The following is a 72,089-nucleotide window of genomic DNA, read 5'->3' as shown; positions in this document are numbered from 1 at the left end:
TACGGTCTAAAGAAAATTAGGTGATTACGATTGGTTTCTTTTCTTTGTAGGAATCTAAGGGGGGGGGGGATAAGTCTTGCCAATGGGCTGATTTGTTATCCTTGGTAGTCTCAGTTTCTTTATCTACTTTAAAGGATCAGTGGTGGTGGTCCTTAGACAGTTCTAATTATTTTTATGTTGCTTATGGTAGATTTCTGACTGTCAATGTAGATTTGCCGATTTCAGACCGGTCTTCTCCTTGGAACAAGTTGGTTCCTATCAAAGTCAATGTCATGGTTTGGATGCTATCTGTAAACCGTGTTCTTGTGAGAAGTATCTTGCATAATATAGGTGTGGAGATTGATTCCTTGTTAGATCTGATTTATGATGGTGCTTTGGAAAATGTCAAACATTTATTCTTTGTTGGTCATGTGGTTGTTGCTTTGTTTCATAAAATTTCAAAATGGTAGGCTTTTAATATTCCAACGCATAATTCCTTTGAATATTGGTGGTCTTGGTTTGATTCTTTGAATTTGCAGTCGTCTTGCAAAATGTATTTGGAGAGTGTTTTCTTTACTATTTGGTGGTTCATTTGATTGCTTAGAAATTCTATTGTGTTTGATTCGGGGTGGTTCAAGTCGTGGGATATATGAGACAAAGTTCTAACAATATCGTTTTTATGGGTTTTGAATAGAACTAGAAGTAAGAAAATTAGTTATGTCGGTTGGCTTTCCAATCCTATGTTTGTCCTCCGTTTTTTTTGTTTTTGTTCTTTTTTGACTCTTTGTGTTTCTTTTGTTCTCTCTAGCTCTTTGCTAATGTTTTCTAATAAATTTTTTGTTCGAATATATATATATATATATATATATATATATATATATATATATATATATATATATAGTTTATCATATACAAATCATTCCAAAAAGGTAGTAAAAAACATGTACTCTAGATAAGTACCTGATGTGCACTTTATATACCTATCTAGCTTTAAATTTATAAACCTAACTACTTAGCTAAATTATGCACTTATAGGCAGTGTACCTAATCAGATTATTGAATAGCTTAGGTAAGTTGGGTGTCGATCACATGGAACGATATTTAATTAATAAAATAATTATTAAAAGTAAAACTAAGAAAAACAACTAAAAGTGAGGGTTTTATTTGATTTTACAAGCTAAGACAACTTAATTATAATACTCAACTAATTACTAAGGTAAACAACTAGAAAGATGATATTAAATCAATAATAAAGGATACTTTTGTTTAGCTTCGAATCCCTCCTGTTTCCTATGGTTGATTTCAAGACAATGAATTAAAAGTTACTAGTCATCATGATCAGACTAACTAGCATAAGTCAATTCAATAACTTTAACCCCAAGGATCATTCAAGTTAAGGAAACTAAATTGATTTTAAAGGTAAATTGGACTCTAAATGATAGAATCTACATACTACTATTCCTTAGTCAAGTCTAGTAATCGAGCAAATACTATGATCAAATTCTGCTCTCTAACACAGTTAAGCAACTAACTTATCACCTATACTAGGATATAGTAAATCCTATCTCTAGCAATTTAATGATCATAAACTGTCACACCCCAAACCAGAATGACGGAAACATTCGGGGGCGGGTGACTTCACGTAGTATCATAACAGTTGAATATTTGTAAAGAAAGTAAACACAACCATCATAAATATAATTTAAAAGTTACATTGTTGAATACAATACATGTCTCAAAATAAATTACAATATGATGATTTAATAAGTTTTAAGACTGACGTCTTAACGTCCCTTCCCCAAAAGCTGATGATTTACCTGTATTGCTGAATCCCTGAGAAATACAAGTAGTTTTGAAAGAATATCAGCATAAAGCTGGTGAGTTCATAAGCGTTTTTGTATAATAATAGTATCCTTTTCAGTGTAAAATAACAGAGTTTGTTCCTAGAAAATCCAATATTTTCCATGTATGTGTGGTAGTTTGAAAAAGTTCCAAAAGACTGAATGTATAAGTGTTTCCATACTTGAATTAGTATAAGTAGATTTATATAAGTATATATATAATAACTAAGGCGTTTAACAGCCCCGTAAACTGAGATGTATTAATACCCCATGTGAGTTTTTATAACCGTGTTATTGACCCAGACTGCCTGTAACAACGTTGTTCAGGCGTTGGAATGATATGACGTTTGTCACCCCAGACCTGCCGGTCTAACTGTAGCTAACAGTTTAGGTGCGGGATTGTGAGTCCCATATAGATCTATACACAAATATCACGCTCTCCCTACAAGATATTATGGCTTATAAAACAGGACTTAATCTGCGAACTGAACGGTTCGATGAATTCAGATATCTCACAAAATTTGGTATCATAGGTTTACGTATGAAAAGTCCATTTTCCTTGTGAATATAAGTATTTCCTCTTTTGTTTATAGTATGTAAAAATATCATGAATATCTCGTAACTATACCTATTATAGTTTTAAAAAGGGTGTTCCGTTAGGATGAAAAACCTTGGTGTATTACCAACCTTGCATGAAAAGTAGTCTTTAACTTTAGTAGTTACGTTATTTTATGTATTTAACATTTATACATAAGATGTAGGTAAAACATTTGAACTTATAAGTATTTCAACGTAAGTTTTTCTTGTGTTTCACTTGTATTCCCCCCCCCCTAAAACATAGAAAAGACGTGAAAATAAGGGGTATGAACTCACTTGATAAGTGGTGACTCGGGCAGTGTGTCGTTTCTAGGAATGATCTTTCTTGACGTAACCGCGGGTTTCTGGCGAAGAAACGAGCTTCACGCAGGCAGCACTTCGACTGGAAAGAATGTTTTTCTCGGGAACTTCAGGGCGTCGGGACTCGCGTCGTGTTTTAAGGGTGTTACCGGGGCTTCGGGGTAGTCTCGGGATGCTTAACACAGAGTAGAAGTAGGAGAGAGGATGGAAATGAGCAGCCTAAACCCGAGACCTTCGGTTTCTATTTATAGGGTCATTTTTGGGGTCTCACGTCGTGAACCAAGCTTATTCACGTCGTGAACTTGGTCGTCATCAGGTGCGTAGTCGCGACAGCAGTCTGTCAGGCTCCAGAAGTCGTCAGCACTGAGTTCACGCCGTGAACCTCTTTTTCACGTCGTGAACTCTGACACAGTGTTGGGGTTCGCGCCCCGAACTTCAGAAATTCATAACTTTCGCATACGAACTCCGTTTTTAACGTTCTTTATATCGACGCGAAGGTGAGATTATGCTCTACAACTCTCGTTTAGACTTTGTTGGCTAATTTTGATTTTAATTTTATTATGTTTATTTTTAGTAGGTCGGGACAGGAAAACTCCGTCAAAAATCCATAACTTCTTCATCCGATGTTCGTTTTTGTCTGTCTTTTTACCGTTGTACTACTATTGTCGAGATCTTCGATTCTCGTTTAGATTGTTTTGACCAAAAGTCACTCGATCTCTATTTCGAGTTTTTAGCTGTCTACTGCTATATCCGAAACTTAGAAAAATCATAACTTCCTCATACGAAATCAGATTTTGACGTTCTTTTTATGTACGCTTATGGTTTAGTGATATCTACTACTTTCATTTAGATACCTAAGGCTAAAAGGTATTTTATTGAAATTTCGCGTTTTACGCTTAACAGTGTTTTACCGGTTTTGACGCGGATCTTTGATTGGTCATAACTTTTTCGTTATAACTCGGATTTGAGTGTTCTTTATATTTCTGAAAACCTTGACACGATATCTATCATTTTATGCAACCCAATTGAGATTTTTGAACAATTCGTTTTTGACGCTATTTTTATTGATTCCAAAAATAGATTATAATACTTGACTTTAGGTCATCATATTGACTTTAAATATCGGGTTGTCACATAAACAACTAGGTAAATCAAGCTCATGCAATTAACTGTAGTTTAACTACACAATCTTGAGGCAAGGAAATAAAGATAGAAACTTTAACAAGTTAGGTTTAGATTTATCAAGCAATATTTAAAGCTAAAACTAACTTCATCAATCCATCAAACAAGAAATCAACACAGAGTAATTAAGAGTTCATCTAATCTAAACGAAAGCAAGGGTTTTTAGCCCATAGCTACAACTGAAAAACACACAAACAAAAGGTTAACCAAGCTAAACATCATTAAACTAAGCAAACCAAATGTGTTGATGTGAATGCTTGCTTCAATCTCTTTATCCTCTGATCTCTAGTTGATTTCCACCTTCTAAGGGTTCTTGGAAGGGGTTTTCTTTGTAAATAATCACAACCCTAAGGCCTCTACTTTCTGGAATTGACCTAATGTCCGGAATATATATACTTGCCAAATTCTGGCGACCACGTCTCAGTTGGACACCACCACGTCGTGGTCCTCGTAGATATCCCGTATTCTCCAAGTCAGCGTCAAAAATCACGAAGATTCCATTCACCACATCGTGGTGGTTATCACAACGTCGTGGTAGTTGGGAATCAGAGACTTTCCTCAAAACACGAAAGTTGTGAGAAACTTTATCTAGTTTTCAGATCATTTTGAATCACGTCAATCAATGTTACGAGTCATGAGATATGGTCAAAACACCGACGAGGGATCAAGCTGTCCAACAACCTCCTTTTTGTTTCTTCTTGACTAAGCTCGCATTTTCCTACTTCCAGCTCCTTGTTTGCTTCCTTTTCATCGTGAGCATGTCTTCGCTGCTACAAAACATATTTCAAACATAATAAGTATGTTTTGTCCCAAAATGTACATAATTGTAGCTAAAAGTATTAGAAATATGCATTAAATACATAGTTATATATACACATATCAGTACCCATATTAATAGCTTGGGATGCCAATGCATCATGCTTCCAAGCTCAAACGCCTCCCTAACACCACATAATGGTGTATACAAAATATTATAAAAAATGACTAAAATACCCGTAAAGATTCTCTAATTGTAGTCTCATTTTACTTGTTTCAACATTATATGGAAGGTTTAGGAACAATTAGAGGTCAAAGGCTAAAGGATTTAGCTATCATGACATCATCATGTTTATAAGCTTGTAGAGTTTGGCTATTGTGGAACTACTTTAAATTTTTTGTTTGGATCGATAGGAAGCAAGTTGGTGGGAGAGAGATAGACAGAGAAATAAATATGGGAAGTTTCAGGCGAGTGGAGGGAGATATAAATTGCCAAATGTGAATGGTCGAAGTAGGAGACTAAAGCCACTAAGCGTTGTGGGTTTTTTTAGTTATAAAGTTTATAACTAATAGATAAGAGAATGAAAATTAATAGAAGAGAATAACATAGTATTTTTACATCTAAAAATGACCAAAACTAAAACAAGGATATTCAAAGTTACAATTAAATAAAGACGACTTCATTAAAAAGAACAACATAATGTAATTTACTCTTAATTAAAAAAAACTACATAAAAAATTAGATATTTATTTAATCTAATCAACAAAATATAAACCATTGATCCTCATCTTATTATTAGGGATGTTAAAAATCAACCAATATGTTATCAACTGAATAAAGAAAGTTGGTAATTTGTTTGTTTGATTGGTAGTATCGTACTACATGATTAATCTCGGTACGATAATAATACAAAATTATAAATACCATGGTATTATCATACCAACCATCTTATTTATAATATATATATATATATATATATATATATATATATATATATATATATATATATATATATATATATCGTCAATTGTTTAAAATTTTAAGAGCATGATATAAGTCCTTGAGTTGTATTAGTCAATGATTATTATCATATTAAATATAAAAAATAAAAAATGTACTTTAATGTTACTTAAATAGAATTCTTTAGTATATTAAAGAATTATGTAACTAATTGTTTTTACTAATCTTCACCCGATGTAATTGTCGGTCTTTAAATCTTACAATTGAAATTAGAAAGATGTTGGTATATATCATTACCAGTTTGTACCAACCAAACGTGTTGAAAGCCAAAATATGATACAAAGTACACTTGATATGCTATTGGTAGCAAGAATTTTGTAATAATTATAGGTTATACAGTACACGGTTTGAATAAAAAAATTGATATTGTATTATGTTCACCTCTAGATATTATAATGTCAAATCAACATATAGTCACTTTAAATGTTATATTTACATAAAGATAATCTTAAATGAACCCCAATAACTGGGATATGTGTATGCAAGTATGTACCACACCAACATACATGTCCCATCATTGAGATTTTTTTTAGAAACACCATTTAATTTTTAAATACTTTGTTACCTTAAAAATACAATCCTTATTGCATTTGAAATTTTTATTGTTTATTATTGTTTAATTATAGGGTTAATCTTATAAAAAACCTCATGTTTTGTGTATTTTCAGTATTAAACCTCATACTTATTTTTTTTATGAAAAAGACCTTATATTTTTTATTTTTTTTCCAAAAACCCCTCAACTTTATATATATATATATATATATATATATATATATATATATATATATATATATATATATATATATATATATATATATATATATATATATATTCCAAAAAGCCCTCAACCTTCTAAATATTTCCAAACAAATCATCAATTTTTTTTAGTTTTTCTTGAAAAAACGCTCACATTTTAGAAATTTTTTTAAGAAAAATGAGTAAAAGGGCCAGATTAGATAAAATGAAAAAAAATACAAGGTCTTTTTCATGAAAAAAATAAAACTGATGTTTAATCTGGAAAAAACTATGACGTCCCAAAAATACTGAGTAAAATTTTTATTTTTTAAAATAAATCAAAACCATTCATTCATTTGTTCCAAAAGACAATCAGAGTATAAGAGTTCTCAAAACATTAGACTAAAATCATAAACAGTCAATGTAGAATAAATCTTTAGGGGTGCCAGTACGATCAAGATGGACCATTCCCTTTGGAATTGGAAGTACTTGAAAACATTTAAAACATAAAACGTAAGCACAAAGCTTAGCGAGTTCCCAAAAATACCACATACCATACATAAGATAATGAATGTTATGGGCCGAATCATTGTCTAACAGTCACTTTCTGTCATGAGCCGAATCATAGTCTTTCTTTGCAATGCCAAGGGCCAAATCCCGGTCTTACATACAAGTGTCAGAGGCCACATCCTGGCCTTCCATGCAAGTATGACAAAGAGAACTAGCATCATACATACAAATGTCAGGGGCCAGATCCTGGTCATATATATAATTACCAGGGGGATTGGTCTTTCATACATATTGCGAGGGGAAAAATCTTGGTCTTTCATATAATTATCAGGGGCCAGATCCCGGTTTTTCATACATATTTTAGGGGCCACATACTGGTTTTCCCTGCAAATATCACAAAGACAACTAGCATCCTACATAGTATTGTGAGAAAACTCACCTCACTCTCGCAGTCGAACAATCACAACTCGAAAATTCTAGAAATCGGTGCTACAATCCACCTATCGAAATACCGAAGGTTAATCCTTCATACACACTCAAAGACTAGCAATTTGCACAAAATCAACCAGGTCAAAAAGTCAACGGTCAAAGTCAACGCCGATTGACCTCCACGTTGTGGCCTACCCAAGGTCATGTCATGGCCAATGAACTTAGTCGCGTACAAATCCTTTTCCATGGCGTGGTAAACATTCCACCATGTTGTGGGAGTGTTCGTCAAAAATAGTCGCGAATCCCTTTCTTCCCCATGCCGTTGCAGCTAACTTGCCACGTCCTGGTTTCTGTGCATGGACAACTTAATTGATTTTGTCCTTAATCCATTAAGCCCTCAACTCATACTTTCTATGAGGCTTCTAGGCTGAGGGTGGAAGAAACCCTAGCCATCACTTCCTTTAAATAGGTAAGCCCAAAAATTTAGGGTTTGCCCAAACCCAGATGTCACATCGTGACCACTATAGTGTTAGGTCGTGGCGCCTTAAATGAGGTACGCGAATCGTGCGGCCCATGCCACGTCCTGGTGATGTTTCCACCACGTCGTGGCCATCCAAAACTCATAATTTTACTTAGAATTCATACCTCAAAGATCCAGATGTTACAACTCTCCCCCACTTAAATTAGATTTCGTCCTCGAAATCTATCCTTACATGTTATTATTAAAACCCCTCCAAACCCCTTGTAGGTTTCCCAAGTCTACTCCCTTGTGCATGAGTCGATGACATACAGAATGGTGGTACAACATCGACATTGACCAGGATTTCCAAACCAGGCGCACATGCCAAATCCAAAAGAAAACTCCCAAAGGTCAAAATCACGTTTACTATAACACTAGAACAATGCTCCACACATACACTTTCTTCAAACCCAACTGCAAATTAAATCCTTAGAGGAAAAAGAATGTGTAGCCAGAGAAAGAGACAACACTAAAGCATCACGACTAGCCGACCTCGAGAATAGCTAACTCCTTCGACCATATTTTGAAAAATAAACAATCATGTCTGACTTCTAGGCAGACAAATCCACCCCATACAACACCCAAGCTGACCAAAAGCTCACCGATTTCATCCTACCAGTACCTCCCCATTTTCTCACCGCCCCACTGATAATTAGAAAATAGACCCCATGACCAACCACCGATGCCGACAACCTCCCACTCAAATACAAAGGTGAATCCAAACATGAACCCTAACAACTGAAACTAAACTAACATATACATCAATCCTGCTGACCGAAAATTTAAAAATTTAATCCGAATCTGATCTTCCCGATCCCATGTCACCCTACTAATAAATTGAAATATAGAATCCATACCGACTGTTGAAGTTGACAACCTCACACACAGTTGCACAACGAAGCTCCAACCAAAAGTTGGAAAGACAAAGGCTAACCAAGCCTATACGTCAACACGACTCTAACATCCCTTAAGCCCAAGAAAGGAACGAAGAACCAACTAACAACAAACTACAACAAGTCTGGTTCTACCCAAGTGAATGCTACAGGCCAAATCATAGCCTTACATCACACCCAACCCAATTTTTCCAACTGTCTATTTCAACCATATGAATGTTGTGCCCGCATAGTCTTACAAATACCCCTGTAACGGTCTATTTCAATCAAGTGAATGCTACATGCCAAATCGTAGTCCTACAACGCTCCTGCTATTTCCATGGGCCCTCCCCATGGTCTTGACAACAATCTACAAGAATACCTAGCAAACCAACATGATTCGAAGCCCTAGCCTGGTAAAACCTATTAGGCATTCAGGTTGTGCTTCGAACCCCAAAGCCTTAATCAGACAAGAATAGGCAGAGAGGCCCTCACACAACCCTCAACCTGAACCTAGACACTAACCCAAAATGTGTCGCTGTTGATGCTTCATGTCTTCGGACGAGATAACCTTGAATCCTCAACATCTGCTTCCCTGATTACGACTGACTACTGAACACTACTCCTCGCATAATCTTCAATTCATACAATAACCAGAACCAACTATCCTCCTGTCCTTGAATAGGAAACTCGCGGTTGACCCACACTTGGAAATATTTCCATTAATCCCAAGCGATCCTCCGCAACTTGGATTCGGCTAAACTCTGACGACTTCATAATCATCCAAATTTCCAAGCCAACCCAATAACTTCACCATCTAATTCTTATCATCTACACTTGACATTACCAGACATAAGAGAATCTGAATTCTTCAAACAACACTCAAGAGTTCCACTATATAACTACAACCCATAGCGACAAGACCCTAAAAGTTCCAACTTGTGATCTCAATCCCATACCAATAAGAAATCCAACCAAAAAAATCTTCCCAAATCAAAGCAATAAACAAATCTTTAAATAAACCAAAAAGATCCCACCAACGCACAACTTATCTAATAAAACCTTTTGCTTGGAGGAAGAATTCCAAAATTAACCAGAATGTTGCTAGAACCGCGATCAGATCGACTCCATTACCAACCCTGCTGACACGACCTACCAAAAGTAGATTGTACATAGATCTAAGGTCTTACCTGAAGACTCAACACACCACTCTCATATCGTAACTTCCTGCATCGAATATGACCCATTGAGTTGAAACCATAAAATCGAACCAAGTGATGATCCTCCAAGTAGAATACCCAGTTCTCCCCCACTTGGGTTCGAACCATCATCGACTGAAGTCTACCATATCAAAGTCTTAGGCAGGCTCAACCAAAAGCACACCAACCTGGACTCTCATAATGCAACATGGAATATGACTATCCTTCAGATAATGACCAAACAATCAAAAAGAAACCCTGAACCTCAGATGGAGACTTTAACACTTCGAACATTACGTTTCTCATACTTAATCACATAATCATAAGCATAAATAATGAATGTAGTAAGGGAATGAATACGATACATACCAACGACAACATCCGAGGAAACTAGGGCCTCCTCGGCGTCAACTGAAACGCTTGACTCCTCACCACCTGAGCTTCCTCCCTGCTCTCACGACCATCAGTAATCCTCAATGTAGTTGTAACATCCAAATTTTACCACAAACTTTTTTATTTTTAATATAGAGAAAACATCATGAATTATAAAAACCAAGTTGTAAAATACCAGGTGAATATAATACAATCATCCAAATCAGAGTATCAAAATGCAAAAAATCATAAAATCTGCAAGCCAGAGTGTACAGTCAAGCCTTCACCTTTCCACGATCATCCGAAGTACCTGAAACATATTTAATCCACAACTCTAAGCATGAAGCTTAGTGATTTTTCAAAAATATTACATATAGCTTAGCATAATAAACAATATGGGTTATCAACAACCCTGTGGATTAACAACACATTTTAGGGGTTATCAGCAACCCTGAAGACTATTAGCAGTCCCGTGGACTCACAACTGTCTAGGAATTATCAGTAACTCAGTTTCATAAATAACATCAATCAAAAAGTTAAGACCTAGTTGCTCAACATGCATACACTACTACACAGGTAAATATAGTGAGAAGACTCACCTTACATATAATAGCTAGCAACAATAGCTCACACATAGAGTAGACAGGTACAACAAGTCACCTAACATTAATAAATAAATACCCTTTAAGTCTATACTCTAAAACTTAATTTTGACCAAAAGTCAACCAAGGTCAAAGTCAATGGTCAACCCTTAGTCTACCTACGCCCCAAGTACAAGCTGCTCTACGCTCACCATAGAGCAATTTACGCCCAGCGTACCGATCTGATGGTCAAAAATCCCATTAAGCTCTTAATACAGAAAGTTAGCTCCTCAAACTTCAAGATATGAAACAAAGGAACGTTCTAATGGATAAAGTCTCCGATTTATTTATTTACATGCCAACAAGGAGCAATAAAATCAAACCCTAAGTCCAACAAGTACACTAATGCTCAAGATCTTATGCATGGGATATATGGGAGTGACCAATATCTCAGTTTTATAATTCAACAACCCCAAGAACATCAGGAAATGGTCTTCAAATGGTCTGGAGTAATTTATACTCTCAAGAACCAATGTTATGGGACAAAAAGCATATAAATCCATGACTAACTAGATCTAGCTTGAAAGAATACCAAGATGGGAACTTTATACCTTCTGAGGGTGGACAACAAGATGAAGGATCCGAATCTACAAGGCTTGGAGCTCCTAAATGCTTTTCCAATGATATTCTCGTTCAAGGATACACACAAGAACACTCTAAGACCTCAAATCTCGCACAAATCAGCTTGGTTTTCGAAAGGACTGGATAAAAGGGTGGAGGTTGGGCATGAATAGGCCCTCAAGGTGTTAGAACCTTTAAATAGGCTCATAACTCCAAGAATTAGGGTTTTGGTACTGCGCTCCTTTACCCTACGTAGGTCATTAAGTCCCCGCATAAATTCTTTCTCCTATGCTCAGCGTAGGGGGCTATCCTACGCCCAACGTAGGACATAAAAATGCTATAAAATATCAAATTGACCATGGAAACTTATACCTGCAGATACGGGTGTTACAATTCTCCCCCACTAGAATTAGAACTCACCCTTGATGTATGATGCTGCAAATAACTCCGGGTAATTCTCCTTCATCTCCTCCTCCGGATCCCAAGTCCACTCTGAACCCTTCCGGTGCTGCCATTGTACCTTCACTAAGCCCATCACCTTATTGTGCAAAGTCTTTGTCTTCCTATCGTGGATCACCACCAGTCGCTCGATATAATTTAAACGATCTTCTATCTTAATATCATCCAATGGAACAACAACGGACTCATCGGTGACACATTTCTTTAGCCGGGAAACATGAAAAATACTGTGAATCTGACCCAGCTCCTCCGGAATGGACTGATAAACCTAGGGCCTAAATTACCCTGCTTCCTGAACTGTATAACACCTTTCCAAGGTGACACCTTCAGGAGTACCATATCCCCAACCTGAAATTCCAAATCAGATCGACGTCGGTCGGTGTAGCTCTCCTAGAGACTCTAGACTGTCTTAAGTCTGTGTCTAACCTGTTGTATGAGCTTCATCATCTTGAGCACTATCTTCGTGCTCCCCATGACCCTATGACCAACATCTCCTTAACAAATCAGGGTCTGAAACTTACTCCCATAGAGAAGCTTGAAGGGAGGCATACCAATTCCGGCGTGATAGATGTTGTATGAAAACTCAGCCAAGGGAAGATAAGAGTCCCAACTCCCACCGAAGTCCCAGATGCAAGCCCTCAACATATCCTTGAGCGTTTGAATGGTCCGCTCGCTCTGCCCGTCCGTCTACGGATGATAGGCGGTGCCAAAGTGCAGTCGGGTACCCAACTCCTCATGGAACCTCTTCCAATACCTGGAAGTGAAACGAGCATCCCGATCTGAAATAATCGAAGTAGGCACACCATGGCAAGCAAACACCTCTCAAACATAAATTTCGACTAATTTCTCAGCCGAAGAACTCTTCTGGATAGCCAAAAAATGAGCACTCTTGGTCAACCGGTCGATAATTACACAGATAGCATCAAATCCTTTTGCAGTCTTTGGTAACTTTGTGATGAAATCCATGGTGATCTGCTCCCATTTCCATAATGGGACCTCTAGGGGCTGCAATTTTTCATGAGGGCACCGATGTTCGACGTTGACCTTCCGGCAGGTCAAGCACCACTCGATGAACGAAGCTATATCTCTCTTCATACATGGCCACCATTAACCATCTCTCATATCATGATACATATTTTTCGTACCTAGATGAATAGAAAATCTCAATTTGTGTGCATCGTCCATCAAAATCTACTGGGTCCCACCCAACTCCTGCCATGCAATGTCTATAACCCCCGACTATCATAACCAAAAGCTGATACTTGACCCACCACCGCTTGCTCTTCCGATTCTCCTCCTTGATGGCCTCTGACTGTGCAAGCCTTATCATCTCCAAAACTGGGCTCAAAACTGCCGTCCTCAAACATAAACCCTGTATTGGAGTACTAACCATCCTGCGACTAAGTGTATTGGCCACCACATTGGCTTTACCTTGGTGGTACAAAATCTCACAGTCGTAGTCCTTCACTATGTCAAGCCATATCCGTTGCCTCATATTTAAGTTGGGCTGATCCATCAAATATCTCAGACTCTTGTGGTCCGTATAAGTGGTACATTGGACCTCGTACAGGTAGTAGCGCCAAATGTTGAGGGTAAAAACCACCGCCCCCAACTCTAGATCGTGAGTAGGATAATTCGCCTCATGAGGCTTCCGCTGCCTTGAAGCATAGGAAAGTACATGCAACCTCTGAATCAGTACCGCACCTAAGCCTGTAATCGATCTGTCATAATGTTCAACAAAATTCTCAACTCCCTCGGGGAGAGTAAGTACCAGTGCCTCACAGAGCTTCTGCCGAAGAGTCTCAAACACTGCCTGCTGCTTAGCCCCCCATCTGAATGTGACATCCTTCCTTGACAACCTAATGAGAGGAACTGCAATTATGGAGAAATCCCTCATGAATCTATGATAGTACCTTGCCAACCCAAGAAAACTCCAAAGCTCAGATGGATACTTCGGAACTTCCCACTGGATAAGTATCTCTATTTTGGCCGGGTCAACCAAAATACCATCATATTTAATGAGGTGTCCTATAAACTGAACCTCGCGCAACCATAACTTACACTTGGAGAACTTGTCGTACAACCTCTCCGCCCGCATAATCCCAAGAAGCTCACGAAGGTGTTCCTCACGATGCTCTTTGTTCTTAGAATAGACCAAAATATCATCGATAAAAATCATCACAAATTGATCCAACAAAGGCCTGCACACCCGATTTATGAGATCCATGAACGTTGCCGATTTGTTGGTGAGCCCGAAAGGAATCACCACAAACTCATAGTGCCCATAACGAGTCTGGAAGGCTATCTTTGGAATGTCCTTCTCGTGAAACCTCATCTGATGGTAACCTGACCTCAAATCAATCTTGGAAAACCAAGATGCTCCCTGTAATTGATCAAAAAGATCATTAACCCTTGGAAATGGGTAACGATTATTCACATTCAGCCATTTCAATTCCCGGTAATCAATGCACCTCCATTTTGAACCATCGCTATTCTTGACAAAAAGGCATGGTTCTCCCCACGGTGAGCTACTTGGCAGAATAAAATCCTTCCTCAACAGCTCCTAAAGCTGAGAGGATAACTCCTGCATCTCGGGTGGCGCAAAGCGACATGGCGCCTTTGCAATTGGGGTGGCACCAAGGATCAGATCGATCCTGAGCTCAACCTACCTCCCGGGACGCACGCCAGGAAATTCCTCAAGTAAGACATCATGAAACTCTCTCACAATTAGGACATCGGAAAATGAATTCTTCCCCTCACCCCGTGTATCGACCACATAGGCAAGTTACCCCATACATACATGCTGAAGACATTATCTCACCCAGGTGGCGGATCGAACTCTAGTACCTTCACCATAGATAGTCAGCACTCCCCCACTAGGGTCACGAACCGTCATTAACTGCCTCTCACAATCAGTCAATTCCTTGAACCGGCTCACCTATTCCATACCTGAAATCACGCGGACATTTTCCATCACAATAGGGACGAGATCAATCGGGAATCCAACACTGAAAATCTCCAATACACAATCCCGGTATATCTTAGAATCCGAAATCATGCGATAATGAACTATAACGACCTTCAAAAGTCGATCCAGGGCCTCACAAGCAATACAAAAATCTCTGCATAAAGATGTCGACACGAAAGACCAACTCGCTCCCGAGTCAAACTACACCAAGGTAGGTACAAAATTCACAAGGAAAGTACCTAACATAATCACAACATAAGCATATATGACAAATAATTCAACATAAATGTAAAATAGACACATACCAGCAATGACATCATGTGCTGATATGGACTCCTCTGAAGTCAACTAAAAAGCTCGACCTACGTCCTTTGGGGACTTAACCTTCCCCTAACGCCCATCAGTGATGCGGAGGGTCGTATGTGCAGGAGTCTGAACCTTCTTCGACGCAAGAAGTGGACACTCCACCTTCATATGGCCCACCTGGTTGCAACTGAAATAGACTCGCAAGCCCTTCGGATAGTCCTTTACAAAGTGCCCCTACTTGCCACACAAGTAGAATACTGTCCCCGCCAAACAGGGACCCTCAAGACACTTACCACACCTGCTGTAAATACGGCTCCTCTGACCTCCTCATCTAGAATCGGCGGGCTTTACCCGCTTACCCGTCTGATATGACTGGACTGGTCTCCTATCTCTCCCTTATGAATCCACCTCGGACTCTCTCACTTGCAGCTCCAACTCAATCTCCCTCCTCCTAGAATTGGACTGAAGCTCAACCAATGTACGATACTGGGAGTTCTTCACGACCTCTATGATATCCTTCTTGCGCATACTCAAGTATCGGGTCATCCGTGCCTGCTCGGTGGATGCGTACTCAAGGAAGAATATAGATCTCTCGTGGAACATCCTGGTGATCTCGGTCACCGTCACTATCGTCTGTCGGAGCGATAGGTACTCCTGAGCCAATTGCTCCCTCTCCACTAAGGGGACATACTCCTCACGAAACATCTTAACAAACTGATCCCATGTCACCGCTGTTGGATTTTGAGCATTCTAACACTTCCTAAGTGTACATGCAACCCTATTAAACCTTGGATCTATGTTTGTCTAAGATACATGCAAAATATTATTTTCCAAGGTTTATAACCTATCTAGCATGGCATGGGGTACTTTTAACCATAAAAGAACTAGATGAATTACATACCTTTTGTTGATTGTTGATTCCTTGGAGTTTGAGAGCCAAGCACCAATAATGTGAATGCCTCAAATGGAAATCACAAATCACCACAAACTTGGAAAATGTATGAGAGAGTATACTAACTCTTGATTTTGGCCACCACACTTACACACATATTAGTGTCTTTTTCATGCAACATAAGCTTGTTTATATAGTGTACATGGTTAGGGTGAAACCCTAATAACCCATGTCTTTTCCTCTTCCAAGGATCCATGGGTAAAAGCTCCATGGATCATCCATGGACTTCCATATAAGCTTAGCCCATTCCCAAATGAGTGTTAGCCCACACCATATAAATATAATAGCCCATGATTTAATTAGTCTTCCTTTTAATCACTAAATTAATTCATAATTAATTCAAGATTAAAACTAATTAGGTAACATGACTTTATATTAATATATTATAACTTATAATATATTAATAAATCGTAAGTATACAACTCTCATAAAATTATCCATAACTAGTTCGGGTGAAGTGCAACCCAAATGGACCATGCCGGGTCGGGTCAAGTATATACCAAATAAGTTATGGACTTAGACACCTTATCCAACAGACTCCCACTTGGATAAGTCTAATAACTGTATTTGCCTATATTACTTCAGGAACCAACCGGCAATCATAGCTCTCGAAAACTCTTGTGAACTATGAAGCGCCATTTTAGATAAGTGATCATATAATCCTCTGCTCTCATGATATCAGCCGGACAAATACATGGAAGAATGTCTTACTTATTGTCTAGCAGTTGTTTCTCGATTTCCGATTTGTTTGACAAAGAACTTAACTGAACACATCAATTTAGTTCTGACCGGGCCCGGTACATAAGTCAACACAAAATCATCGAGGGGACCAGATATCGCTTCTATTTCTAGAAGGAACAGATAAACTTCGACTCATATGCTTGTTCTACTACTTGTTGAATTGTACACGAAGGCACGTTTTATAACATCAAGTTACTGATGCGTTTACGTGCAATCAATGCACAACCAACTCATAGGTAACAACTCATATCTCTAGGTTTGAAGACTTATATGATATTACCGTCTCACGATCACTCGAGATAAATTCCATGAAGTGATACAAGTGAGCGTGGGTTTATTCCAATACTCATAACTTATGAGCACTCATGAACGTTGTAGCAACCATTGCTATGTCTAAACACCTTTAGCCATCTACAAACCCAATTCATGACAATCTTGATTCATACCTACTTCCGACGTATGACTGATTGTGGAAGTTTGAATAAATTAATTATTCTGGAAGTCAAAACATGCAAAACTGAAACAATAGTAAATAATTGACAATGATAGTAACACTTTACTCATAAATAAATCACACATTTTATTCATCATCAAACGTCGATTACATTTTACAAGTTTCAGAAAATTTATCTAATCTGTAAAACTAATATCGTCCCTCAGCCCGATGCGCCTCGCATGCTGCAAATGCTTAACCCTCGTCAGTCCCTTCGTAAGGGGATCCGCAGGATTCTCATCTGACGATACCCTCTTTGCCATGAGGAGTCCTTCTTCTATCTTGTGTCTTATGAAGTGATATTTTCTGTGAATGTGTCGGGATCTGCCATGATCTCTTGGTTCCTTGGCTAAGGCAACCGCACTATTGCTGTCACAGAAAATCTCCATAGGCTCCTTAATAGCTGGTACAACTCCAAGATCTCCGATGAAGTTCCTCAGCCATATCGCCTCCTTTGCCGCTTCACTCGCTGCTATGTACTCTGATTCACAGGTCGAATCAGCTACAGTCTCCTGTTTGGAACTCTTCCAAGAGATTGCCCCTCTATTTAGGGTAAAGACCCAGCCCGACTGAGAGCGGAAGTTATCCCTATCAGTCTGAAAACTAGCATCACTATACCCTACTACTCTCAAGTCATCACTCCCACCAAGGGTAAGGATCCAATCCTTAGTCCTCCGCAGGTACTTGAGAACATTCTTTACCGCAGTCCAATGAGCCTTGCCAGGGTTCCCCTGATATCTGCTGACCATGCTCAAAGCGAAGGCCACATCAGGACGGGTATAAGTCATAGCATTCATGATCGAGCCAACAGCGGAAGCATAAGGTAATCGACTCATCTCAGCTATCTCATCTTCTGTACTCGGGCTCTGAGCCTTGCTCAGTTTGGCATTGCTTTGGATCGGTAATTCTCCTTTCTTGGAATTCTGCATGTTGAACCTTTTCAACACCTTATCCAAGTAGATACTCTGAGTAAGTCCAATTAGTCTCTTACTCCTTTCTCTTAATATCCTTATCCCTAGGATATAGGCAGCTTCTCCAAGGTCCTTCATAGCAAAGCACTTCCCAAGCCAGGACTTAACCTCCTGCAAGGTTGGGATGTCATTTCCTATAAGCAGTATGTCATCTACATACAATACCAAGAAGCTAACTATACTCCCACTAGCTCTTACATACACGCAAGACTCATCTTCACTTCTCAAGAAGCCAAACTCTTTGACCTTCTCATCGAAACAAAGATTCCATCTACGAGATGCTTGTTTTAATCCATAAATGGATTTCTCAAGCTTGCACACTCTATTAGGGTATTCTGTACTGACAAAACCCTCTGGCTGATTCATGTACACATCCTCAGCCAACTTTCCATTAAGAAAAGCGGTTTTGACATCCATTTGCCATATTTCATAATCATGAAATGCAGCAATGGCTAGCATGACCCTAATAGACTTGATCTTTGCTACCGGTGAGAAGGTTTCATCATAATCAATACCCTGAGTCTGAGTAAAACCCTTCGCAACCAGTCGAGCCTTATAAGTGTGCACCTTCCCATCCATGTCGGTCTTCTTCTTGAAGATCCATTTGCACCCGACTGTCTTACGGCCTCGTACATTGTCAACCAAGTTCCAAACTTGATTGTCATACATGGACTGTATCTCGCTGTCCATAGCCTCCTTCCATTTAGCAGACTCCGGGCCTGCCATGGCTTCCTTAACACTGTTAGGTTCATCTAGATTTACCAGTGTACTGTCACTGATAAATGTATCACCTTCCGTAGTAATATGAAATCCATAATAAAACTCAGGTGTGTTCCTAACCCTTGTGGAACGCCTCGGAGGTACAGACTCGTCAGCTGGATCAACAGGAGTTTCCTCCTCAGGTTGATTGCTAGTGTTTGAGTTTCCTTCATCAATTGACTCTTGAATTTCTTCAAGGTCAATTTGCCTCCCACTATCTCCTTGGCTTATAAATTCTCTCTCTCGAAAGACCCCTCTTCTAGCCACAAAGACCACATTCTCACTGGGTCTGTAGAAGAGGTAACCAAAGGATTTTTGTGGGTAGCCGATGAAAATACACCTTTCACTTCGAGGTTCGAGCTTGTCATGAGTTTCGCGCCTCACGAAAGCCTTGCAACCCCAAATCTTGATATGGTCTAGATTGGGAACTTTCCCAGTCCACTTTTCATGAGGTGTTTTGGTAACCTTCTTTGTAGGGACTAGATTAAGGATGTGGGCGGCAGTCTCTAAGGCATACCCCCAAAAAGAGATTGGTAGCGAAGCTCGACTCATCATAGAGCGAAGCATGTCCAACAAGGTTCGATTACGCCTCTCAGCCACACCATTCAGCTGTGGTGTCCTGGGAGGTGTCAATTGTGAGACAATCCCACACTCCTTAAGATAGTCGAGGAACTCAGTACTAAGATACTCACCACCTCGATCGGATCGAAGCATCTTAATGTTCCTGCCCAATTGATTTTCTACTTCCTGTTTAAACTCTTTAAACCTTTCAAAAGTTTCTGACTTATGTTTGATTAAGTAGACATAACCATATCTACTAAAATCATCAATAAAAGTCACATAATAGCGATTAGCATCCCTTGTGGCGGTTTTGAATGGTCCACATACATCAGTATGTATAAGGTCCAACAAACCTTCACCCCTTGCACAAGTACCAGTGAAGGGTGATTTTGTCATTTTTCCAAGTAGACAAGACTCACAACTATCATCCGACTTGAGGTCGAACGACTCCAGAACTCCATCCTTTTGGAGCTGGCCTATGCGTTTCTTGCTTACATGTCCAAGACGACAATGCCACAACGATGCTTTATCCATGCTAGTAGAAGAATCAATACATAATACATTATTCCCTAAATTATCTACAACCGATACAGCTTCATACACACCATCACAAGGTAATGCTTTAAAATAAAGAAAGCATTAATACTACCAATTTCATTATCAAAAGAAAAGGTAAAACCTTGTTTGTACAAAGCATGAAAGGAAATAATATTCCTCGCCATTTCAGACGAGTAAACACATTTATTCAAATCTAACTTTAACCCACTATCTAGCAACAAAGTATAAACTCCAATCTTGGTAACAGGTGCAACCTTCTTGTTCCCCATGATTAAGTTTATCTTTCCGTGCTCCACATCCTCACTTCTTCTTAGGCCCTGCAAGTCACAACAGATGTGAATACCACAACCTGTATCAAGAACCCAAGAATTAGAATATGGTGAGTTATTAGACAATATAGTGTAAATACCTGCATGGGATGGTTTCACTTTCCCATCCTTGACATCCTGCAAGTACTTTGGGCAGTTTCGCTTCCAGTGCCCCTTATTTTGACAGTAGAAGCATTCAGCATCCTTAGGGATGGCAGAAGGAGTGATAGAACCACCTTTGGTTCCAGATGAGGAGCCTTCAAGGGACTTTCCCTTGGTACCCTTCGAAGGGTGCTTCCTCTTTTTCCCTTTGCCTTGCCCGATAGCCAAAACAGGGGTAGTAGTAGGAGTAGGAGTAGCAACCGACTTACTCTTAAGACCACTTTCGGCAGTCTTCAGAAGTCCTTGAAGCTTACTGAGTGTGACTTCCTCCTTTTTCATGTGGTATGTCATACGAAATTGATCATAACACGATGGCAAGGAGTGCAAAATGATATCAATTGCCAACTCCTCAGGGAAGTTCACATTCAGTTTCATTAGATGGTCCACATACCTTTGCATTTTCTGCATGTGGCTCGTGACTGGTTCGCTATCCTTCATACGGGTAGTGATCATGGAGGAGATTATTTCATACCGCTCTTGACGAGCACTCTGATGGTACCTTTCCATCAGATCCTGATGCATCTCAAAAGGGTAATAGTCCTCATAGGACTTTTGGAGTTCAGCTGTCATGGTGGCCATCATGATGCATGCCACCTGGGTGGCATCTCTTTCATGTGCCTGATACTCAACGACCTCCTCAGGAGTAGCAGTGGACTCATCAAGCTCCTTTAGCTCCTTATCGAGGACATATTCCTTGTCCTCGTAGCGAGTGACCATCCTGATGTTCCGGATCCAATCCATGAAGTTGGAACCATCAAAGATGACCCTCCCACAAAGGTTCATGAGGGAAAAGGAGCTAGTAGGGTTAGAGCCCGAAGCATTGTTATTGGAAGACATCTGAAAAGAAGAAAACAAGTTTAGATTAGATATATCGAATCCTTAATAATACACCCAAATGTAATATTAAGGCTAGGATCCAACACAATATATTATAACTTAGAAGAGGGATGCCGTAATCTAAGCTATAACATATTTGAAGGTAGGTGAATGATGATTCACCAATTTCCACCATGAAAACGAAATGAATTATTAGGTTTAATTGGTTTTTGAAATTCCTAGATTCTTTTGAGATTCATTGAACTTTTCAATGGCATGTTTCAATCTCGATTGTGCCCTTCAAGTTTTGTGACTGGGATGCCGATGATCACAAAACAAGGTGTGAATAACCATGCAAATTCACTTGGTACCCTTAATATTATCACCTAATCAATGTGCCGGTTAACCACACACGCTCCACCGATCTATGATAAACATTAAGTCACCCTTCGTGATCCTTACTAGTCCAAGTTAGTGTGCCGGTTAACCACACACGCTCCACCAACGACTTGGTAAGGTACAAAGTGTGAATTTCATGGGTTAGCACCACATTCACATTTTCCTAAAGTAACTAAGATTGGGAATTTATAAAAGGTTTAGTTACTTTATAATATTCATCATACTTTTAATGAGAATTTATAAGTCCTTGTCCTACCCGTTCGGCTAACGACCCTCCACCAGTCAAGCAAGCGGTGGGTGAGAGTGGACACCCATTAAGTTGCCATTTTATAGGCAACAACCTTATACCCACCTTATAGACTGGCTTCGTGAATGAGGCCTACTAACGGTAAAACGACTTAGTCTTATACATATATATAATAATTAACCATTAATGTTATAAATAGTATAAGGGTTGAATTTTAACTTTTAAAACTCTAAGGGTTTGGAATTAAAGTATATTAAAGTGTGTGTAACTTTACAAATTCCAAAACTTGAGGACAAGTTTTGAAACTATTCAAAACTTTTCATTTCATAACTTATGAATTAAAGGTTCATAAAAATGAAGACTCTTCATTTCCATGTAACTTATGTGTTTTAAGTGTGTGTTTAAAAGAAGTGACCTTTGGATATCCATAACTTGAGGACAAATTATGGACTCCATTAAAACACATAAATGATCAAGAATTAATCCTAAACAATTTAGCAAATAATTCCTATCATCTTCTAAATTCATAAGAACATGAACATGATTATCAAAGTTTCAAGAATTATATGAACACATACAAAGCATGAAATTTTGATATATGCTATTGTAAATGGATTAGAACAACCATTACACCAACTAAAACAAGTTTTAAAACACCAAAACAGTTTAGGGTAATGTTTCTAGTCCATTTCCAGCAGCAAAAGTCGAAAATCTGCATTCTGAGGCTTCTACTCGCCGAGTGCACGAACCTACTCGCCGAGTAGGATGAGTTTACACATGAACTCGGCGAGTCCCCCCATGGACTCGGCGAGTTCATCAGGCAGACAGCAAAAAATTCGACTTTTTTCACTATTTTGCATCAAGTATCAAACAAACAAGCCTAGGCTCTGATACCACTGTTGGATTTTGAGCATTCTAACACTTCCTAAGTGTACATGCAACCCTATTAAACCTTGGATCTATGTTTGTCTAAGATACATGCAAAATATTATTTTCCAAGGTTTATAACCTATCTAGCATGGCATGAGGTACTTTTAACCATAAAAGAACTAGATGAATTACATACCTTTTGTTGATTGTTGATTCCTTGGAGTTTGAGAGCCAAGCACCAATAATGTGAATGCCTCAAATGGAAATCACAAATCACCACAAACTTGGAAAATATATGAGAGAGTATACTAACTCTTGATTTTGGCCACCACACTTACACACACATTAGTGTCTTTTTCATGCAACATAAGCTTGTTTATATAGTGTACATGGTTAGGGTGAAACCCTAATAACCCATGTCTTTTCCTCTTCCAAGGATCCATGGGTAAAAGCTCCATGGATCATCCATGGACTTCCATATAAGCTTAGCCCATTCCCAAATGAGTGTTAGCCCACACCATATAAATATAATAGCCCATGATTTAATTAGTCTTCCTTTTAATCACTAAATTAATTCATAATTAATTCAAGATTAAAACTAATTAGGTAACACGACTTTATATTAATATATTATAACTTATAATATATTAATAAATCGTAAGTATACAACTCTCATAAAATTATCCATAACTAGTTCGGGTGAAGTGCAACCCAAATGGACCATGCCGGGTCGGGTCAAGTATATACCAAATAAGTTATGGACTTAGACACCTTATCCAACAACCGCAACCTTCTCTGCAGGTGAAAAGTCGGCAGTCACGAACTTCCACCAGTCCTTCGCTCTCAAGCAAAGTAGGTTCAGTGCAAAGAGAACCCTCAAATCATCCGGACATAAGTAGGTATAAAAACACCCCTCAACATCCCTGATCCATCTCATAGCTGCAATTGGGTCATGGAGCCCATCAAACTCTGGGGGCTTCATGTTGTTGAACTCCCAGTATTGCATCAAATCACCCCCGTATACTCTCGTGGCGACGACACTATGGTGGTTGCGGTATCAGCTGACTCGTTGATGGAACTGTAGCGCTCATCAAACATCTCGATCATCGCGGTCATGATAGACACAAATACCTCCAAGATGGCCTCCCTTACTGTCGCGACCACCTCTGCGAAAATGATCCTATGGATCTCATCATCACTGGTACCCTGCCTTTTGGACCGCTAGAGCCTAAACCTCGGGTAAACACCATACTCAAATACACAAGGAAAAAGGTTAACCCAGACTAAAAGCTCACACATATACTAAACATACCCCAAATAACTCCTCAGTATCCCCTTCGAGATTCTTTCTAAATCTCATATGGATCATGTGATTTCAGTAGTACGAGCCCATACTACCTTCCACACCTATCCGTAGTTGACTTAGATTTCCTTTCCATGTCCTAAGTCACAAACACTCTGCTCCTAAAGAAGTAAAACATTTACACCTATGTGCTCAAGAATCCACCTCTAAACACCTAGGTACACATCTTGGTTCCTGATCAGCCGTAACTCCACTCAACAAGAAGTCTCTGCTAATCTCGTTAATTGCTCCATGTATACCAATTGCACATAACCCGGACTCAATAGACATTGGAATAAAATACTCCACCCCAGATCCACAACTAGACAAGGAACTAGAAGTAAGGTTAAATAAAGTATTATAAGGCTATAAAACCCTAGTTATGCACAAACATAGAGTATACACAAACAATTAGCAATCCTAGTTTCAACCTTAGCAAGCCATTTATGAATAATATTCTAGGCTATAAGGCATCACTAAATATGGCAACCATATCCTGCAATTCCCGATGGATCCTTAGCCTATCAACTAGCATGCATTTCTATCAGCTCAAATAACATTAATTCTAATACAACATATGATACAAATATGAATATTTTAGGAGACCACTTCTTCGAGCTCCGACTGACTATACATTTCGCTTCCTCTGTCTCCTTCTAAAAACTCATTCTTTTCGTAAAAAGTTTTTTATAAAACTCTCAGATCCTTAGTTTGAGTATGGAATCCCACGAATGTTCATCCAAATCCTTCAAACTAGGGCTCTGATACCAACTTGTAACATCCAAATTTTACAATAAAATTTTCCATTTTTAATATAGAGAAAATATCATGTATTATAAAAACAAATTCGTAAAATCCCAAGTGAATCAAATACAATCTTCCAAATCGGAGTATCAAAATGCAGAAAATCATAAAATCTACAAGTCGGAGTGTACATTGAAGACTTCTCCTTTCCGCGATCATCTGAAGTACCTAAAACATATTTAATCCACAACTGTAAGCACACGGAGATTAGTGAGTTTCCCAAAATATTACATAAAACTCAACATAATAAACAAATATGGATTATCAGAAACCCTGTGGATTAACAACACATTTCAGAGGTTATCAACAACCCTAGGGACTATCAGCAGTCCCATGGACTCACAACTGTCCAGGAATTATCAGTAAATCAGTTTCACAAATAACATAAATAAAAAAGTAAGACCCAGTTGTTCAACATGATGGGTTTTGAGCATTCTAACACTCCTATGGTGTGCATGCAACCCTAGAAACCTTGGATCTATGTTTTCTCTATTATACATGCAAATATTCATTTTCCAAGATTTTCATCCTAACTAGCATGTGATGGGGTACATGTAATATAAAAACTAGTAGAATGACATACGTTTCTTGTTGCTTGGATTCCTTAATACCTTGTGAGCCTAGCACCCCAAATGTGATGCCTCAAATGCTTCACACAACACCACAACTCTTGGAATAAGTTGAGAGAAGAAGACTTGTGCACAAAATTCGGCTAGCCCTTACCCTTATGTCTTAGTTGCCGATTTTGCTCCATATGAGGCTCTTTATATAGTGTGCCACATGTAGGGTTACACCATGTAAACCCTAATGTGCATGTATTTTCATTTCCTCTATGATCCATGGGTTTTAACCTCCATAAAGCATCCATGGAGCACCCAATGAGACTTAGCCCAATCTAGTGAATCATGGATCATAAGCCCACTATATAAGAATGAATGATTTACACAATCAATCCCCATATATTTAATTAGTCTCTTTGGATCACAAAATTAATTCCAAATTAATTCTTGATCAATACTATTTAAATAATATGATTTCATATTAATATATTAGAACTTATAATATATTAACAAATCATAAGTGTCATTTTCTCATTTTGTCTATCCAATTGTTGCGATGCCATGCAACCCAAATGGACCATGCCAATCCGGGTCAAGTATATACCAAATATAGTTATGGACTTAGACACCTTATTCAACAGTCTCCCACTTGGATAAGTCTAATAACTATAGTTACAGGTATGACTTCAGGATCCGACCAGCAATCGTAGCTCTTTCAAAGTCTCGCGGAACTAGGATGATGCACCATTTAAGATAAGTGATCATATAATCCTCTGTTCAAGATATAAGTCGGACAAATACATGGAACAACGTCGTACTTATTGTCCAACAATTTGTTTCCTGATTTCCGATTTGTTTGACATAGAACTTAATCGAACACATCAATTCAGTTCTGACCGGGCCCGACACATAAGTCAAAACAAAATCATCGAGGGGCCCAAGATATCACTTTTAATCCTCCAAGGACTAAAAGGAACAGATAAACTTCGACTCATATGCTTGTACTAATTAATCATCAAATTACACACAACAACACGTTTTATAACATCAAGTTACTGATGCGTTTTCGTACTATCAATGTACAACCAACTCATAGTCAACAACTCATATCTCTTGGTTTCAAGACTTATATGATATTACCGTCTCACGATCACTCGAGATAGATTCCATGAAGTGATAAAGTGAGCGTAGGTTGAATCCAATACTCAGAACTTATGAGCACTCATGAATGTTGCAGCAATAATTGCTATGTCTAATACAATTCAGACAAATCTACAAACCCAATTCATGACAGTCTTCTTTCAATACCTACTTCCAAAGTATGATCGAATGTGGACAGTTTGAATAATATTATATACGATAACATGATTATTCTGGAAGTCAAAACATGCAAAATGAAACAATAGTAAATGATTGACACAAGACAGTACCATACTAGTAAATAAAAACACCTTTTATTTAAACATCAAATGTCGATTACATTTCAACTATTACAAGTTTCGAAAGCTATCTAATTACTAAAACTAATATCATCCTTCAGCCCAATGCGCCTCACATGATGTAAATGCTTAACCCTACACAGTCCCTTCATGAGGGGATCTGTTGGGTTCTCATTTGATGATACCCTCTTCGCCACGAGGAGTCCTTATTCTATTCGATGTCTAATGAAGTGGTATTTTCTGTCGATGTGCCTGGATCTGCCGTGATCCCTTGGTTCCTTGGCTAAGGCAACTGCACTCTCGTTATCATAGAAAATCTCCATAGGCTCCTTTATATCTGGTACAACTCCAAGGTCTCCAATGAAGTTCTTCAGCCATATCGCCTCCTTCGCCGCCTCGCTTGCTGCTATGTACTCTGATTCGCAAGTTGAATCAGCTACTGTCTCATGCTTGGAACTTTTCCAAGTAATTGCTCCTCCATTTAGGGTAAAGACCCAGCCCGACTGAGAGCGGAAATTATCCCTGTTAGTCTGGAAGCTAGCATCACTATACCCCACTACTCTCAAGTCATCACTCCCACCAAGGGTAAGGACCCAGTCCTTAGTCCTCCGCAGGTAGTTGAGAATGTTCTTCACCGCAATCCAGTGATCCTTACCAGGATTCCCTTGATATCTGCTGACCATGCTCAAAGCAAAGGCCACATCAGGGCGAGTACAAGTCATATCATACATGATCGAGCCTACAGCGGAAGCATACGGTACTCGACTCATCTCAGCTTTCTCAGCCTCTGTACTCGGGCTCTGAGTCTTACTCAGTTTGGCGTTACTCTAGATCGGTAAGTCACCTTTCTTGGAATCCTGCATGCTGAATCTTTTCAGCACCTTATCCAAGTAGGTACTTTGACTAAGTCCAATTAGTCTCTTACTCCTGTCTCTCAATATCCTTATCCCTAGGATATAGGCAGCTTCTCCCAGGTCCTTCATAGCGAAACACTTCCCAAGCCAGGACTTAACCTCCTGCAAGGTTGGGATGTCATTTCCTATGAGTAGTATGTCATCCACATACAATACCAAAAAGCTAACTATACTCCCACCAACCTTAACATATACACATGACTCATCCTCGCTCCTCGAAAAGCCAAACTCTTTGACTTTCTCATTGAAACAAAGATTCCATCTGTGAGATGCTTGTTTCAATCCATAGATGGATTTCTCAAGCTTACACACTCTATTAGGGTACTCTGCATCGACAAAACCCCCTGGCTGACTCATGTAAACATCCTCAGCCAACTTTCCGTTAAGGAAAGCGGTTTTGACATCCATTTGCCATATTTCGTAATCATGAAATGCAGCAATGACTAGCATAACCCTAATGGACTTAAACTTCGCTACTGGTGAGAATGTCTCATCATAATCAACTCCCAGAGTTTGAGTAAAGCCCTTTGCAACCAGTCGCACCTTATAAGTGTGTATATTTCCATCCATGTCAGTCTTCTTCTTGAAGATCCATTTACACCCGACTGTCTTACGACCCGGTACATTGTCAACCAAGTTCCAAACTTGATTGTCATACATGGACTAGATCTCACTATCCATAGCCTCCTTCCATTTAGCAGATTCAGGGCCTGCCATGGCTTCCTTAAAGTTGTTAGGTTCATCCAAATTTATCAGTTTACTATCACTGATAAATGCATCACCTTCTGTAGTAATATGGAAACCATAATAAAACTCAGGTGTGTTCCTAACCCTTGTGGAACGCCTCAGAGGTACAGACTCATCAACAGGAGTTTCCTCCTCAGGTTGATTGCTAGTGTTTGAGGTTCCTTCACCACTTGACTTTTGAAGTTCTTCAAGTTCAATTTGCCTCCCACTGTTTCCTTTGCTTATGAATTCTCTCTCACGAAAGACTCCGCTCCTTGCCACAAAGACCACATTCTCACTAGGTCTGTAGAAGAGGTAACCAAAGGATTTCTGTGGGTAGCCGATGAAAATACACCGCTCACTTCGAGGTTCGAGCTTGTCGTGAGTCTCGCGCCTCACAAAAGCCTTGCAACCCCAAATCTTGATGTGGTCTAAATTGGGAACTTTCCCAGTCCACATCTCGTGAGGTGTTTTTGAAACCTTCTTGGTAGGGACTAGATTAAGGATATGGGCGGCAGTCTCTAAGGCATACCCCCAAAATGAGATTGGTAACGAAGATCAACTCATCATGGAACGAACCATGTACAACAAGGTTCGATTGCGCCTCTCAGCCACACCATTCAGCTGTGGTGTTCTAGGAGGTGTCAACTGTGAAACAATTCCACATTCCTTAAGATAGTCAAGGAACTTGATACTAAGATACTCACCACCTCGATCGAATCGGAGCATCTTTATCTTCCTGCCCAACTGATTCTCCACTTCTCGTTTAAACTCTTTGAATTTCTCAAAGGTTTCTGACTTATGCTTGATTAAGTAGACATAGCCATATCTACTATAATCATCAGTAAAAGTCACATAGAAGCGGTTAGCATCCCTTGTGGCGGTTCTGAAGGGCCCACACATCAGTGTGTATGAGATCCAACAAACCCTCACCCCTAGCACAAGTACCAGTGAAGGGTGACTTAGTAATTTTTCCCAGTAAACAAGATTCGCAACTATCATATGACCTTAACTCAAATGACTCCAAGACTCCAGCCTTTTGGAGTTGGCCTATGCGCTTCTTGTTAACATGTCCAAGACGACAATGCCACAAGGATGCCTTATCCAAACTAGTGGAAGAATCAATATGCAAAACATTATTTCCTAAGTCGTCTACAACCGACACAGTTTCATCTACACCATCACAAGGTAATGCTTTAAAATAAAGAACACCATTATAGAAAGCATTAATACCACCACATTCATTATCAAATGAAAAAGTAAATCCTTGTTTATACAAACCATGAAAAGAAATAATATTTCTTGCCATTTCAGACGAGTAACAACATTTATTCAAATCTAATATTAACCCACTACTAAGCAGTAAAGAATAAACTCCAATCTTGGTAACATGTGAAGCTTTCCTATTCCCCATGATCAAGTTTATCTTCCCGTGATCCACATCCTCACTTCTTTTTAGGCCTTACAAATCAGAACATATGTGAATTCCACACCCTGTATCAAGGACCCAAGAATTAGTATGTGGTGAGTTATTAGACAATATAGTGTAAATACCTGCATGGGTGGGTTTTACTTTCCTATCCTTAACATCCTGCAAGTACTTGGGGCAGCTTCGCTTCCAGTGCCCCTTTTCCTGACAGTAGAAGCATTGTGCATCCTTCGGGTTGCAAGAGGGAGTAGCAGAACCTCCTTTGGTTGCACTCGAAGAGGAGCCATCAAGAGACTTTCCCTTGGTACCCTTCGAAGAGGCCTTCCTCTTTTTCCCTTTACCTTGCCAGATTGCCAGATGAAGGGCTGTGGTAGGAGTAGATACAACTGTTTTACCTTTGAGACCAGTTTCAGCTGTCCTCAAAAGTCCTTGAAGTTTGCTAAGTGTGACCTCCTCCTTGTTCATATGATAGGTCATACGGAACTGATCATAACATGGAGGTAAGGAGTGCAATATGATATCAATAGCCAGCTCCTCATGGAAGTTCACATTCAACTTAAGCAATCGGTCCACAAACCTTTGCATCTTCTGAAAGTGGCCCGTGATGGGTTCACCATCCTTCATCCTGTTGTTATCATGGAAGAGATGATTTCATACCTCTCTTGACGAGCACTCTGATGGTACCTTTCCATCAGGTCCTGGTGCATCTCATAAGGGTAGAAATCTTCATAGGATTTCTGGAGTTTTGCTGTCATGGTAGCCCACATGATACAGGACACCTTAGTGGCATCCTTCTCGTGGCTAGTGTACTCAGCAATCTCCTCTGGAGTAGCAGACGACTCATCGATTTCCTTCAGCTCCTTGTCTAGGACATATTCCTTGTCCTCATATCGAGTGACCATCCTGATGTTCCTAATCCAATCATTGAAGTAGGAACCATCAAAGATGACTCTCCCACAAAGGTTAACGAGAGAGAAGGAGCCAGAAGGGTTTTAGCCAGAAGCATTGTCGGAAGACATCTGAAAAAGAAGAAAGACAAGTTTAGATTAGATAAAGAGTCCTTAATAAGACACCCAAATGAAATATTAAGGCTAGGACCCAACACAATATTTTATAACTTGGAAGAGATATGCCGTAATCCAAGCTACAAAATATTTGAAGGTAGGTAAATGACGATTTACCAATTTCCACCATGAAAAACGAAACAGACCATTAGGTTTTAATTGGATTGAAACTCCTAGATCTTTTGAGATTCATTGAACAATTCAATGGCATGTTTAAATCTCGATTATGCCCTTCAAGTTTGTGACTGGGATACCGAGGATCACAAACAAGGTGTGAACAACCATGAAAATTAACTTGGTACTCTTAATTTTATCACCTAATCGATGTGCCAGTTAACCATACACGGTCCACCGGTCTATGATAAACCTTAAGACACCCTTTTCCACCCTTGTTAAGTCCAAGTTAGTGTGCCGGTTAACCACACACGCTCCACTAACGAATTTAGCAAGGTACAAAGTGTAATTCCATGGGTTAACATCAATTTCACATTTTCCTAAAGTAACTAATATTGGGAATTAATAAAAGGTTTAGTTACTTTATATTCATCATTATACTTTTAATGAGAATTATAGTCTTTGTCCTACCCGTTTGGCTAACGACCCTCCACCAGTCAAGGAAGCGGTGGGTGAGAGTGGACACCCATTAAGCTGCCATTTTATAGGCAACAACCTTATACCCCCCTTATAGACCGGCTTCGTGAATGAGGCCTACTAACGGTAAGACTGACTTGATCTTATATATATATATATATATATATATATATATATATATTATTAACTTATAATATTATAAAGTATAAGGGTTGGATTTTAAACTATTAACATTCTAGGGTTTGGAATTAAAGTTTTCTAAAGTGACTTTACAAATTTCAAAACTTGAGGGCAAGTTTTGAAACTATTCAAAACCTTTCATTTCTATAACTTATGAGGTTTAATGGAAAAGACTTTTGGAATTCCATAACTTGAGGACAAGTTATGGAGTCCATTAATTGGCATTTAGATCAAGAATTACACTAACAAACAATTTGCAAATAATTCCTATGATCTACCAAAACTCATAAGCATGAACATTCATATCAACAATTTTCAAGAATCATATAAACATATATAAAACTTGAAACTTTGATAATAACCTTTGAAAATGGATTAGCATAATCATTACCACATCAAAAACAGATTTTATAAGTCCAAAACAGTTTAGGGTAATTATTCTAGTCCAATTCCAGCAACAAAACTCGAATTTCTGCACTCAGGGCCTCTTACTCGCCGAGTGCAAGAACCTACTCGACGAGTAGGATGAACTTTCACTTGGACTCGTCGAGTCCCCCCATGGACTCGGCGAGTTTACTGAACAGTGAGCAGAATTTCGACTTTTTTCAGCAATTTGCATCAAGTATAAAGAAAACAAGCCTAGGCTCTGATACCACTGATGCGTTTTGAGCATTCTAACACTCCTAAGGTGTGCATGCAACCCTAGAAACCTTGGATCTATGTTTTCTCTATTATACATGCAAATAGTCATTTTCCAAGGTTTTCATCCTAACTAGCATGTGATGGGGTACATGTAATATAAAAACTAGTAGAATGCCATACCTTTCTTGTTGCTTGGATTCCTTAAGACCTTGTGAGCCTAGCACCCCAAATGTGATGCCTCAAATGCTTCACACAACACCACAACTCTTGGAATAACTTGAGAGAAGAACACTTGTGCACAAAACTCGGCTAGCCCTCACCCTTATGTCTTAGTTTCCGATTTTGCTCCATATGAGGCTCTTTATATAGTGTGACACATGTAGGGTTACACCATGTAAACCCTAATGTGTATGGCTTTTCATTTCCTCCATGATCCATGGGTTTTAACCTCCATGGAGCACCCAATGAGACTTAGCCCAATCTAGTGAATCATGGATCATAAGCCCACTATATAAGAATGAATGATTTACACAATCAATCCCCATATATTTAATTAGTCTCTTTTGATCACAAAATTAATTCCAAATTAATTCTTGATCAATACTAATTAAATAATATGATTTCATATTAATATATTAGAACTTATAATATACTAACAAATCATAAGTGTCCTTTTCTCATTTTGTCTATCCAATTGTTGCGATGCCATGCAACCCAAATGGACCATGCCAAGCCGGGTCAAGTACATACCAAAAATAGTTATGGACTTAGACACCTTATCCAACACAACATGCATACACTACTACACTGGTAAATATAGAGAGAAGACCCACCTTACGAATAATAGCTAGAAACAACAGCTCTCACATAGAGTACACAGGTACAACAAGTCACCTAACAGTAATAAATAAATACCCTTTCCGTCTATACTCTCAAACCTAATTTTGACCAAAAGTCAACCAAGGTCAAAGTCAACGATCAACCCTCAGTCGACCTACTCCCTGCATACAAGCTACTCTACGCTTAGCTTAGATCTCTAGATGGAAACGAGCCAAGACTATGCTATGCTCAGCGTGGAGCACTTTACGCCCATCATAGCAGCCTGATGGTCAAAAATCCCATTAAAATCTTAATACATAAAGTTAGTTCCTCAAATTAAGAGATATAAACAAAAGGAATGTTCTAATGGATAAATTCTCTGTCTTTAGCCATTTACATGCCAACAATGAGCAATAAAATCAAATCATAAGTCTAATAAGTATACTAATGCTCAAGATCTCATGCATGGGATATATGGGAGTGAACAAGCTCTCATTTTTATAGTTCAACAATCCCAAGAACATCAGGAAATGGTCTTCAAATGGTCTGTAGTAATTCATACTCTCAAGAACCAAAGTTATGGGAAAAAACATATAAATCCATGACTAAGTAGATCTAGCATGAAAGAATACCAAGATGGGAACTTTATACCTTCTGAGGGTGGACAACAAGATGAAGGATCTGGATCTACAAGTCTTGGAGCTCCTAAATGCTTTTCCAATGATCTTCTCCTTCAAGGATACATACAAGAACACTTTAAGACCTCAAATCTCTCACAAAGCAGCTAGGGTTTTGAAAGGACTGGATAGGAGGGTGGAGGTTGGGCATGAAAAGGCCCTCAAGGTGTTATATCCTTTAAATGAGCTCACAACCCCAAGAATTAGGGTTTTGGTACTGCACTCCTACGCCCAACGTAGGCTATCTTACGCCCAATGTAAACCATTAAGTCCCCATATTAATTCTTCCTCCTATGCTCAGTGTATGGGGCTATCCTATGCCTATTGTAGGACATACAAATTCAATAAAAGACCAAATTGGCCTTGGAAACTCATACTTGCAGATACGGGTGTTACATTTGTTGGAGTAGGTTCCCTTACCGTGCCACCCGTCAGTTTTGGGTAGTTGGCCTTCTTATTGTCCGTCTGATTGCAGTGAAAGAAAACCAGAATCGATACCTGAGTGCAATCCCTATTGATATTGACTAGTCCCGCCGCACTTGAAGCAACCCAAACCACCTTCTCGACACGATCCATTGTGAAATTTCCCGCACTTACCGCAATGGCTTCGACTCTGCTGGCATCTAGCTCATGAATCGAAAGTCTTGGGCTTCTTTTTTAAGCCCTTTTCTGTTTGATATGTAGTTGGCTTCTGCTTCAACCGAAGCTCCAATTCAAAAAATCCCCCTCCCGGGCTCTGGTAATCATATCCTACATGGTCTTGTAGCTCGACATGCTCACACACTCTCGAATGTCATCCCTCAAAATATCATGGTACCTCGTCTTATTCATCTCCTCGTCCGTAACATACTGCGGAACTAGCAAGGCGCTCTCCCTGAACATGGAGGTGATCTCCACCACAGTCTCTGTTGTTTGAAGAAGGTCCTGAAACTCCCTCACCAGTTGTTGCACCTCAATAGCAGGAGCGAACTCTACCCTGAATCTAGTAACAAATTCATCCCAAGTCATCATCTCAACGACCTGTGCTCCCAAGACATGACCTACCTCCTCCCACCAACCATAAGCTCTATCCTTCAGTAGACATGATGCAAACTTGACCTTCGACCCCTCAGGTCAAAAACTCGTCCAAAAGGCGTTCGCCATATCTGCAATCCACCGCCTGCAAACAATGGGATCCTTCTTCTCGAAGAATTCAGGAGCCCCACATGCACGAAAATCTCGGAAAGTAAGAGTGCGTGCCCTCACAACAACCATAATCTCAGTACATAAAGTACCCAAATGCTCATCTAGAATATCTATGATTCCATCCTTGATCGTACCAAAGAACATAGGAGTCTGCTTTAAAATACCGCGAGTAATATCGGACGTGATAAACTCCCACATCCTCTCATCAATTGGTTCAACGCCAGAGCCTGAACCAGAACCATTACCATCACCAAAACTGCCACCATGTCGGGTAATCATCACCATACTGAAAGGAAATCACCAAAGATCAGATCGTACCCGAAATTCCTCATTCTACAAGCTTCTTATAATCCTCGTGACTTTCCTTAATTTGAGTACAGATCATGTGCTTTCAGTAGTATGAGACCAATACTATCTTCCACACCTATCCGTACTTTCCTCAAGAATTATCCTGAATCCCCTAAGTCACCTCCTTATGATGATTCTCACAAAATTTGCTAAACAGCGCACCATTCTCACTAAAATACTTCCTAGGTTCTATTAGGGTTCCCACCTCACCCTATCATTAAATGCTGAAGGAGTACTTCCTAGGTTCTACTAGGGTTTCCACCTCACCCTGTCATTAGATGCTGAAGGACTCCTACTAATGTCAGCTAACTACCTCATGAATACAATTACTATTGGGTTTTATGTACTCTAACATCCTTATGGTGCATATACAACCCTAATTCTTTGGATCTAAGTTTTCTCTAGTTACACATGCAATATTCATTTTCCAATGCATGAAGCCCAACTAGCATGCAATTTTGATATATGAATCATAAAAACTAGTTAGATGGTTACCTCTTGTTGTAGCTTGTAGAAATTGGCCTTATAAGAGCTTAGTACCTCAAGTGTGATGCCCCAATCAAGTCACAAACACCAAGAACAATTAGAGGAATATGAGAGAGGTTTAGGAGACACCAAAATCGGCTAGCTTTTTCTTAGAATACTTGTGTGTCAATTTTGGAGCTAAGGGAACACATTTATAGTGTAGAACTCCAAGGGTTACTTGTAAACCCTAATTCATACACTTAGGCTTTTAATCAAATAACACTTCATGGACTCTTATATGAACTTAGTCCATTACTAATTAATCATGGATCATTAGCCCAAATTATATGTATCACTGATTTGCATAATCAACCCCTGTTAATTTAATCAGTCTCTTTTGATCACTAAATTAATTCTTGATCAATACCAATTAAATAATATGATTTATTAATTAATATATTATTCTTATAATATATTAATAAATCATAAATAACCTCTTTCTCAAATATCCATCCTATCAAATTATTCTGATGAAGGCAACCCAAAATGGATCATGCTACTATCAGGTCAAGTACACACCAATTATAGTTATGGGCTTAGACACCTAATCCAACAGTCTCCCACTTGGATAAGTCTAATAACTATAACTGTAGGTACGACTTCAAAAACCGACTAGCAATCATAGCTCTCAAAAGCCGCTGTCGAACTCTGACGCGTCTATTAGATAAGAGATCATATAATCCTCTGTTCTTCAAGATATCGTGTGGATAAAGACATGGAATAAAGTCATACTCATTGTCCAACAGTTTGTTTCCCGATTTCTGATTTGTTTGGCATAGAACTTAATTGAACACATCAATTGAGTCCTGACCGGGCCCGACACATAAGTCAAAAAAAATCATCGAGGGGCCCAAGATATCGCGTTTAATCCTCTTAGGATAAAAGGTACAGATAAACTTCGACTTATATGCTTGTACTAAGTACTACTCGTTAAATCATACACAACAATACGTTTTATAACATCAAGTTACTGATGCGTTTTCGTATTATCAATGTACAATAAATTTGTAATCAAAAACTCATATATCTTGGTTTGAAGACTATACGATATTATCGTCTCACAATCACTCGTGATAAATTCCATGAAGTGAGTGATTCATGTGAGCGTGGGTTTAGTCCAATACTCAAATCTTATTTCAAGAGCACTCATGAATGTTGTAGCAAACTTTTGCTATGTATAACACCTTAGACAATCTTACAAACCCATTCATGACAGTCTAGTCTCATAACCTACTTCCAAAGTATGATCGACTGTGGATAGTTTGAATAATCTTATTATTCTGGAAGACAAAACATGCAAAAGTGAAAAAATAGTAAACAATTAACACAAGATAGTAACTTTACTTATAAATAAAACTCCTTTTATTCAGTCATCAAATGTCAATTACATTTTAGCTATTACAAGTTTCTAAATATCTATCTAATCACTAAAACTAATATTGTCCTTCAGCCCGATACTCCTGGCGTGCTGCAAGTGTTTAACCCTACTCAGACCCTTCGTGAGGGGATCTGATGGGTTCTCCTCTGACGATACCCCCTTCACTACGAGGAATACTTCTTCTACTCGATGTCTTATGAAGTGATATTTTCTGTCGATGTGCCTGAATCTTCCATGATCCCTTGGTTCCTTGGTTAAGGCGACCGCACCCTTATTGTCACAGAAAATCTCCATAGGCTCCTTTACAGCTGGTACAACTCCAAGGTCTCCGATGAAGTTCTTTAGCCATATCGCCTCCTTCGATGATTCGCTTGCTGCTATGTACTCTGATTCGCACGTTGAATCAGCTACGGTCTCCTGCTTGGAACTTTTCCAAGTTACTGCTCCTCCATTTAGGGTAAATACCCAGCCTGACTGAGAGCGGAAATTATCTCTGTCGGTCTGAAACCTGTCGTCACTGTACCCTGTCACTCTCAAGTCATCACTCCCACCGAGAGTAAGGACCCAGTCCTTAGTCCTCCGCAGGTAATTAAGAATGTTCTTTACTGCAATCCAGTGAGCTTTACCAGGATTCCCTTGATATCGACTAACCATGCTCAAAGCAAAAGCCACATCAGGGCGAGTACATGTCATAGCATACATGATCGAGCCAACTGCAGAAGCATATGATATTTGACTCATTTCTTCTATCTCAGCATCGGTACTCGGACTCTGAGTCTTACTCAGTTTGGTATTGCTCAGGATAAGTAATTCTCCGTTCTTGGAGTTCTCCATGCTGAAACGTTTCAACACCTTGTCTAAGTAGGTACTTTGACTAAGTCCTATTAGTCTTTTACTCCTATTTCTCAATATCCTTATCCCTAGAATGTAAGCAGCTTCCCCAAGGTCCTTCATAGCAAAACACTTCCCAAGCCAGGACTTAACCTCCTGCAAGGTTGGGATGTCGTTTCCTATGAGAAGTATGTCATCTACATACAATACAAGAAAGCTAACTATACTCCCACTAGCTTTGACATATACGCAGGACGCATCCTCGCTTCTCGAAAAATCAAACTCTTTGACTTGCTCATCGAAACAAAGACTCCATCTACGAGATGCGTGTTTCAATCCATAAATGGATTTCTCAAGCTTACACACTCTATTAGGGTACTTTGCATCGACAAAACCCTCTGGCTGACTCATGTAAACATCTTCAGCCAACTTCCCAGTAAGGAAAGCGGTTTTGACATCCATTTGCCATATTTCATAATCATGAAATGCAGCATAACCCTTATAGATTTAATCTTCGCTACTGGTGAAAAGGTCTCGTCATAGTCAACTCCAGGAGTTTGAGTAAAGCCCTTTGCAACCAATCGCGCCTTATAAGTGTACTTTCCCATCCATGTCAGTCTTCTTCTTGAAGATCCATTTGCACCCGACTAACTTACGACCTAGTACATTGTCAACCAAGTTCCAAACTTGATCGTCATACATGGACTGAATCTCGCTGTCCATCGACTCTTTCCATATTGCAGACTCGGGGCCTGCCATGGCTTCCTTGTAGTTGTTAGGTTCATCCAAATTTACCAGTATACTATCACTGATAAATGTATCACCATCTGTAGTAATATGGAAACCATAAAAATCAGGTGCCATTCTAACTCTACTGGAACGTCTCAGAGGTAAGGACTCGTCAACTGGTTCAACTGGAGTTTCCTCCTCAAGTTGAGCGCTAGTGTTTGAGGTTACTTCATCACTTAACTCTTGAAGCTCTTCAAGGTCAATTTTCCTGCCACTGTCCTCTTGGCATATGAGTTCTCTTTCGCGGAAAACCCATCTCCTCGCAACGAAGATAACAGTGTCACTCGGTCTATAGAAGAGATATCCAAAGGATTTCTATGGGTAGCCGATGAAAATACAACGCTCACTACGAGGATCGAGCTTGTCGTGAGTCTCTCGTCCTACGAAAGCCTCGCAACCCCAAACATTGATATGTGTTAACGAGGGAAACTTCCCTGTCCACATTTCGTGAGGTGTTTTGGTAACCTTATTAGTTGGGACCAGATTAGGATATGGGCGGCAGTCTCTAAGGCATACCCCCAGAATGAGATAGGTAACGAAGCTCGACTCATCATGGAACGAACCATGTCGAACAAGGTTCGATTGCGCCTCTCAGCCACACCATTAAGCTGTGGTGTCCTAGGTGGCGTCAGTTGTGAAACAATTCCACATTCCTTAAGATAGTCATGGAACTCGATACTAGGATACTCACCACCTCGATCGGATCAGAGCATCTTTATCTTCCTGCCCAGTTGATTCTCCACTTCTTGCTTAAAGTCTTTGAACTTTTCAAAGGTTTCTGACTTATGATTGATTAATTAGATATACCCATATCTACAATAATCATCGGTAAAAGTCACATAGAAGTGGTTAGCATCCCTTGTGGCGGATCTGAAGGGTCCACACACATTGGTGTGTATGAGATCCAACAAACCCTCACCCCTTGCACAAGAACCAATGAAGGGTGACTTGGTTATCTTTCCAAGCAAACAAGATTCGCATGTGTCATTCGACTTTAAGTCAAATGACTCCAACACTCCATCCTTTTGGAGTTGGGCTATGCGCTTCCTGTTGACATGTCCAAGGCGACAATGCCACAAGCATGCTTTATCCAAACCATTAGACGAATTGATATGCAACACATTATTTCCTAAGTTATCTACAACCATCACAGTTTCATATATACCATTACAATACAATGCTTCAAAATAAAATTTACCATTATAATAAGCATTAATACCACCAATCTCATTATTAAATGAAAAAGTAAAACCTTGTCTATACAAACCATGAAAAGAACTAATGTTTCTCGCCATATCAGACGAGTAGCAACAATTATTCAACTCTAAATTTAACCCACTACTAAGCAATAAAGAATAAACTCCAACCTTGGTGACATGAGACACTTTCCTATTCCCCATGATCAAGTTCATCTTCCCGTGCTCCATATCCTTACTTCCTTTTAGACCCTGCAAATCAGAACAAATGTGAAAACCACATCCTATATCAAGGACCCAAGAATTAGCATGTGATGAGTTATTAGATAGAGTAGTGTTAATACCCATGAAGGTGGGTTTGATCTTCCCATCCTTTATTTCCTGCAAGTATTTGGGGCAGCTTCGTTTCCAGTGCCCTTTTTCATGACAATGGAAGCACTCTTCTTCCTTTGGATTGGAAGAGGGTTTAGCAGAACCAACTTTGGTCCTACTAGAAGAGGATCCATCATGGGACTTTCCCTAGTGGCTCTTAGAAGGAGCCTTCCTCTTCTTTCCCTTCCCATGTCCAATTGCCAAGACAGGGGCAGCAGCAATAGGAGTAGGTACAACAGACTTGCCTTTCAAACTACTTTCAATAGTTCTCAAAAGGCCTTGAAGCTTGCTTAGAGTGACCTCCTCCTTGTTCATATGATAAGTCATACGAAACTGATCATAACAAGAAGGCAAAGAGTGTAGGATAATGTTAATGGCCAACTCTTCATTGAAGTTAACATTCAATTTCAGCAAGCGGTCCACAAACCTTTGCATCTTTTGTAAGTGGGCCGTGATGGACTCTCCATCCTTCATTTTTGTTGTGATCATGGAGGCAATAATTTCATACCTTTCCTGTCGAGCACTTTGATGGTACATTTCCATTAAGTCTTGGTGCATCTCATAGGGCCAAAAGTCCTCATAGGACTTTTGAAGCTCAGCAGTCATGGTAGCAATCATGATACACGACACCTTTGTCGCGTCCCTCTCATGAGCCTTATATTCAACAATATGTTTAGGAGTGGCAGTGTTTTCATCAATCTCCTTTAGCTCTTTATCGAGGACAATTTCCTTTTCCTCGTATCGAATGGCCATGCGAATATTTCAAATCCAATAATTGAAGTTCGATCCGTCAAAGATGACCCTCCCACATAATTTCATTAAGAAGAAAGAGCCGGAAGAGTTTGGGCTTGAAGCAGTGTTTAAATTAGACATCTGAAAAGAAAGACAAAGTTTAGATTAGATAAGGATCCTTAATATAACACCCAAATGAATATTAAGGCTAGGACACAACACAATATTTCACAATTCGGAAGAGGGATGCCGTAATCCAATTGTAAAATATTTGAAAGTAGGTAAATGACGATTTACCAATTTCCACCATGTCAAACGAAAATGAAGATTAGTTTTTAAATGAATTGAAATTCCTAGATTCTTTGAGATTCATTGAACTTTTCAATGGCATGTTTAAATCCCAATTATGCCCTTCAAGTTTGTGACTGGGATAACGAGGATCACAAACAAGGTGTGAATAACCATGCAAATGTGCTTGGTACTCTTGATGTTACTTATCACCTAATCAATGTGTCGGTTAACTACACACACTCCATTGATCTATGATAAACATCGAGCTAACCTTTTCCACCCTTGTTAGTCTAAGTTAGTGTGCCAGTTAACCACACACGCTCCACTAATGACTTGGCAAGGTGCAAAGTGCAATTTTATGGAATAGCATCATTTTCACATTTTTCCTAAAGTAACTAAGATTGGGAATTTATAAAAGTTTAGTTACTTTATAATATCATTATACTTATTAATGAGAATTAATGTCCTATCCTACCCGTTCGGCTAACGACCCTCCACCAATCAAGGAAGCGGTGGGTGAGAGTGGACACCCATTCAACCACCATTTTATAGGCAGTTTCCTTATACCCCCTTATAGATCGGCTTCGTGAATGAGGCATACTAACGGTAAGATTGACTTGTCTTATACATATATATATATATATATATATATATATATATATATATATATATATATATACATATAAGTATTAATATTTTATAATAGTATAAGGGTTGAATTTTAAACTTTTAAAATTCTAGGGTTTAGAATTAAAGTTTCATAAATGAGACTTTTCAAGTTCCAAAACTTGAGGGCAAGTTTTGTAACTCTTCAAGAATTTTTGAATTCCATAACTTATGGATTTAATGTTTCATGAATGAGACTTTTCACATTCCATAACTTGAGGACATGTTATGAAACTCTTCAAAAACATTTAGATCAAATTTTAAACTAATACAGTTATCAAATAATTTATCATTTACCAATTTGACCTAATTTAATTCATATAGCAAGATAATTTCAAATTCTACAAATAATTAGTTTTTACAAAAAATAAAGTAATTATCTTAAAATTTGACAATCATCATGTTATTGGATGGGGATAATCATTACCATATCAGTAAAATCGAATTTTATGAGCCAAAACAGTTTGTGGTAATGATCATAATCCAAAACAGACCAAAACCTCAAAAATTCAGCCAACAGATGATCCAACTCATCGAGCCAGGCCATGGACTCGTCGAGTTCATCATCATATGATCCAACTTGTCGAGTTCCCTTATGGGACTCGTCGAGTTCATCCTGGCAGAATCCAAAATTGCAGATTTTTTCAGCTTTGAAAAGAACACAATTGCATCAATATAACAGAAAACACCCTAGGCTCTGATACCACTGTTGGGTTTTATGTACTCTAACATCCCTATGGTGCACATACAACCCTAATGCTTTGGATCTAAGTTTTCTCTAGTTACACATGCAATATTCATTTTCCAAAGCATGAAGCCTAACTAGCATGCAACTTTATATGAATCATAAAAACTAGTTAGATGATTACCTCTTGTTGTAGCTTGATGAACTTGGCCTTATAAGAGCTTAGCACCTCAAGGGGGATACCTCAATCAAGTCACAAACACCAAGAGCAATTAGATGAATATGAGAGAGGTTTAGGAGACACCAAAATCGGCTAGCTTCTTCTTAGAATACTTGTGTGTCGATTTTGGAGCTAAGGGAACACATTTATAGTGTAAAACTCCAAGGGTCACTTGTAAACCCTAATTCATACACTTAGGCTTTTAATCCAATAACACTTCATGGAATCTTATATGAACTTAGTCCATTACTAATTAATCATGGATCATTAGCCCAAATTATATGTATCACTGATTTACATAATCAACCCCTGTTAATTTAATCAGTCTCTTTTGATCACTAAATTAATTCCAAATTAATTCTTGATCAATATCAATAAAATAATATGATTTCTCAAGTAATATATTATTGTTATAATATATTAATAAATCACAAATAACCTCTTTCTCAAATATCCATACTATAAAATTGTTCTGATGAAGGCAACTCAAAATAGATCATGCTACTATCGGGTCAAGTACACACCAATTATAGTTATGGGCTTAGACACCTAATCCAACAATTACATGCAACAAAACTTGAATAAATTTTTGACTAAAAGATCCCACACTACAACGGTTGGACTCAAACAAGAGCTACACAATAGAGCCAAATCAATCATTATAAAACTATTTAACCTTTGCGGCATGTAACCTACGTATTCATTTAATAATCAAGTAACATCAATATAAGCCTTACAAAGCACAATGCAAGAAACATTCGAGCAACAAAACTATATAGGCAACAAGGCATCATAAATGCATCTTTCCTAATAGGCATGCTATCATGCAAACCTAAGCAGATCCTTATTCTAACTTTTAGCATGCATATCATACTATAATATATATAACATGCCAACATGTATGGGTATTTTGGGAATCACTTACTTTAGCTCGACCGGTTGCATGCATCACATCCCTTTTTCTTGCAAACCTTTTTGGAAAACTTATTTTCTTTTAAAAGATTTTATTAACATCTCAGTTTGAGTTTAGACACACCTGATAATGTTACCAAATCCCTCAAATTGCTGAGTAAAAATTCCATTTTTAAATAAATCAAAACCATTCATTCATTTGTTCCAAAAGACAATCATCGTATAAGAGTTCTCAAAGCATCATAGTAAAATCATAAACAGTTAATGCATAATAAATCTCTAGGGGATGTAGTACGATCAAGTCAGACCTTTCCCTTTGGAACTGGAAGTACCTGAAAATATTTAAAACATAAACTGTAAGCACAAAGCTTCGTGAGTTCCCCAAAATACCATATACCATACATAAGATAATGAATTCTATGTGTTGAATCATTGTCTTACAGTCACTTTCTGCCATAGGCCGAATCATGGTCTTTCCTTGCAATGCCGATAGCCAAATCCTGGTATTACATACAAGTACCAGGGGCCACATCTTGGTTTTCCATGCAAGTATCACAAATATAAATAACATCCTACATACAAATGCCAAGGGCCATATCCAGGTATTACATACAAATGCCAGGGGCCAGATCTTGGTATTTCATACATATGCTAGGGGCCAGATCCTGGTCTTTCATACAATTGTCATGGGATAGATCCTGGTCTTTCATACATATGTCAGGGGCCACATCCTGGTCTTCCATGAAAGTATCACAAATACAACTAGCATCCTACATAGTATTGCGAGAAAACCCACCTCACTCTTGCAGTCAAACAATCACAACCCGAAAAGTCCATTAACCAGTGCTACAATCCACCAATCAAAAAATCCAAGGTTAAACCTTCATCCACACTCAAAGACTAGCAATTTGCCCAAAACTCAACCAGGTAAAAAAGTCAACAGTCAAAGTCAACATTAGTTGACCTCCACGTCGTGGCCTACCCAAGGTCACATCGTGGCCAATGAACTCAGTCGCATACAAATCCATTACCACGCTATGGTAAAATTTTCACCACGTCGTGGGATAGCCCGTCCAAAAAAATCGTGAATCCCTGTGTTCCACATGTCGTGGTAGCCAACTTGCCACGTCGTGGTTTCTGTGCATGGACAACTAAATAGATTTTGTTCTTAATCCATTAAGGCCTGAACTCATACTTTTAAGGAGGCTTCTAGGGACCCTAATGGTCCATAAAAATCCAATCTTTAAGGACATACATGTCCTATGCATGTCTCCCACTTTTCTAGGTCAAAAGGAAAGAATATGACCTAAAACTTATGCAAAACCCTCAAATTGCATACAACTTTCTAGATTCCAAAGATATATGGCTCAAGGGACCTTGATGAGCCATAAAGTTGCAAACTTTATCTCATCCTACCACTCTAAACTTGACAAGGGACCAAAACATGCAATAAACCTATATCTATAGCAAAATACCCAAAAATATAAAGCGCGTGTTCGGCACGGAGCATTTAGGAGCGTTTGAGAGCTTCTAGCTTCTAGACTTTGACAAAACGCTCCGTTTTGAACAGAAAGCCTTGTTTGGCACAACAAGCTTCTAACGTTTAGTTTAAACAAAACGCTCCAAATCCAAAAGCTACTTCATGTAGCGTTTAACAAAACGCTACAAGCTACAAGCTACCCGCTACCAGCTAATTTTGCCGAACACGCCCAAAGTCTTGATGACTTAAAAAAGTCCAGGAGGTGCTCAAATGAAATCTCTAGGCTTGCCAAGATGCTCTCTACACCACAACAACCTTCTTCTTCCTTCAAGAGTCACCAAGAACACCAAAATGAGCTAAAAATGGAGGAGATGGAATTAGGGTTTTCTTTAAGATGTTAGGAGGTGATGGAGGCTGAGGGTGGAAGGAACCCTAACCATCACTTCCTTTAAATAGGGCATAAGCCCAAAAATTTAGGGTTTGCCCAAACCCAAATGTCATGTCGTGACCACTATATTATCACGTTGTGGTGCCTTAAATGAGGTACACGACTCATGTGACCCATGCCACGTCGTGGTAATGCTTCCACCACGTCGTGGCCATCAAAAACTCGTACTTTTACTTAGAAATTCATACCTCAAAGATCCGGATATTACAACTCTCTCCCACTTAAATTAGATCTCATCCTCGAAATCTGTCCTATATGATATTATCAAATGTTATTCTAACATGATCTTGAACATATAAATCCAACAAATACGACGTAATAAACAATAAATTACCTAATGTTTATAATAGTTTTATGCCGATTTTGAGCAAATACTAATATTTATCTGAGTGGCTTTCATGGTTTTATTAAGGCAAGAGAAAGTAGGAGGTAGGATTGAGTTTGCTTTGCCGCAACTTCTCACCTATTTCATCTATCTTGGTTGGTCGCGTGCCCCGACCCAAATTTTCCATTTTACAAATCCGATATTTTGTTTTAACAAATCCGTCCCTTTTCCCTTTTTAAGTTGGGATATATACACTAAAGTCCCAATATTTTCATCGATTTGACAAGAAAGTCTTAAACTTTATTTTTTTAACAGTAAAGTCCTAACTACCGGCAATTTTTGACACGTTTACCCTTTTTTCCGTTTAGCCCGTAATTAGGATTTTACTGTCAAAAAAATAAAGTTTAGGACTTTCTTGTCAAATCGTGAATTAGGACTTTACTGTCAAAAAAATAAAGTTTGAGACTTTTTTGTCAAATCGTTGAAAATATTAGGACTTTAGTGTATTTTCATAGCCCAAGAACTTTTAATTGTGATTTTCGTCGCAACACCACTGTTTTTCTTACCATAATCATCTTTACCCTGATACAATCACAATTAGGGGAAACAAATGAAAAAGAGAGAGCGAGTGAGGGTGAGAAGACTTGTAAAACTTTCTTCTTGGTTCACCGTTAAATCTTGAACTAAAAAGAGGAGACAGATTGTACAACACAAATAGTACACACCTAGTCAAAAGGGTGTGAATGTGGAGAAGGGGTAAGAAGGGCATTTTTGTTTTTTCTGATTTCTTAGTTCTCTATTTTTAGGAATGTAAAAAGCCAACATAACCTTGGTTCTTGCTTTCTTTGTTGTTTATCTCCACTTTTTTTCACTGTTAGTTTGTTGAGATTAGAAAAACTATTTAACAAGAAGCAAACGTTAAAGATTTCAATAGGATCCAGGTGACCAGAATATGTTTCAATAACTCTTATGCTTAAAGACTATCATACCATTAAATTTCTAACAAAAAAAAGAGATATATACCCTAAAGTCCTAATATTTTAAACGATTTGATAAGAAAGTATTAAACTTTATTTTTTTGACAGTTTAGTCCCAATTCACGATTTGATATTAAAAGTACTAAACTTTATTTTTTTGATAATAAAGTCCTAATTACCGGAAAAAATGATAAACATGTCAAAAATTGCCGGTAGTTAGGACTAACTGTCAAAAAAATAAAGTTTAGGAGTTTTCTTTTCAAATCGATAAATTTTTTAGGACTTTAGTATATATATCCCTTTTAAGTTTAGCTAAAAATTTTACAGTTTTATTTTATTTTTTTTAAAACCTTTTTTTATAGTAAAAGCTATTTTCACAAACTTTTTCATCCGATTTTTCTTTATATAAAAAAATTGGTCCAACTTATATCATCTTTTCATATAATTGGTCCAAAATTTTCTTTTTAAAATTTCTCCAGCTTCTTTTTACGATTTTACTTTATTTTAGGTATTTGAAAATTAGTTTTCAACTAATTTTGTTTTACAACTTCTTTATTTATATATATAACTTTATTTTTGACAAATTTATTTTATAAAATTATTTTTTTATCAAATTAATTATTATAACTTTTGTACATCTTCATTATTATGTCCAATTTAAAGGTTTTTTTTCTACTGATTAGTTTTTTCTATAAAATCATTTATATATATATTTGATTTCATGCATGTTGAACTGTGTTTTTGTCACACCCCCAACCAGAACAACAGAAACGTCTTGGGGCGGATGGAGTGACTTCATGTACAGTATCATAACAGTTGAATAGTAATGAAACATAGCAACCCAAACATTCATACATTGATGATACAAGTTTACATTGTTTACAACACGTTTTTTGTTCAAAAGTTAAATACAAATAACTGAAAAGTAGAAAGACATGAGACGACGATGCCGACCCTCAAGAAGGGTTGAGTATTTGTCTACTGGTTTCATGAGAATACAAGTGATTTTGAAAAGTGTCAACAATTAAGTTGGTGAGTTCATAAGCATTTTGCATGCAAATAGTTTGTAACTGTTTCACAAAAAAAGTGGTTTCGTATACTTCCAGAAAATCCGATATTTTCTTTAATATGAACTGTAATTGTTTGTAATTCCTTTGTATCTTTCCCTTGTAAAGTAATAATGTATGTTACCAGAAAATCCAATATTTTCTTCAATATGAACTGTAATTGTATGTAATTTCTTTGTATCTTTTCCTCGTAAAGTAATAATGTATGTTACCAGAAAATCCAATATTTTCTTAAATATGAACTGTAATTGTATGTAATTCCTTTGTATCTTTTCCTTGTAAAGTAATAATGTATGTTACGAGAAAATCCAATATTTTCTTAAAGGTGAACTGTAGTCTTAAACCCTAAGACCAAGATGTAAGTGAATGTTGTACTGAAAATAGTATATAGTTTTATATCATTTTATAAAACTAATGAAGTATAAGCTTCCCGTAAACTAAGTAGTTTCGCTAATCCCTATGTGAGTTATTATAACCATGATAATATGACTGATATGCCTGAAACGACGTTCTTCAGGCGTCGGAGCTGGTAAGACATTTGTCACCCTAGACTTGCCGGTCTAACTGTAGCGAACAATTGAGGTGTAGGGTTGTCAATCCCGTATAAATCTATACACAACGGTCTCGCTCTCCCTCAAAGAGACTCTGGTTATAATGCAGGACTTAAGGTGTACGCTAGGTAGGTACGGTGAAGGAACGTCTCACAAGAGCATTAACAGATTTATGTGAACTATGACTCCCTTTTTCTCGTAATATTAAATATTATACTTTTGAGTAATTATATGTATCCTCTGAAAATGTTCGTATGGTTGTGTAGCTGTCAAAATATACTATTTATAATTTTAACTTGGTTTGTTTGAAAATATTCGTATAATCCTTTATATAAATGTGTATGTGTATTCTTATCTAGTATCAAAATAGGAAATTCAAAACGTAATGTTTTTGGTTGTAACTCACCAAATTTGTAAATGATTGTAATGTAACCATCTCTACTAGAAAAGCTAACTTTTAGAAAAAGTTTTCAAAAACCATGTAGTTTTACAACCACCTTGGTTTGGTTTACGGATTGTTTGGAGTGATGGAGTGAAGATCTCAAGCCTAAACTCTTGGATGAGTTGATGAACTTCCTTGGAAGGAATGTTGTCCTAAGAGTTTTTATCATATATTAATTGTGTAAAATAATATGAGTCTACCATGAAAGTGATATAAAATACTAGATTAATGGGATAACTTACCAAAAACTCTAAGGAAGCTTGAAGAGTTAAGCCTTTAGCAAATCCTTACTCTTGTTCTTGAGAGGAAACTTAGAGAGAAAATGAGGGAAGTTGGAGAATAAGAGAAATGGTGGGGGTTTGTAATGGCTTACTGTCGTTGTTAAGGATGAAAGAAAAGATGAGATATATGCTTGGTAATCTGCAGGTTAAAACATTGTTATTTGGTGGGTCTTACGTGGTTTACTGTGAGTGCATTGGAAATGGATGAAGCTTCACACCTTAAAGTCAACTTTTCTTGTCTTATCCTCACCTATGACCGCAAACACCTTAAAAATTCCTAGTATGAAGTTGTTTTCGGTTTTGGTGTGGCCCATGGAAAGGTTTACGGTTCATGTATCTCCCATTAAATGTGTTTTCGGCCAAAGTGTGGCCCATTAAGGGTGATTTCGGTTCTAGCCTCTCTTTTAGCTTGTGTTTACGGCCTTAGTGCTTTATGGGAAGGTGATTTTGGTTTTGATGCTTTATGGGATGTGATTGGGGTCTTGGGGTGTTCTAGGGTGGGTGGGATACTAGGCTAAATACTATAAAACTATATTCTAAATTCATGGTTTCTATTCCAACCATTTGACTAGTCTTGCTTTGTTAAAACTTATTTACTTTCAAGGGCTTGTTATAAATATGATTTCTAATGTATATATATATATATATATATATATATATATATATATATATATATATATATATATATATATATATATATATATATATATATATATATATATATATATATATATATGTGAACTTATATACCTACCCATACCACTAATGCCCTTATGGCTTTCAAGAGTTTATTTGCCATAAGATGCATTGTGAATTCTCTTGCACATGACTACAATCTAGACCTTGCTCGATCCAAAACTTTCGGGTTGTCACAACTTTTATTTTTAAATGAATACAGTCTTCATTGCAACGTGCGGAGGTGTAAATCCTAGTTTCTAACAATTTACCTCCTTAATTTGTAATTTTATTTCAACTTGATGAAAATTAATTTTTGAAATTCCTAATTTTTTAGACATCACAAGTCGATGAAAATTAGTTATTGAAATTGCTAATTATAAATTTCAGGAATTAAATAGAAAGTTGTTCAGTGCCCAACTAAACAACAATTTTTAAGGGAAATTGAGTAATCTAACTATTTTATTGTGTTAATAACGACTCTAAAATCGTTTTTGTATAATAACCATCGTCTTTGGAATGAGCCGTTTCAAAAACCAATTCGGACCGACCCATTGAAGACATTCCAGAATGACCATTTTGAACTAATCCGACTTGTTCTAGATCTCGATTTACAATACCAGATTATGGATTTTAGCTCGACAAATTCCAGAAAAGTAACTACAAACTCATTTCCATACATTCTGGCCACCATTACACATTTCAGAGTTAAGAACCAAAGAAGATATGGAACACGATCTTGATGACCTGGTTGTTTTACGGTTAAGTACTTCACTGTTACAGTCTTAATAGTTTGATTTTAAGATTTTTTTTAATAACTTAGTTTGGAACACGAAGAACAAGTTCGGAATGCACAATACACGTTTCTAGACTTGTTGTAGATGCTTAAATTAGATTTAGGACAAACCCAAAAGTTGTTTACTTATTTCTATTAGGGTATTATACATCCGGTATACCTTAATAAAAAAAGCATTCCGGAAATCTTTGACATGCGAAGAACAGGTCTGAAATGTTCATCACATTTCGCTATGGACCACAGTTTATACTCATGGATCACCTTAAAATTGACTTATTTGTTTTTATTTGAAGCATGTCAAGCTTTTTGAAGCATCAATTACCCTATCTTATAATAGGGTATGGGTTACACCCACACCTAAAGTAGGCGGGGAAGACTAAGGGCCAAAAAATAAAGCCTAATACAGACTATACAGGTCGGCCACAACTTTACCGAGCTGAACACCGATATAATAATCGTGTATCTACCATAAAAGATCATACCAAACAACATCCCACGAAACACGAAAAATAAAACTTATTTTATTAAAGGGTTTTACCCTTGCAACCTATGGACTAACACACGATACATACAAGAGAGCCATAAACCGGACCAAGCCTAACCTATATAAAGGTAAGTTCTTCTTAAAAAAGGGCAGTAGGCAAGAATGCAATTTTTGTAAAATACAACAGAAAGCAATATCTAATTTAGGCATCGGAGAATAATACTAGGGTCTAATCCTCGGTATAGCTTTCTAACCTAGTATTTGTTGATCTTGTGCAACGTGACTTCCCTGGTGTTTATTAGATGCAATACCATGAGGATAACTTTCAAGACACACAGAAGCCCACGTAGCAACATCTTGCAAACCCGTAATTGTTTTGGATATTGTTGCAGCACTTAAAGATAGACCATTACACGAGACTATGTTCCAAAGGCTAGATATTCAGGCGAGGGTAGAAGGGGGTCCATTACTTCTACATTACATATTTTGCCACGAAGTTATGATGGAACCTCGAAAGCGAAGTAGAGGAATTGGTTTTTGAGATCGGGGGTACGAGTTGACTTTCGGAAAGAAAGAATTTTGTCTTCTCACTGGATTCTAGTTGTACCATTGTTGATAGTAGACCAAATAATGCTTAGTGGAAATTTGTGCCGATAACTTTCATCACAGATGCATATGACTGAAGTAACATGGCTAATGGATCCATTTATCCAACTTAGTCAGAGTGTGATACGATATACTTATGGTTCAATTATATTACCTAAGTAATATTTCTAACACCCGTAAATTCGGGCTAGACAATAAAGTTATTATTAGCCCTAGTGATTTAAACGAAAATCGTAGTATTAGGATAAGTAAATTTGTTCATACAGGGAACGTCCAAATATGACTTCAATAGAGGAAGTTATGATTTTTCTAATATTTCAGCGTACTTGTGTGCGCACAGAAATCAAGTTTTAGATCGGTTGATTTTTGGCCAAAACAAACCAAACGAGAATTAAAGGTCTCGTTAATAGGATTACAAAAATATAAAAACCATCGAAAACGGACGCCGGATGTGAGAGATATGCATTTTATACGGGCTTTAATAGGCTAATCATGTGTATATAAAATGAAGTAAAAACTAGTCGACGGAGTCTAAAGGAAAGTTGTAGATATCGCCGAGAGCTTTCCGTGGATATAAAGAACGTCAAAATGGAGCTCGTATGAAGGAGATACGCAATTTCTAAATTCTGAAAATCAGCACGCATAACACGATGTGCATAGCTTGCGTGTGAAGTCAGCCACGCTGCTCCAGCCGACGAGTGACACATGTCATCAAACTGATAGATCGACGTGTTTGTAGTTTGTGACGCGCACCCCTTGACCGCGACGCGTATATGCGTTTTTGGCCCTATAAATAGCAAATAGCCCCTCATTCATTCCACACTCTTACAACCACTCTCTCTCGATTATCCCTCCTCTAAACCCATGTTTCCTTCATTATAGCCTGCGATGAAGCCCTACGACACTCTTGTGTGTTCAGCTTGCTATAATCTTTAAGTAAGAAGGCCCTGAGTCAGTATTCTGCTCGTTTAGATCCCGATTCTCGTCTATAGTACTATGTAAGTGAGCTACACTTACTCTACTCTCTCGTAATTTATAATTATAGTCGTAATCGTTGTTATGAACCTATAATTAAGATTTATTAGTGATTCCAAGTCATATACTGATTGATCTACTTATGGGAGAGGTGTCAAGAATGGCCACGTTGGCTTGGTTGTTGGATTTCAGAAAAGCTATATGCCGAAATGATCTTACCTCCCAACTGTCCTGCCTGGCTGATCCTTGCTTGTTTGATCTTGATGTAGACATTGGGATTAGTGAGGATCTAGACTATAGTAAAGTCACCAGGATCATTAGACTAAAACTCTATATTAATCATACTTAGGTCACGTCAAGGGAATATTTAGGGTGTTAAATCAAAGCGCTATCTTAACTTTGAGTCACCTACCTCTATTAAGTGAGTACATAGTTACTTTTAGCTTACACATAGATATCAAGTATTTAATTTTCCTAAATGCTATATGTGCTTATTATCTGAGTTCCTAATATTTGTGTTATATGATATAATTATTTTCCTAAAATATCATATATGTATTTTTACAGTACTCATAATGTATTGGGTAGGATGGGTAGAAAGAGATAAGAGAAATGAGATATTAGTTACGACATATAAGAGGAGAGATATTGGTGAGAGACCATTAGAGAAAAGAGATAATGGTGAGAAACCATACCAGAGATAGAATAGTGGTGAGAGATCATCCCAGGGTTAGGGCAAAGAGATCATGCCTGAAAGAGATTAGTCATTAAGAATAGTATTGATGACGACCACAGAGTATTCTAGACAGTCCAATGGAACACCAACAGACATACAATCTGCATGTATTAATGCAATCACACAAACCGAGAGTATGGATTGTGGAATTCATTTGAGTACTCTATTCTTCCATTTTGACATATAATGCTAATACCGTAAGCAGAATTGTCAGAATTCTTTATGTAACATTCGCGATTTAGTGGTATGTTTCTTTTTAACCCTTAAGGCAAAATTCTTTTTAACCCTAAGATCGAAACCCTAATTGCCATTTGTGATACTTGAGCTTGGAACTGAGTTTTGGTGGTGTTTTTGGGTAGTTTGAAGGAAGAAGAACGCTTGTAGTTTGCTTTAGTGTGGCTTGAGCTTGTAGATCCAGGATCATCATCATCTTTGCAAGCTATTTAAGGTATAAAGCTCTCTACTTGATGATTTCTTATGCTAGATCTAGTTTAGGGCCTAGTTTATGCATTTTTGGGTCCTTTAAGCCATATTTGAGAGCATGGTCTACTCCAGAAGCTATGGATGTTAGATCTTAGCACGTTTGAGGCCCCTTGTCCATAAAATGCAATCTTTTTGAGTTATTTTCGGTCCGTGCATGTGTTAGGCTCCTTAACATGCTTTTTTTTTTTAGTTTTGGGTCACATTAAGTCATGCATGGGAGTAAAGTTGCCACCTTTACGTGTTAGGTCACCATTTGGGATCAGATGTGAGAGTTTGGCTTAGTGGCTTAACCGATTAAGTGCTTAATGAGATGGGTTGGTTGTCTGTGGAGTACGCAGGGCGTACCCAGCTTGTACGCTGCGTCAACTGACGCTGAAGGGAGTACGTTGAGCGTAAGTCTAAGTACACCCAGTGTACTCAGCAGTTTGACTTTTGTTGACTTTCACATATTGGGCCATATTTTGGACTTTTAGGGCTTGGGCCTTGTTGGGCCGGTAGTATTCCGATTTTTCGGGGCATTATAAGGCCTTGGGCCTTCTTGGATTAGGCCCATGATAGGTTTTGGGCCCAATTAGGAAGTTGGGCCTTACTGGTCTTTTTTGGGAGATTGGATTGAGCCTTGGTTTTGGGCCAAGTGAGGAAAAGGGTAAAATGGACTTTTACCCTGAGGGTTGGACATCGGGTCGAAGGCACCAATTCCGGCCCATGATCAACAATCCGAGATTTTATCTGAGAGATTCAATAGATTGAGGTGAGTCTCCTCACTGTGTTTGGCGGGTCGAAGGCACCAATTCCGGCCCATGATTTGATATGAGTAGGATGCTAGTTATCTGCATAACTCTTGCATGTTTGTTATCTGATATGTATATCGGGCGGGGCCTGATGATTATCTTGTATGCTATTTGATTTGACATCGACTCCGACCACCTCATCTGAGAGTGTGCTTCTGCGCCGGAGAGGATTTGCTAGGTCACAACAGAGAGATAAGTTAGAGCCGCCCTAGGGACTGTGCCCCGGGAGTGGACTCCGACGATAAAGTTAGATTAGATGGTAGATATGAGATGGTTCTCCTTAGCTGGAGAGAACCATCGCGGTGCTGGTGGTGGTGTATGGTGGCTGACAGCGGTGGGTGGCGGCTGAGCCACCCGACCGGAGTATAGTGTGGCGGCCGAGCCGCCAGGGAGAGATCCCTCTCCATGGAGGAGATAGTTTTCACTTTATAGGGGACAATTAGGTCAAGCGGAATTAGGTCAGGCCTTGGGCCAGCCCAATTCAGGCCCAACTAGCAAGGAGCTGGGCAAGGCCGACAGGAGGCGCCGAGCGAGGCTGGCAGGAACGCACCAGGCAACGCTGGCGGGCGCGCACTAGGAAAGGCTGGCAAGGGAGCGCAATACAAGGGATCGCCAGGACGGGTCGGCAGGAGAGTCCCAGGCGAGACTGGCAAGGGAGCGCCAGACAAGGCTGGCAAAGGAACGCCAGACAGGGTTGGCAGGAGCACGCCAGGCCAGGCTGGTGCGCTAGAGCAGTCTAGGCCATGCTGATGGACCATATATCATCAAGTCCCCCCAGTCCGATGTTATTGGTACGCGGCCAATGACATTGGACTGGACTCAGTCATATAAACCATGTTTCATCAAGTCCTCCTAGTCTGATATGATTGGATTGCTGACAATCGGATCAGACTAGACAAAGCACATATGCATCAAAGAATAAAAAGAATGACCGAACCTTACCCAATGGAGCCGTTGTGTTGCGCGATGAGCCAAGCATGGGTTGGCTTAATGATCTTTCCTTGTTAGGAGTATGATCCAGTAGATGATGCGGCGTAGCTGTTGCTGCCATTATGCAGAGCAAGGATACTGATAACGTTATGCGGAGCGGGGCTGCTATGCGGCAATGATGTCGATAAGGCATCGGGCCAAGGTAGCTAAGAGGCGTAAGCTCGCCATACAGTCTCTGAGAATGTTATTCGGCACGATTGTTGTTATAGTCATGTGCTGATGGAATGTCACCGATAACCATCTACATAGTCTGCTTTGCATGAGCATTAATAACTATCCTGAAGGTGTTTCTTGCTTGGGCTACACCTAGCTAGATTCCCCCCAGTCTGATGTAGGTAGCGAAGGTAGTCGGATCATACTATGGTGAATAAGGTAGGGTTGCTATTGTTGGATTAGGTGTCTAAGCCCATAACTATAATTGGTATGTACTTGACCCGAGAGTAGCATGGTCTATTTGGGTTGCATATCACCAAGACAAATTGATAGGATGGACTTTTGAGAAGAGGTTATTTATGATTTGTTAATATATTATAAGTTCTAATATATTAATATGAAATCATATTATTTAAGTAGTATTGATCAATAATTAGTTTGGAATTAATTTTGTGATCAAAAGAGACTAATTAAATATAAGGGGTTTATTTGGTAAATCATTCATTCTTATGGTGTGGGCCAATGATCCATGATTCTTTAGGTTGGGCTAAACTCATGGATGATCCATGGAGGTTTAAACCCATGGAGCCTAAGGAATATGGAAAGTCATGCCCATTAGGGTTTACATGGTGTAACCCTAATCATGCCACACTATATAAGAAGTCCCTTAGTATCCAAAATGGAACACTAGTGTTCTTGGAGACGATGAGCTGATTTTGGTGCAAGAAATACTCTCTCAAAAGTCTCCTTTGTTCTAGGTGTGTTGTGATTCCATTTGAGGTGCAACACTTGGGGCACTAAGTTCTTAAAGGCAAAACTCAAGAAGTTCTACAAGCTACAACAAATAGGTAGTTCTATAACTCAATTCTATGTTGATTATGTCATTTTCATGCTAGTTGTAGGCTTAATGCTTTGGAAACAATATTGCATGTATAATTAGAGAAAACATAGATCCAAAGTAATTAGGGTTGTATGTGCACCATAGGATGTTGTAGTATACTAAAACCCATCAGTGATATCAGAGCCTAGGATTGTTTTCCACTATATTTGATGTTTTATTGGTTTTCAAAGCTGAAAAAGTCGAATTTTTTGCATCTGACTGATGGACTCGCCGAGTCCACTCAGAAACAGCCCAACTCGGCGAGTCCAGTTCATGTACTCGACGAGTTGGTGCCCCTGTGTGCAGATTTTCGAGTTTTTTTGGCCTGTTTTAGATTAGAATCATTACCACAAAATGTTTTAGTTCATAAAATTTGATTTTGTTGTTATGGTAATGATTATTCTCATACAGTTAATTGATAATTGTCAAAGTTTCAAGACTTGTATTAGTTTATATGATTAGGCTAATTTCTTGAAATTTGTTTGATATGAATTATCTTGACTTATGAGTTTAATCTAGATCACAGACAAATTGTTTGATTTTTTTAGTTAGAATATTTGATCTAAATGTTTTGATGAAATCCATAACTTGTCCTCAAGTTATGGAAAGTGAAAAGTCTCTTTTTTAAATGTCATCTTAAATGGTTTTAAGTCTTCCATAACTTGTCCTCAAGTTATGGAACTTGAAAGGTCTTTCATAATTGTTTTTTTATGAACTCCATAACTTGTCCTCAAGTTATGGAATTCAAGAGTCCTTTTCATAAAACCTTTATTAAACTCATAAGTTATGAAAATCCAAGAGTTTTGACAAGTTTCAAAACTTTCCCTCAAGTTTTGGAATTTGTAAAGTTTCACTTTTGAATACTTTAGTTCCAAACCCGAGAGTTTTAAAAGTTAAAATTCTACCCTTATACTTTATATTATTATAAGTTTAATAATTATATATATGTATAAGACAAGTCAGTCTTACCGTTAGTAAGCCTCATTCACGAAGCCGATCTATAAGGGGGGTATAAAGTTACTGCCTATAAAATGGCAGTTTAATGGGTGTCCACTCTCACCCACCGTTTCCTTGACTGGTGGAGGGTTGTTAGCCGAATGGGTTTGACAGGACATTTAAATTCTCATTAAAAGTATAATGAAAATTACCAAGTAACTAAACACTTATAAATTCCCAATCTTAGTTACTTAGGAAAAATGTGAATTTGGTGCTAACCCATGAAATTGCACTTTGCACCTTGTTAAGTCGTTAGTGGAGCGTGTATGGTTAACCGACACACTAATCTGGGACTGAAAGTATGTGACAAAGGGTAGTTTGATGTTAATCATAGATTAATGGAGCGTGTGTGGTTAACCGGCACATTGATTAGGTGGTTGTAACATTTGGTGTACCAAGCTAATTTGCATGGTTATTCACACCTTGTTTGTGATCCTCAGCATCCCAGTCACAAACTTGAATGGCACAATCGAGATTTAAACATGCCGTTGAAAAAATTCCATGAATCTCAAAGGATCTAGGAGTTTCAATCCATTTAAAACTTAATAATCAATTTCGTTTTTCATGGTGGAAATTGGTAAATCGTTATTTACCTACCTTCAAATATTTTACAATTGGATTACAGCATCCTCTTCCGAATTGTAAAGTATTGTGTTGGGTCCTAGCCTTAATATTTCATGTTGGGTGTTATATTAAGGACTAAAATCAACTAAACTTGAATTTCTCCCTCATAAATGTCTAAGTTCAGACAACTATGGTCTTCCCGAATCTTTTGAAAAAAAAACTTTCTTTATAAACATGATTTTCCACCAGGCAATCAAGGTGAAAGATTAATCCCTTCTTCGTGCTATAATGGAACTTCACTTCCTCCACCTCCTCCAATAATTCTCCCTAACCCACAAGTTCAAGGTCACTCAAAGCCCTATTGACAGGAAGGAAAGTCTGTGTGTACTCATGTCTTGGAGATGAAGTCACATATTGACAGGCTGAGAGTATTGGGTATCGTTGTCACGAGGAAGTTGCCTGTTGACTGGGTTCTTCAATCACTTCCTGAGTCGTATAGTGAGTTCATTGAGGACTACTATATGAAAAATCAGGACATGACCCTTATCGATCTTGCCTATTTGTTTGTTGCTGCTGAATCAACAATGATTTGGCACACTCATAAAGCAAATTTGATTGGAAGATCTACCCCCAAACTTCCATGGATATTGAAAATGGTAACATTGGAAGTCCATAAAAGCTTTCTCTTCCCAATGGAAAGGGGTCGGCCATGGTCAAGTCATTTGACCAAAATGGTAAAGAGAAAGGCTAAGTCTGTGATAGTCCCGTGTACCATTCCAAAGAGTACATATGTTTCTATTGCCAAGAAAAGGGCATTGGTTGCGAAGCTGCCGTATCTACTTGAAGGACCACAAGGATGGTAAAGTCAGATTGTATGGTTCTGCTTCAGGTAAGTCCGCTATATAACTCTATTAAGTTCCTAATTGTTAATTCTTAATACATGATGTGACAAGATTGCATTTTGATGTTTTGTAAGATCATGCAAAAGGAAGGAAGCTTAAAGGAAGAGTATGCTGAATCTGGTCGCGAAGATGGATTTCAATCGTGTGGTTCGATGATCGTATTTTTGAGCTGTTGCTTAAGAGTTATGATAGATTGCTAGAAATATGTAGTAACATAGTTTTCATTTGTAATTGCATTGTAAGGAAGAGTTTTTCCGCATTTTATAAATAAATAAAATTTTGTTTTTATTTTATTATATCTCCTTGCAATGACATTTGTGAAAAATTGATGTTTGTATGTTTCTATGTTAGCAATATGAATTTGATTCCTTCGTTTGTGGTAGTGTCGAGAATTTACCAAATAAGGAAAGATTCTCATCACCCAAGTTTCAATTGGACAGAAACTTGGAATCGTGCAATTGGTATTGTATGATGAATGAGAATTTTCGCCTTTGAGAAATTAAGACTAATTCCTTGTTCACATGAATATGCAAGTCAAGTGAAGGACTAGGGGATCGGGTACACTGGGTGTGCACTGGTCAGGTCCACCACAAAGAATGATAAGACTATTCATCATAATTTACTAAAGTTTAGTAAAATGGTTATGCCTACAAGTTTAAGTATAATTCTGAACATTGGAAAAGTTTCAATGTATGGCAGGACGAATAAGAAGAATCAAATTAGGCAGAAAGATAAAAGTTTCTCCAATCTGAAAGGATGGGAGAGTACTTGAGTATCATGTTTTATGATCATCTTAATGATTATCAAAAGCATGTCACAATTGATCCTCTAAGAATATCTTAGTGCATTTGTATGGATAAGAAGAGGAATCATGAATTGTTGAAATGGTTAAAACAAGAAGATGAGTCATACTTCGATCCAAAACAAGTCTTAGAGTCATACTCCAAGATTGTGCCTTGAGTAACATAATCTTAAGAAAGGTTTATAACACTCATCAAATGTAGAGTAACATGTTTCTTACTCTTGTACATTTGAAATTGGTAAGTTGTGATGTTTTGGATAAAACAAAGACCAACTAAGACCAATTGTGTGAAGTGTTTGTCTTGATAAGAATCCACACTAACTCTTGAATATATGTTTGTCAAGGAATGGTTCTTAACAGAGAATCTTATATGTCAAGAGGTCAGTGGGAGTCTTAAAGATCTTGAAAGTTTCAAGAACTAATCAAGAATAAAACCTATTGTTTATTGCTAGCACACGACTTGAGGTTTGTAACCTATCGTGTTGGCATCTTCTTGTTTCTGTGCCCATTCCAGTTAAAGTTGACTATGCATGTGAGTTATATGAGTTCTCAGTTGTTTGCATAACAACCTAGGAAGCAATGGTAGGCCCTTGTGCTGCCAGGTGGCAAGAAATTAAGATTGAACAAGTTCAGTCCATATGGTTTTGGATTTGTCACTAACCATGTCTTGTGATTATGGTTATGGCAAATTCACACATACACCATAAAAATCTAAGTGTCATAAGGTTTCTCTCCAATTCATGAAAATGATTGTGACGAAACGCTTTCACTAAGTAGATTTTAAGGAGATATCAATTGTGTTATTTGCATTCTCAAATTCGGTTATGATTACGACATCCCTCTTCATAGTTCGAATTGTGAGAAATGGCAAAAGGTCTAAACATTTGAGACTTATTGCTGTAAGTTCTAAAATTTTTAAGACACACATGTGAGCTATCTAAGGAAAGGTGTATGAGTTTGAGAAGCCTAGATAAAGTCTTATCGAAGCATCTCGTATCAGAAATCCGAACTTTGGTAATGAAAGTCAATAAATATTGATTTCTAGAAGTCCAGCTGATTTCTGAATACATGTCAAAGCTAGTGGGAGCATAAGTGTTATGCAAGTAACATAATAATTATGATGCTAGTGGGAGCATAATTATTATGGAAAGTGTTGCAAGTTAGCAATGTTAATTATAGAAAACAAAAGTTCCAATTCGCAAAGTTGTGGGTTTGAAAAGTTGTTTTGCTATAATTAAGGGAGAGGAATTTATACTTCATTTCAAATCTAAAAGCTTAGATTGAGTTTTTAATTAAATTTAGTCAAGGACATATATGAATGTTATGTTGAAAAGATTCGGCATAAGGAAATTCTATATGGAAATGTTAATTGCGTCCTCAAAATTCGATTATGATTACGACATCCCTCTTCATAATTCGAATTGTGAGAACATGGAAAATAGAAATATTATAGCAAAAGGCTGATCAAGTATCATATCTTTATGTTTGACATTATGAATCGCATCCCATATGCTTCGGGTATAGGATCGATTGCATATGCTATAAAATTCTCGTGTTCTAATTTTTCCAAATGCCTAGGGCATTAAGAGGGAAAAAGGAATAGAAGCGGATATGACTAAAATGGTTAAGCAATTGTCGAGGACAATCTGAGGTTTACCAAAGATTGGTTACTCATGGACAGTTGGAAGTATATTTTACATTTTGGAAAGGACCATATTGACATGGAAATGTTTTCATAAGTGGAAGTTATTCTTTAAATCTGTGTAAGATTAGAAAACTTAATGCAAGAAGGATGTTCAAAGGAATGTACTTTGAATTTGAGACTTCGTTTCCATGGAATTGCTCTCCATTGGAATACTTTGTAATGTCTGTTGCCAAGTCTCTGTGACTTTTGTACATAGTCATTACAAGAGTATCATTGCATATAAGTTTAGAATCTAACAGATTACAGTAAATGGAAAGAATCTGATATTCTTACATTTATAATAAAGATTTGGAATTGTGAAATGAGCATCATTGAAATGTTTTTCAATTGATCTATTTCACAAAGTCAAGACCATAGACAAACATAGTGTGCATGCTTGGAGCATGGCATAACTATTGTTTTAATTCAAGTATTAAGTTGATAAATCGAAACATTATACAATGAATAATGAGTAATCAATATGGCACTCAAAAGTTTTGGGGCCATATAGGATTAGTATTATTCTTGTGTTTCACTTTGCATGTTTTGAATTCCCGAATAACTAGGTTATTCAAACCATCCACAGTCGATCATACTTTGGAAGTAGGTATTGAGGCAAGACTGTCGTGAATGGGTCTGTAGTTTGTCTAGATGTTTTAGACATAGATGCAGTGTTCATGAGTACTCCTGGAATAAGATTCGAGTATTGGATTCAACCCACGCTCATCTGAATCACTTCATAGATTTTATCACGAGTGATTGTGAGACGATAATATCTTATATTCTTAAAACGGAGACATGTGAGTTGTAGTTGCAAGTCGGTTGCACATTGACGTATGTAAACGCACTAGTAACTTAATGTTATAAAATATATTGTTGTGTGTGATTTGATGAGTAAGTACAAGCAAGCATTTGAGTCGAAGTTTATCCGTTCCTTTTATCCCATCTGGTTAAAAGCGATATCTGTGGGCCCCTCGATGATTTAGTAATGACACCCGAAGTGCTTGGCCAAGCCTAGACTGATCTGATTTGTTCAATTAGTCGGTCGTCATAAATCGGAAATCGGTAAACAACAGATGGACAGAGAGAATGATTATAATCCATGTCTCAGTCCATACAATATCTAGAATGGAGGAATATATGATCCCTTATCTAATGGACGCGTCATTGACTAGGTCAGAGTTCAACAACGACTTTTAAGAGCTACGATTGCTAGTCGGGTTGTGGAGTCGTACTTGCAATAATAGTTATTAGACTTATCCAAGTGGGAGACTGTTGGATTAGGTGTCGAAGCCCATAACTATAATTGGTATTTACTTGACCCGAGAGTAGCATGGTCCATTTGGGTTGCATATCACCAGGACAATTTGATAGGATGTACTTTTGAGAAGAGGTTATTTATGATTTGTTAGTATATTATAAGTTCTAATATATTAATATGAAATCATATTATTTAATTAATATTGATCAAAAATTAGTTTGGAATTAATTTTGTGATCAAAAGAGACTAATTAAATATAAGGGGTTGATTTGGTAAATCATTCATTCTTATGGTGTGGGCCAATGATCCATGATTCCTTAGGTTGGGCTAAACCCATATGACAACCCATGGATGATCCATAGAGGTTTAAACCCATGGATCCTAAGGAATATGAAAAGTCATGCCCATTAGGGTTTACATGGTGTAACCCTAATCATGCCACACTATATAAGAAGTCCCTTAGTATCCAAAATGGAACACTAGTGTTCTTGGAGACGATGAGCCGATTTTGGTGCAAGAAATACTCTCTCAAAAGTCTCCTTTGTTCTAAGTGTGTTGTGATTCCATTTGAGGTGCAACACTTGGGGCACTAAGTTCTTAAAGGCAAAACTCAAGAAGTTCTACAAGCTACAACAAAGAGGTAATTCTATAACTCAATTCTATGTTGATTATGTCATTTGCATGCTAGTTGTAGGCTTAATGCTTTGGAAACAATATTGCATGTATAATTAGAGAAAACATAGATCCAAAGCATTTAGGGTTGTATGTGCACCATAGGATGTTGTAGTATACTAAAACCCATCAGCTATAACAATACACGACAAAGTTGTTGGTATAATAAAAAGTAACAAAATTCTTGTCTAGGATGGATGTTGTAAAACTGATAAGTCGTAAGGTTGTTGACCGTAATATAGGTGACAGAGGTTCCGGGAGCTGGGCGATTAGGTTGCTAATAGGGGTTACGCAGCGAGGTCGTTGCCAAGAACCAGGCATCAGAGGTGATGAGGGATACACGACGAGGCTGCAGATAGGGGTTGCGCAACAAGACCGCTGCCGAGAGCCATGCATCAAAGGTGTTGAGGGATACACGGCGAGGCTGTGGGTATGGGTTGCGCAACAAGACCGCTGCCGAGAGCCAGGAAACAGAGGTGTTGAGGGATATGCGATGAAGCTGCAGGTAGGGGTTGCGCAGCATGACCGCTGCCGAGAGCCAGGAAATAGATATGTTGAGGGGTTGTTGGTAGTAAGGCTGCTGTCATGATAACCTTCTTCCTGGAGCTAACCTCAATATAGCAGGATGTAATGTGGAAAACTCATTATCGATCATCCGAGCACAAGAGAACCATGATTACTGTGGGAGAAGAAACACCAAAAGCACGATGCTAGGCATGGTATGATGTGCGACTTACGTTGCGCGACGATGCGCGACTTATGTTGCGTGACTTAGGAGAATAGCCTGGGCCTAGCAGTCAGTGATCATGGAGGTGTTACGTGGGAGAGCATCGCGTGCGGATCGGGTTTAGCAGCCAACGATTGTAGATACATCACGCGGGAGAGCTTCGCATGAAGATCGGGCTTAGAAGCCGGCGATTGTAGATACATCACGCGGGAGAGCATTGCGTGGAATCATGTAGGAAAGGTTGCGAGCCTTTGAACCTTGTTGGTGGAGCATGCCACTAGAGTCGGGCTGGGGAGTCAAGCGACTCAAGTCAAAGGTATTGGACTTTGCACGTGGAGCTTGCCTCTATAATGGAGTCGGGTTGAGAAGTCAGACGAATCGAGTCAAGGGTGTTGAACCTGGCATGCGAAACTTGCCGCTATAATGGAGTCTGGCTGAGAAGCCAGACGACTCAAGGCAAGGGTGCTGAACCTTGCATGCGGAGCTTGCCGCTATAATGGAGTCGGGCTGAGAAGCCAGACGACTCAAGGAAAGGGTGCTGAACCTTGCATGCGGAGCTTACCGCTATAATGGAATCAGGTTGAGAAGCCAGACGACTGAAGGCAAGGGTGCTGAACCTTGCATGCGGAGCTTGCCGCTATAATGGAGTCGGGCTGAGAAGCCAGACGACTCAAGGCAAGGGCGCTGAACCTTGCATGCAAAGCTTGCCGCTGTAATGGAGTCGGGCTGAGAAGCCAGACAACTCAAGGCAAGGGTGTTGAACCTTGTATGCTGAGCTTGCTGCTATAATGGAGTCGGGATGAGAAGCCAGATGACTCAAGGCAAGGGTTCTGAACCTTGCATGCGAAGCTTGCCACTATAATGGAGTTAGGCTGAGAAGCCAGGCGACTCAAGGCAAGGGTGCTGAACCTTGTCGGATTGGCTGTAGCAGCCGGCGATCTATGTGCCTGGCCCGGGTGATCAGTCTGGGTTAAAGTGTAATGGCAACTAATGCTTTGCTACATCATTGTTTGTAGCAACAATTGGTGCCCCGAGGCGAGGATGGGCAAGGGAGCGCCAAACCGGGTCGGCAGGAGAGTCCCAGACGAGGCTGGCAAGGGAGTGCCAGAAAAGACTGGAAAAGGAACGCCAGACAGGGCTGGCAGGAGCACGCCAGGCCAGGCTGGCACACTAGAGCAGTCTAGTCCATGCTAATGGACCATATATCATCACTATTTATGTTTGTGATTCTTGCATGTGTTTATGTGGATGTATGTATAACGGGCGGGGCCCATTGTTTATTGATAGATCTGTTCCGAGCGGGGCTCGATACCAGGCGGTGCCCATTATATGTTTGATATATATGGTATGTGGTATTTTGGGGAACTCACTAAGCTTCGTGCTTACGATTTTCATGTAACACCTGTTCCAGGTATTATTTAATTTATCTAATTTTTAGGGTTTTGTGCATGGACTCGGCGAGTTGGGGTGCTCCAACTCGTCGAGTAGAGACTATTATGAGGACGCGGGATTTGGATCCTACTCGACGAGTCGGAAGGCCCCGACTCGATGAGTATGCGTTGTAAAGGAAAACCTTAATTTTTAGGGTTTGCACCCTATTTAAAGAACATAACCCGCCTCTTGTGGCCTCCCTTACCACCCTTTTAGCCAAAGAAAACCCTAGTTGGACCTTGCAACTTCTTGAGTGAGATAAAGAGCTTTTGTGAGCAATTTTGGTGTATTTGTGAAGGATTTTAGAGCTTGAAGAAGAAGGAGCAAGGAGAGAAGGAGTAGATCCAATATCTACTCTGTATTGTCCATCATCTTGAGGTATAAATGTTGGATTTTGAGCATTCTAACACTCCTAAGTGTACATGCAACCCTAAATACCTTGGATCTATGTTTTCTCTATTATACATGTAAATATGAATATTCCAAGGTATTACCCTATCTAGCATACAATCTTTGATACTTGGGTAATAAAAACAAGTTTGAAGACATACCTTTTTATGTAGCTTGATTCCTTGATGCTTAAGAGCCGAGTGTCCCAAGTGTGACACCTCAAATGGTTCACACAACATCAAATACACTTGGAATAACTTAGAGAGAAATGAACCACTTCATGAAATCGGCTAGCCCTAACTATACACACATAGTTCTCTCTTGGTGGCCGATTTTGACAAGAATAAGATGCTTATATAGTTTGTCACAATTAGGGTTACACCTTGTAAACCCTAATTGTCATGGCCTTTCATTTCCATGATCCATGGGTACAAAAACACCATGGAGCATCCATGGAGCATTAGCCCACTATACAAGTATAGATGATTTACACAATCAACCCATATATTTAATTAGTCTCCTTTTGATCACTTAATTAATTCCAAATTAATTATTGATCAATACTAATTAAATAATCTTATTAATGTATTAGAACTTATAATATATTAGTAAAACTTAAGTGTTATTTATCTCATTTTTGTCTATCCAAATGCATTATGCCATGCAACCCAAATGGACCATGCCAATCGGGTCAAGTACATATCAAATATAGTTATGGACTTAGACACTAATCCAACAGTCTCCCACTTGGATAAGTCTAAAACTATTATTGAGTATGACTTCAAGAACCGACTGGCAATCGTAGCTCTTTAAGCCGCTGTCGAACTCTGACGTTGTAACTGAACTCTGATCTCGTCAATGACTTGTCCATTAGATAAGGGATCATATATTCCTCCATTCTAGATATCATATGGACTGATACATGGATTATCAATCATTCTCTCAGTCCATTTGTTGTTTCCCGATTTTCGATTTATGATGACTAACTGATTGAACAAATCAAATCAGTCCTGGCTTGGCCAAGCACTCACATGTGTCATCGCTAAATCATCGAGGGGCCCACAAATATCGCTTTTATCCCGAAGGTAAAAGGATTGGATAAACTTCGACTCACATGGCTTGTTCTACTACTTGTTGAATCATACACAAAGGCACGTTTTATAACATCGATTTACCAATGCATTTTCGTGCAATCAATGTATAACCAACTCATAGTAACAACTCACATCTCTAGGGTTGAAGAATATAAGATATTATCGTCTCATGATCACTCATGATAAAATCCATGAAGTGATTCAAATGAGCGGGGGTTGTATCCAATACTCAGAACTTATGAGCACTCATGAGTGTTGTAGCACCTCTTTGTTATGTCCAACATCTTAGACATCTACAAGCCAACTCATGACAGTCTTGATTCATATCTACTTCCAACATATGACCGACTGTGGATGGTTTGAATAACTTAGTCATTCGGGAAGAATGACCTAGTTTATTCTGGAAGTCAAAACATGCAAAATGAAACACAAGAATAATTGAATCTAGTATGGTATCAAAACCTATGAATATAAATAGAACACTTTTTATTTATCACCATACTGATTACTCATTATTCATTGTTTCGGTTTTATCAACTTTATACTTGAATTAAAAAAACACTAGTTGTCCCATGCTCCAAGCATGTACACTATGTTCTTCTAAACAATTGCTTTGCCATACACCAAGTATGCACTCTATGTTTGTCTATGATCCTTACTTTGTGAACTAGATCGATTGAACATAATTTCAATGATTCTCTTTTCACACTCCCAAATCCTTATCGAAAATGTAAGAATTCCAAATTCCTATCATTTATCGAAATCTGTTAGATTTTAAACTTATATGCACAGACCCTCTTGTAATGACTATGTACAAAGTCACAAAGACTTGTCAACAGACATTACAGAGTATTCCAATGGAGATCAGTTCCATGGAAATAAAGTCTCATATTCAAAGTACATTGCTTTGAATATCTTCCTTGCATTAAGTTTTCTCTAATCTTAGACAAATTGCTTCCACCTATGGAGACAACTCCATATTCCCATTTTGACTATCATTTCTGAACACGAGTTGCCTCTTTTCAGAACATGTCAATATGGTCCTTCCAGAATTAACACTATACTTCCAACTGTCCCTGAGAAACCAATCTTTGGTAAACCTTAGATTGTCCTCGACAATTGCTTAATCATTTTAGTCGTATCCAATTCTAGACTTTTTCCCCTTCTTAGTGCCTCAGGCATTTGAAAAATTTAGAAAGGATAAATATTCTAGCACATGCAATCGATCCTGTACCCAAAGAAAATGGGACACGATTCATGATGTCTCACATAAAGACATGATTCTAGGTTAGTGTTTTTGCTATAATATCTCTATTTCTATTTGCCAAGTTCTCATAATTCAGATTATGAAAAGGGATGCCGTAATCATAATCGAATTTTAGAATGCAAATAATGGGCCTATATATAGAATTTCCTTATGTTGAGCCATTCCAACACAAAATTCATATATACCCTTGACTAAAGATGATTAAAACCTCAATCTAAGCTTTTAGAATTGAAATGAAGTATAATTTCCTCTCCCTTAATTATAGCAAAACAACTTTTCAACCCTTACAACTTCCGGAATTGAAACTTTTGTTTTCTATAATTAACATTGCTATCTTGCAATACTAATCATAATTATCATGCTCCCACTAACATGATGATTATTAGCATAACACTTATGCTCCCACTAGCTTTGACATGTACTCAGAAATCAGCTGGACTTCTAGAAATCAATACTTTTTTGACTTTCTTACCAAAGTTCAGACTTCCGATACGAGATGTTTTGAAAAAACTTTATCAAAATCATACACGTTTCCTTAGATAGCACACATGTGTGTCTAATCAATTTCAGAACTATGAAAAGGGATGCCGTAATCATAGTCTCAATTGTTTAGACCTTTGCTATTCCTCACAAGTCCATGTTAGTGTGCCGGTTAACCACACACGCTCCACTAACGACTTTGAGAATGCAAATATCACAACTGTTATCTACTTAAAATCTTCTTAGTGAAAGTGTTTCCTCACCATCATTTTCATGAATCAGAGAGAAACCTTATAACACTTAGATTGTTTATGGTGTAAGTGTTCTTATCCAAACTCATATGGACTGAACTCAATCTTACTTTCTTGCCACCTGGCAGCACAAGGGCCTGCCATTGCTTCCAAGTTGTTATGCAACCAATTGAGAACTCTCAAAACTCATATGCAAAGCCAACTTTCACTGGAATGGGAACAAAAGTAGGAATATGTCAACACGATAGGCTATAAACCTCAAGTCGTGAGCTAGAGATAAACTACAGGTTTTATTCTTGACTAGATCTTGAAATCTTTCAGGATCTTTTAGACTCCCACTGTCCTCTTGACATATAAGACTCTCTTGCCAAATATTCAAGAGATAGTGCAGATTCTTATCAAGAAAAACACTTCACACAATTGGCCTTAGTTGGTCTTTGTTTTATCCAAAACATCACAACTTACCAATTTCAAATGTACAAGAGTAGAACACATTTTACTCTTACATTTGACATGTGTTATAAACCTTCTTTAAGATATGTCACTCAAGTTACAATCTTGGAGTATGACTCTAAGACTTGTTTTTGGAACGAAGTATGACTCGTCTTCTTGATTTAACCATTTCAACAATTCACGATTCCTCTTCTTAGCCATAGGAATGCACTAAGATGTCCTTAGAGGATGAATTGTGATATGGTCTCACAATCATTAAGATGATCATAAAACATGATACTAAAGTACTCTCCCATCTTTTCAGATTTGAGAAACTTTTATCTTTCTGCCTAATTTGATTCTTCTCATTCGTTCTGCCATACATCGAACACTTTTCCAATGTTTCAGAAATTATACTTAAACTTGTAAGTATAACCACATTTACTAAACTTTAGTAAATCATGACGAATAGTCTTATCGATCTTTTGTGGTGGACTTAACCAGTGCACAAGAATGTGTACTCGATCCCTTAGTCCTTCACTTGACTCACATATACATGTGAACAAGGAATTAGTCTTAATTTTCCAAAGATGAAAATTCTCATTCATCATACAATACAACTTGCATGATTCCAAGTTTCTATCCAACTGAAACTTGGGTGATGAGAATCTTTTCTTATTTGGTAAATTATGACACTACCACAAATGAAAGAATCAATTTCTTATTTCCATTATTGCTATCAATGGAATCATATAAACAACAATTTTTCACAAATGCCATTGTAAGGATACTTAGAATAAATGAAATAAAAATTTTTCCTTTTATTTTAAAACTTTGAGGAAAAACTTATCCTTACAGTGCAAAAGCATATGAAAAACTTGTTGTTATCTATTCCTAAGCAATATATCATAGCTCCTAAGCAACAACTCAAAATTCTGATCACCGAACCATGTGATCGAAATTCATCTTCGCGATCAGAATCAGCATATACTTCCTTTAAGTTTTTCACTTTTCTTTGATTCTAAAAACATCAACATGTGACCCAGTCACATCATGTAATAAGAATCTCAGAATAGAAACTTAACAGAGTTAGATAGTGGACTTTACCTGAAGTAGAGTCAAATTTCTTGACTTGATCAACCTTATGATCTTTCAGGTAAATAGGCAGCTTCGCAATCAATGCCCCTTCCTTTGGCAATAGACACATATGGACCCTTTGGGAATGGTTCATGGGACTATCTCAGACTTAGTCATTCTCTTTACCATTTGGTCAACCGAGTTGACTATGGCCGATCCCTTTCCATTGGGAAGAGAAAGCCTTTTTCTAGATATACGATGTTACCATTGTCAATGTCCATTGGGAAGTTGATCTCCTAATCAAATTTGCTTTACTAGTCCTCAAATCATTGCTGATTCAGCAGCACCAAGCAAATAGATAAGATCATTAAGGGTCATGTCATAGTCTGTTTCATAGTAGTCCCAAAGGAACTCACTATGTGACTTAGAAAGTGATTTGAACATCCAACTTTCTTAAGACTTTGACACCCAACTCTCCCGACTTGTCAATATGTGACTTCATCTCCAAGATGTGATC

This window comes from Lactuca virosa, chromosome 4, assembly GCF_052849685.1.
Source record: "Lactuca virosa cultivar CGN04683 chromosome 4, Lactuca_virosa_CGN04683_v6, whole genome shotgun sequence".
NCBI lineage: Eukaryota > Viridiplantae > Streptophyta > Magnoliopsida > Asterales > Asteraceae > Lactuca > Lactuca virosa.
The sequence above is the reverse complement of the archived record's forward strand: the minus strand, read 5'-3'. Positions refer to the sequence as shown.